This window comes from Hydractinia symbiolongicarpus, chromosome 1 (genome assembly GCF_029227915.1).
Source record: "Hydractinia symbiolongicarpus strain clone_291-10 chromosome 1, HSymV2.1, whole genome shotgun sequence".
Taxonomy (NCBI): Eukaryota; Metazoa; Cnidaria; class Hydrozoa; order Anthoathecata; family Hydractiniidae; genus Hydractinia; species Hydractinia symbiolongicarpus.
This window is the reverse complement of record NC_079875.1, coordinates 6123634-6194979: the sequence shown is the minus strand read 5'-3', so window position 1 is coordinate 6194979 and position 71346 is coordinate 6123634. Positions and strand designations below refer to the sequence as shown.

General features: G+C 32.4%; 7 protein-coding genes across 10 annotated transcripts in view; 3 read left to right on the top strand and 4 right to left on the bottom strand.

The window, feature by feature from the left end:
- The window catches only part of LOC130634360 (katanin p60 ATPase-containing subunit A-like 2), a 9699-nt gene extending 1856 nt beyond the window's left edge, over positions 1-7843 (bottom strand). Inside the window, exons 1-16 of one of the 2 annotated variants that reach the window (XM_057444616.1) lie at positions 7708-7843; positions 7204-7262; positions 6995-7065; positions 6559-6655; positions 6390-6462; positions 5350-5413; positions 5140-5260; positions 4747-4845; positions 4474-4548; positions 4113-4190; positions 3172-3270; positions 2689-2752; positions 2331-2449; positions 1287-1384; positions 886-996; positions 206-374 (exon numbers count right to left, since the gene is read on the bottom strand). In XM_057444616.1, the coding sequence (XP_057300599.1) occupies positions 206-374; positions 886-996; positions 1287-1384; positions 2331-2449; positions 2689-2752; positions 3172-3270; positions 4113-4190; positions 4474-4548; positions 4747-4845; positions 5140-5260; positions 5350-5413; positions 6390-6462; positions 6559-6655; positions 6995-7065; positions 7204-7260 (1395 nt within the window). In that variant the 5' untranslated portion in view covers positions 7261-7262; positions 7708-7843. The remainder of the gene's footprint in view (positions 1-205; positions 375-885; positions 997-1286; positions 1385-2330; positions 2450-2688; positions 2753-3171; positions 3271-4112; positions 4191-4473; positions 4549-4746; positions 4846-5139; positions 5261-5349; positions 5414-6389; positions 6463-6558; positions 6656-6994; positions 7066-7203; positions 7263-7707) is intronic. The other variant, XM_057444615.1, reaches the window with a different exon arrangement.
- Positions 7844-11992: 4149 nt separating this feature from the next.
- Positions 11993-19891, bottom strand: LOC130634344 (proteasome subunit alpha type-1-like). The gene is made up of 13 exons (XM_057444614.1): positions 19782-19891; positions 19642-19686; positions 19454-19555; positions 16902-17005; positions 16629-16717; positions 16304-16374; positions 16136-16219; positions 16011-16056; positions 15147-15226; positions 14947-15018; positions 13789-13833; positions 13561-13593; positions 11993-12158 (listed from the first exon to the last, which is right to left on the bottom strand). Exons 1-13 carry the CDS (start codon positions 19782-19784, stop codon positions 12102-12104), a joined length of 831 nt encoding a protein of 276 aa, XP_057300597.1. The 5' UTR covers positions 19785-19891; the 3' UTR covers positions 11993-12101.
- A 10946-nt stretch (positions 19892-30837) lies between these two features.
- On the top strand, positions 30838-31541 carry LOC130634312 (nuclear cap-binding protein subunit 2-like). Its single transcript, XM_057444611.1, has one exon. It carries the CDS (start codon positions 30883-30885, stop codon positions 31348-31350), a length of 468 nt encoding a protein of 155 aa, XP_057300594.1. The 5' UTR covers positions 30838-30882; the 3' UTR covers positions 31351-31541.
- Positions 31542-32089: 548 nt separating this feature from the next.
- Positions 32090-32599, top strand: LOC130634328 (MICOS complex subunit MIC10-like). Its single transcript, XM_057444612.1, has one exon. It carries the CDS (start codon positions 32124-32126, stop codon positions 32412-32414), a length of 291 nt encoding a protein of 96 aa, XP_057300595.1. The 5' UTR covers positions 32090-32123; the 3' UTR covers positions 32415-32599.
- Positions 32600-32904: 305 nt separating this feature from the next.
- LOC130634275 (uncharacterized) lies at positions 32905-49036 on the top strand. Of its 3 annotated transcripts, none has more exons than XM_057444609.1 (9): positions 32905-33062; positions 40828-41298; positions 42108-42492; positions 43096-43264; positions 43819-44095; positions 45218-45448; positions 46353-46607; positions 47250-47435; positions 47967-49036. In XM_057444609.1, the coding sequence occupies exons 2-9, from the start codon at positions 40846-40848 to the stop codon at positions 48411-48413; spliced, it is 2403 nt and encodes an 800-aa protein (XP_057300592.1). In that variant the 5' UTR covers positions 32905-33062; positions 40828-40845; the 3' UTR covers positions 48414-49036. The 3 variants fall into 3 exon arrangements, with proteins under 3 accessions (XP_057300592.1, XP_057300591.1, XP_057300593.1); XM_057444608.1 differs by lacking the exon at positions 32905-33062 and adding an exon at positions 38086-38245; XM_057444610.1 differs by lacking the exon at positions 32905-33062 and adding an exon at positions 40045-40412.
- Positions 49037-50742: 1706 nt separating this feature from the next.
- Positions 50743-51324, bottom strand: LOC130644500 (uncharacterized protein K02A2.6-like). Its single transcript, XM_057450172.1, has one exon. It carries the CDS (start codon positions 51322-51324, stop codon positions 50743-50745), a length of 582 nt encoding a protein of 193 aa, XP_057306155.1.
- A 3305-nt stretch (positions 51325-54629) lies between these two features.
- On the bottom strand, positions 54630-59453 carry LOC130651409 (death-associated protein kinase 1-like). The gene is made up of 3 exons (XM_057456064.1): positions 59220-59453; positions 57343-57398; positions 54630-55534 (listed from the first exon to the last, which is right to left on the bottom strand). The coding sequence occupies exons 1-3, from the start codon at positions 59441-59443 to the stop codon at positions 55089-55091; spliced, it is 726 nt and encodes a 241-aa protein (XP_057312047.1). The 5' UTR covers positions 59444-59453; the 3' UTR covers positions 54630-55088.
- Positions 59454-71346: the final 11893 nt, after the last annotated feature.

Here is a 71346-nt window from a genome sequence, read left to right as displayed (position 1 = left end):
TTTTCCGAATCAGCAATATCAAGAAAAAAAAGAAAAAAAGTGATATTACTTGTCGCGAAAAAGACCTAAAATCGCGAAACTATGAAAAACCTTTCTCGCATTTTTTTTACAATTATATATTACATCGACTTCCCAAAACATTGCTTCAATGTTAACAACATAAATCCTTGAAAATTCTCATAGATCGAAGACGAAAGAAAGAAACCTCAGCTAAATCTTCATAAGCTATCTCAGTTCGAATTTCCAACCCATTCTTGTTTGTAGTTATTTGTCTTGGTAAATGATGTTCAATCATCCGTTGGCGCGCTTCTTTAGTCGGAAGGTCAACTAGAATACGTTTCTCTAATCGCCTTAGCATTGCATGGTCTAATTCCCTACGTTATCAAAAAGAAATTAGAGTCAACAAAAGTTAATGCGAGAATTTAGTACTGAGGTGATAATATCCTTACGGACACAAGCAATTTTTTTATGCCCATGCAATGCAATTTGTTGCATTGTACACGCCTGAAAAAATTGTTGCATATTTCATGTCATTTCTTTGCTCACAAATACAATATAATTATGCCGAAAAATTTTACATCAATATAAATATTCGGTTTGTAAAAAAAATGTTAACACACGTGGTATGTGGTGACATAAGAAATATTTTAGATGGGTGTAATGTAACAACTCTTTTTTCTTTTCTTGACAGCGTGAAACCTTGGGGAAACTTTTCCCAAGGCTTCACGCTGTAAAGAAAAAAAACATCTTTGATTTAGCAATGATTTTCTTGGGTTGAAACTTAAATTAAATTCTGCAGGATTTTACATTCGTAACATGCTTTTTGTTAGGATTCAGCAACGCAACACCCAAAACTACGTGTATCCAAAAAACTCAATGTGTTACCATGGTAAATTTGAAGCAGCCAATAAAAATACGAGATCTTCAGACTTGGATAATCCGTCCATTTGTACAAGCAGTTCTGTTTTCATACGACGACTTCCTTCGTGTTCTCCACTAAACAAGAAAGGTTTGGAAGAATTTCGAGTATTTGAAAATTCTTAGCATTCATAGCTTTAAACAATGAACAGTGAAATTACATAACAGGTTCTCTGATTATTGCACAAGGTTCAAAGCCTTGTAATCCTATATTACCTTTAATTTTATTTTTTGGTCTATCAAAGCCTTGTGTTCTTATATAATTGTTATTCAGATTGTCAAATATTTTAAAAATATTAAAACATGATGTAGTTTGTCAGTAATAAAAAGAAACTTCTCGGAAGAAATAACATCCTTGGTAAACATACCTTCCACCACTTGAAGCACCTCTCTGGCTCATGAGCGAATCTAATTCATCCAAGAATATGGTGGAGGGCGCATGAAAACGAGCAAGTTCAAATAATACCTGCAGAAATACAAAAAAAAATGAGTACATTTCCAAACATCCATATTCCAAATTAGCATATTGCAGCTTTCAACAATGAGACCAAAAGTCTTAAGAGGTCGTTCATCGTCATTCTATAACTTCAAACGGCAATGCGGAATACGGTGAATTTAGAAAATATGAGTTTCTTTGCTATCTTTTCCCCCGTCTCGTGTGAGTCGAAGTTGTATTGGTCTTGTGTGTTTCAACAACCAAACCGGCAATGATTCGCAAAAAAAGCAAAATTAAAACTTTTTGTAGAATCAAATACTGAGTATTTTGTACCAGCATAATGCAATATTATTACTAGCGATATCCTAAATGCTACGCTTGACGTTGGAAATGCTTAATGCAAATTAGACTTCAATGGAAATATGATAATTATACTTTTAATTTTGTTAGTGTGACAATGCCAGAAATTAACAGAAAATTTCACGAGTCAAATTGTAGAGTTTATTTTCCAATTAGTTATCCGAAATTCTTAACAGTCGCTTTTTTTAAAAAAATGAGAATTTTGCCTTATTTGCTTGTAAGTTTTATAATGTTAAAAATAGAAATATATATTTTACAACATAAACGATAAAAAGATTCAAACTACACCGTCTAAACTGAAATATAAACTCAAGCCTTGTTTTATCATAAATTATATCCTTCGAAGATTCTACTTTTAAAATGACCATGTTATTCTTACAAACGTTTAATTATATGCCAATTCTAAGCATGTTTATAAGTGCGATGCTTTAGAGAATGGTGTAACGGTTGGACGTGACAAATCGACAATTTTAAGATGCTTTCAATAAGCAGACAGGCAGTCGTCTTGTTCATTCCTAGACTTCTACAACAGTTTTTTTTGCCTTCCAGCCCTCAACAGATATGTTCCTACTTTCAACTAAAATTGTGCAAAGTTAAAAAATACTTCAAAACTTACTCTAACTAATTTTTCGGAATCACCACGCCATTTGCTGACAATTGTTGAAGCAGATATATTAAAGAAGGTTGTGTTGCATTCGGTGGCGACGGCTTTAGCAAGAAGTGTTTTGCCAGTACCTGAATGTTGAAAAGGTGTATTGTTTGATATCAAACTACATCCAAACATTTAAAAGGTGAATTATAAGAGAGAAAGAGTTGTTTCTAAAATGTTACTAACAGATGGCTGAAGTTTTAGGCTTTTCTTTCATGCACAAAGAAAGGAAAAATGGCTATAATAAACCTCTCCTTGTGTCCGAATAAAGATGGAAGAGTCTGAGTACAATGCGTTGAAAATAAGATATGAGAAAAAAATAAACCTGGAGGGCCATACAGCAACAATCCTTTCCACGGAGATAAGATACCTGTAAATAGTTGTGGATACTAAAACAAAGAAAAAAATCTCATAATAATTTAGTATTGGAAGTCTTTACTTATGGAGCTAACGGATTCAGCTCGTATTAGCCCGTACGGGTTGGATATTCTGGCGCATCGTACAGTGTTGTTAGCGTATTGGACGTCAACAGAAAAACACTGGTACACAGTTATTTGATCGCTAATGTAACAAATGTGTGATGGAATAGAAAGTTATCAGAAGAGAGTCCCAAAGAAAATTGTTTAAAAATAGATAAGAAAAGCAACGGAACAATAAAACAAATGTCTTCTGAATCATTGCTGCTAAAAAGAAAAATTTCTTCCACAATATCTCTAATTGGTTTGCTATATTAAATCTATAGAGCTGGTTTGATGGAACAGTTGTGAAATAGATATATATCTAAAAATTACATTTTAAAGATCCTTACTCTTATTGGGTAAACAACAGCTTCTTTAACCAATCGCTTTGCTTCATCTAAACCAATAATATCATCCCAATACACGTTTGGATTTTCCAGGTATATATCCTAAAAAACAAAAAAATGAGATACACATGAAAAAGACAAATTGTTGATTAAGTGAACTAAAAACAATTTTGAATGTTGTATATCTTCTGAGCTAAACTCAATATAATTTGTGGGGATTGTTTTTGCGCATAAGTTGCTATTTCATATGAAACTTATTTTTCACGAAGTTATGACTTTTCTCATAAAGAAAGGCGTTAAAAATAACAAAGTTTTAATAAAGTAATTAAAGGAATAATTTGGTATTGTTTATAATAAAATACAAAAACGAGTTTGAAAAAGTTAGAATATTTATCAGTTAGGATTTTCGCACACTGACATCGAATCTAAATATGTACATATGTACTGATAAAACCCTTATGTTATACCATTTCTAAATAAGCGCGAAAAAATAATATCTAATCGTTAATTGTAGATTTAAACTTTGTAATAAAGAATGCGTCACTTATAGATGTAGTCAAGCTTAACACCCTCCAAGAAAACGCATTTCCAGCTTCAAGCAACATGTCCCTCGCTGACTCAGATTTTTCCTGTCATGCTCATCCCATCTAAAACACGTATTACGTTTGGTTTTGCCAATATACTTCTCTCCACAAGAACAGGTTTCCTCATAAATTGTTAAAGTAAGAAAACTTTGGCGTCTCTTCGGTGTAAATCATTTTTAAATAGTTAAAAACATTGATAGATAATAAACGAAAGAAAAAAAAGCAAGCAGATACCTAATGCATGACAGAAAGTTGTTACAAACTTTTTGGACGCTCTAGTGTAATAATCCAACAAGAAAATCACTGAAAAAAATCGCGATCATTTTCAGTCATATTCTGATTAACAAAAATCTATCTTACCCTTGTAACTACGGCAGCCAAATCACGAAATTCTCCTGACAAACCAGTATATCCTGCTAGAGGTTTCAACATACGCTCCTAAAATGTTGTCACATGTTAGAATAAAGTTATGTGGCCTAAGTGGCGTCAATGAAGGTTTTACATCTTAATAGTAAACGAGCATTTACAAAGCAAACTCTATACCTTATCATGGCCACTCGCAAACTTATGTACGGTAAGCTGCAAAAAAAAAACAAGGGTTTCTCTTTTTCCCTTAAAATGATTTTAGGATATTTGGTACGAATTAATTTCTAATCCTTCTTTAGGAGTTTTTAATAACAAGAGCAAATGCAAGGCAGAAAATTTTAAATCACAAACCTACCGATGTATCGATATTTGACATGTATTCTGTTTTTAACGTGTTCGATAATATTGCTTTGTAGTCAACAATTGTTTTCTACGGATAAAAAGAAAAAGTTATATATATACAAAAAAAATATTTAGAAAAATTAATAAAAAATCAATTATTTTTAATTTTTCGTGTTTTAAGGGCAAAAGAATACATCATACAAGTTAGAAATTAAAAACACAAGAAGGAAATACATAGCGTATAACAGAGTAAGCAAAAAAAATTTGTAAAAAAGGATTCATATACTTTTCCATGTGACTGTTCAGCTTTGTTTTTCTGTGTTGTAATGGAAGTTCCTGATACACCAGAAATATCTAATTGACTTGAAGCTGGTGACAACACTTCCTAAAAAGTAAATCGACATTTTTTCTGCTATATCAGAGCGTGATACTTTCAAAAAAAAACAGGAGCCTTCTAAAAGGGAAAATTTCAGCTAATAAAAAATTGTTGATTTTGTTTTCTTACAAAATTTTGAAAAAAAATGAACAACTCTAAATTCATGAGAATTTCTCCTCTGTTTAATTAAGAAATATGTAAAGACCTGCTCAAGAAACCCTGCGCAATTTTCATCAGCAAAATTTACAACAATGTCTTCCCTTATTACTGAAGTAACTAAACAAATTAACGTTTTCCCCTTACATTTGACTGCTCTTGATTTTTTATTCTTCTTGTGTCACTCTTTGGACGTCTAACTTGATTTATACTTTCTGAATCACTATGAGAATGCGTTATATTGGGAAGACTAAATGAATTGCTTTTCCTAAAAGAAATGAGACACATATTCTATGGGCGAAACGTGATATGTTGTTGTAAACACCAAAGAAGCTGATTTTACATGAATTTACTTACGTTTTAACAGAAAGTCTTTCTTTGTTGGAGAGAGATTTTTTAGATGAAGAGATCCTCTTTTCATCTTAAATTAAAAACATTAAAATTTAAAACGTTGTTAGAACAGATATTAATATTCTTAAAATCAGCCTAAAATTATTTCTTAATTCAAAACGTGATTTTAATGTGTGTGCGCTTTATTGTTTTCATTATTAGATTCCCTTATGGTTATGGTATGTTTGTATATTTTTTGTGGTTGCTGTAGCCTTGTCTTTACATATTCTGTGCAGTTTTTGTATCCCATATAATTATTAGTTATTTTTTTATTTTTTATTCCATTACAATTGTGATTTTTCAATGGATTTTTAATATGTTTTATAAAATTTACTAACATTGGTATCACAATTTTTATTTTTACGCATTTTAAAACAGCTATTTCAATTCATTCTCGTACTCGTCTTGCACTTTACTCGGCATTTAATGTACCCGTACTCGTATACTCGTGTATAGTTACTCGCGATCGGGACTGTAGCAGTCAATTTAACTGTTGTAAGATACTGTATGTTATAAAAATTTGAAAATGACATTTGTTAAACTGAGAATTGGCACAATATGTTTTAAAATGAGGATTTGTCTACCACGCAAAATAAGATTATGCAAGAATGGTCAAAACAAGGGTTAGTGAAAGTTGCATTAAATAATTACTACGGAAGATTAGAAAAGTTTTGAAAAAAATGAGAATTTTAAACACCTTTTCCAAAGTAAATATCATCAAAAATGATTTCTTCCTGAAATATTGCAAATTCTTCTCTGAAGTTGAACTGTTCTTTTATTTAGTTGGCAGTTATATTTCCATGGAATTAACACATAATCTTAGTGTAAACAAAACAAGGTTACATTGATTGAACAACTGTAGATATTTTTGTTGCAAATTTGTATTAGAAAAAAATTGTGATGGGCTGGAGAGTTTCTGATTTCCCTTCCAAGAGCAGGTTCAAACTTTTTCTCATTATTAAAAATTTGCTAAGAACTGTGCATCAAAGGTATATATAAAAGCTTACTGTGTTGGTCCTTAGATCTTTTTGAAATCTTGGGCCACTTGTTAAATTTAACATAATAATACGATTCGTATTCCTGGAATAAATAACAAAACAAAAATATATAAATGAGAATGTGTTGTTAATATAATTAAAGTCTGTAAACAAACAAATTCCACCCTATTTATTATACCTGTAGCACTGTCTGTAAATCAACATTGTCACACACTTCAAACTTTTTCAAACTTACACCAGCTTCATGTTCCAAACAGTTTAATGAGTCCAGGTAACTAAAACATTGCAAAAAATAACCTAATAATTAAATTACAAGCTGTAATCAGTTTTAACAAGAAGTAAAACTCATAGCAACCATTTATCACCCAGTTTTCACCTCAGTGACGCTACGGGGTTAGTTGAAAGAATAGCATTTTATCCATAGAAAAAATACGCCAAAGGCGTACAGGAAAAAAAGAGCAGTAGAATGGATTTTTGATGATTTGAAAACTATATCTCTAGTTGCGGTAAAAATATTCAAGGCTAAGTTTAAAACTTTTCATGAAATTTTTAGCCAGATTTTTAAAATTTCAAACTGCCAAAATAAAAAAATAAAAAAATAAAAGTTGAAATACCCTTCCTCTTGCATATAATGCAAAATCAGCAACAAAATATTTCTCTTTCTTTGTTCACTTCTTTGTTCTTCCTACACAAACACAGAATTACCATATTACAGGGAATTCTAGAGCTATGAACAACTTCTACACTAAGGTGCATCCTAAAGTTTCTGGCAATATATACACCATATACACACATCACAACAATTAAATCAACCTATGCTTACACTGATTCTTGCTTCGTTTGCATTTTTAAGTTGCTGGTAACTCAACTCATGAGACATTTCTAAAAGAAGATAAAACAAGGTGTTAATAAAGGTAAACTGTAACCCTATTTACTATTTTTTTAAGTAGCTGACCTCCTTTTTTATGCTAGTATATATATATTGAAAACGGATGTTAAGCCAAGAATGATGACGATGATGATAATATTGGTTGTTATAGGAATCTGTAGCATTGTTATATAGAGCATAAATTTCTGAAAAAACGTATTCTTGGTTTTTATTTCTATATGATTGGGTGATATATAATTCTATATAGTTTGTTTTGTTTTTTAACATGAAAATGTTATATCAAAAGATATTTTGTCACATCTAAATTACTACACATTTGACATTAAAATTCTATGCAGATCACATATACTTCAAGCATGTAGATGATTTTAAAAGATGGAGATATTTAAGCTTAGAACATATGCATTGATGCAAATATTTTAATCCAATTTTACTTGCCTTTTGTTTTTTTACTAGATTTTGATTTACCCTTCCTGTTTGTTTAACATATATATAAATCTAAAGAAAACAAACAAACAAACTTAAAATGTAAAAATATAAAAATTACTCAGAATAATTTATAATGCCAGTAGTTATATTTTGTAACATAACAAGACAGACATATATAGATTGTATGTTTCTATTTAACGGGGGCATATGACACATAATGAGTAAGCTCTGTTTTAATTTAAAGTTAAAAAATTGTGATGGACTGGAGAGTTTCTGATTTCCCTTGATGAAATGCTTAAATTTGTTTTATTTCTAAGAGCAGGTTCAATCTTTTCTCATTATTAAACATTTGCTAAGAACTATGTATTAAAAGGTATATATAATAAAACTTACTGTGTTGGTCAGGATAAATCACATAAACGAGTGAGTGAGCAACCCTGTGATTGGGTAAAACTTACCTGAATAGTGTGATTATTTTTCTTGCTTAAAATGCCCTTAAAAAGGGCAAGCTGTGGAACAAAAGTGCATTAAAATTTTTGTTTACATAAAATAATAAAGTAATTATTCACCAATTCACCAATTAAACAAAAATTTACTGTTACTTGGATTGAAGATACGGTGCATATTTCACATATAGCCTAGACGACACATGTTCAGGAAACTTTCCTTTTGAGTGTTCTAGACATGTGGCTTAGATTAGTTTAGTAGGAAGAAAGTATAGGTATATAATGAAAAAGGTGCGCATGTATTATCATATCTGATATATTCATATATGTATAGTCATATCATTAGCATTCTTGTGCAGCAATGATGACATTACACCTGAGAGCAAACAATACACGCATATTATTATATGACTCACAAAGAATAATGTGTTAGGAACATTTGAACACCCCCAAACATGCAATATTGGTTAAAAACCAAGTCAAATGACTTTTTTGCTAGAAGAGAATAGCTACCTAAGCTGTTTCTAGCTGGTTAGACCAGAACTAAGTATCTCAAGACTTTTAGTTTGTTTATGCAGTCTTGTCCCCATTGTTTTGACATTGTGCAACATTGTACACTCACTTGATCGGGTGATTTACCCTGATTAAAAGGTAGAGTCACCCAAGGCACCATAGTTTAATGGTTATCACTCTCATACTTTGTGCGGGAGACTGGCGTACGAATGTTACCATAGCCCGCTGACCTTAATTGAGTTTACATAGCTCAAAGAGAGCATTAAATACTCCAGGAGTCCCCATCAAAGGTTAGCCAGTATTAGCATACTTAGATAGATGTGCATATTTTACATGGCTAGACCCACAAATATCCAGGGATATATCCTGCCTATTATTTCCAGGAGAGGCCATGGCTTAGATTAAGTGTCCTAGAGTATTTATTGCTCACTTTGAGCTACGCAGACCCAATTAGGTCTGCGCACTACTAGACAACTCCCAGCAACATCCAACGGCTCAAACAGTGTGCCAACTCCCCAATTTCCCTCACCTGGCTTGGGTTAACCCAAGGCTATGGTAGCATTCACTCGGCCATGTTGAATTGCCGCCAAGAAAAATCGAACCCCAGTCTCCTGCACATAGTACGAGAGCTATAACCACTAATCTACAGCGCCACTCCACTAATCTACGGCGCCACTACTACTACAGCGCATACTCTCAAGATCTGGGAAAGGAACCCACAGGGTTTGAACTAGGAAAGTAAAGTGGGTTCGCAAAATTTTGGCACTCTGTAACAAAGTAAACCACTATCTAGATGTGGCCTAGGAACACTGTATATCAATTACCATTGGCTTGTTCATTAGTAGCTACTTGTTTTTCGACGAGAATTTGTATTTTTAGTGACCTGCAAGCTTTACTTTTTCCTGCGTTAATGTTTTTTTGTTGGAGACAAGTGGGGGACGTTTAAACTCATATATAATTATTGTTTCAGAGGTTCTTAACCAGTTTTCGTGAACATTACAACGCAAGTTAAATACAGTATACTGATTAAAGTTGTTTTCACAAAAAATATGTTTGTTTCAAACACAAGTCTTACAGTACTGTCCAGATGTAGGTGTGCGCATACCCTCAACTTGCAAAAATAATTCCTTTCATTCAATAACACAATAGGACAGTGAGTTCCTTTCAAATCATGCGATAATAATTGCTTTGTGTTAAATTTTTTAAACCGGGATCTAAAAAAGCATTTGTATCGCCAATTTTGGTTCTTAAACTTTCAAAATGCGATCTAAAAAAGCCTTTCTATCGCCGTTCTTCGTTCTTAAACTTTTAAAGCGATATAACGAAGCTTTCCTATCCTATCTCTGCGTTTTTCGTTTATAACTTTTTAAAACGCAATCTAAAAAAGCATTTCTACCACCGCTTCAAAATATTCAATTCGCAATTTTATCATTTCCTTCCTGTGATTCGCAACAATGGCATTTCAATTCGCAAATTGCGAATTGCGAACTGCTAATTGTTAGCTAGTCATTCAGATAGAAAATTAAGAAAGAGCATTAAGACAATATATATGATAGCAGATGAACAAGTCTAACCCACAAAAAAGATCACTCATATTACTCCACAAGCATCTCTGCCTCCTTTCCTTTACTTTTCTCAAGATATCAATACTCATTTTTTTATAAAAAATCATTTAGCTATTGCCTCTTTTTGCCTTTAATAGCTTAAGTAGAACTAGCTAAAACAAATTTATTGGTCTTCGTTTGGCTCTATTTAAAACTAAGCAGAAACGTTTGTTAAAAAATGGAGCTATAGGCTAGCTAGCTTGAAAAGAAAAATATAAATTTAAAAACGAGATTTCTCCAACAGTCCGTCTACCATATTTGTTTATGTTAAACATTACGGGACCGAGCGCCGAAAAATTAAATGTAAACAAAAGAAACGTATGCTGGGCGAGGATACTTGCTTCCCATCGTGCCTTTTTAATCCCACAAGGGCGCTAAAAACAGAGACGGGCGTACTATCTTGGATTTTTGCCTTTTTGTAGGAAAAGACAGCCATAACTTTTTCCCCTTATCCCCTATGATAATGTTAATGCTGCTTTTCCACTGCACAAAGCAAGCCAACCTCGTCCAGGCATCTTGTATCTTTTCCGAATTTGGAGCAATGCCGACCCAAATACGAGAGGTTGAATGAAAACTTTTTCAAATCAATAAATGTTGTTTTTTAAAGCACGCTTTTTTATGCTCAGTAGATATATTTGTAGTAAGTTGTGCTTCATCAATAATTTTATAAAAAAAAAAATAATAAAAATCACATTACGGAAATGTAAAGAAACATAAAAACGAACAGTTTTTTCGTTGCAATCAAAGATAAACTGATTATTATTACAATCCTAAACCTGTGTGCACGCAGTTTGCATCAACATTAACCCTTTAGATCCGAAGGATTAAAACCATGTTAGATATGCTTATTTTGCTCTGCGTTTCAATTTATTCCCCTGTTTCAAGACCTAGAGGTGAAAAAAGTAAGTCTGGGATTATCTCATTATCCATATATATAAACTGAATAATCATATCTAATGTGGTTATTTTCTGTAATCATAAATTAATAGCCTAAGGCCACTTGTTGAAATAGTTCTTGCACAAATTTCCAACAGCATGAAAATAAGTTTACAGCATTAACCGGAATTATTTATGGATTGGACGGAATTCTGAAAAGGACGCACTTACTAAACATGCTAGAGCTGTCAACTCAACCACGGAAGTTGCGATTTTTATGCATTTTTAATTCGCGAATTGAAATTCACTGATTTTTCAATGCTCTTTTGCAGTTGAAATTTTTTTGAGCATTTTAATTTGCGAGTAAGCTGAAGATCCATTTTCGCGATTTCGAGGATCCAACCGCAAAGCCCCTGCATTTTGATGCTGCGAAATTTTATTGTAATGAAGTTTTTAATAAAAAAATCTATCAAATAAAACATTTTTTATCCTCTTTTAAAGCAGCATTAAAGGTACAAGTATTTTTTATCAGAGTGACTTCGACTATTTACACGAAGTTCGTCTACATATATTCTGGTCTGCAAAATACCATATGACATCTAGTTAAGTTAAAAACGCCCTATATTTTGAACACTGTGAAGAAATCATTTACATCAAATCTTTACCAAAAGGTTCAAGCTTAAGCCTGGACTAAATAACATTCCGAGCATCTAAACGACTGAAAAAATGAGTCTGGAATTTTCAATGTTTTGCCAAAATGATCTGCATGCATGACTGAGCCCAGTTTATACGCTTTCACTAAACCTACAACTAAAGTATAAACTTTCAGTGTCTGGAACCATAAGAATTCTGATGTAAGTTAAACAAGTATCTTTTCTATGAAAATGTAAATACAGAAAAAATCTTCATTTGATTTTCTTTTACGTCTATTCATCGTACATAAATGATTGCGACGATAGTCCATCTATGTCTCCATTTGTTGTTCTTCTCCACTGGGTGTTGTGGACTGCTGTGTATCTGGCTATATAAGTTTAGAAAACACGTGGATGATTAAAACAATGAGTAAGCAAAGTTATATATTGAAAATACATATTGTTGTATCTCACTGTCATCTCTATAGTGAGAAGTAAAATATAATATCAAATCAAAAAAATTTAAACGTCTTTAATTCTTATATACTGTGGTAGATCGACTGATATTTTTTAAAGTCCTTTAAAGAAAGACCTCTTTATTAAAGAAAGCTTTAAGGTTAATGTAATGGTATAAATATAATTTTTTTACAAAAATTTTTTTTAAAAAAATATGTGGAGTTTGATATTCTCTACCATAATGTTAATATTTAATGAGTTGTCGGTAGTTCGCTTAACACCTTCTGCACATCTTTGAATAGGTTATTGTTGTAAAGGTCAGGTTGCGAAAAACTCTTTTACGAGGAATCTTAGATGTTTGATTTTCACGATGACTTAAAATGTCCGAAACTCCCCTCCACGATGGAGAAACTTAACAAAACTTTGCACACGTGCTCATCGATACCTGCTGCAAATGACTTTGTCACATTTTATGTATACGTTGATTATTTAAAGAAAAAGACAGGCTGAAACACAAAAAAACGAGCAAATATTAATTTTTTTTCAAATTTTTAAATAAAAAACAAACGACGCGCTTTTTCGAAAAAATGTGACAAAGTATTGTTGCTATGGTAATGCTAAAGTAATTCATAAATATGACGCAGAAAAAAACGTAACGCAGGGGAGTTTCGCACGTTTTAGTGAGAAACAAAGATGTGGATTTATGTGTACCTGGTAAAAATTTAAAATTCATATTTATATTATCATAGAGACAATTTTATTTGCTTTCATATTCAATAAATAATTTTGAAGGAAAAAACATAATTTTTGAATATACTGAAAATGTGTTTATAACCTTACAGTATCCTTAATTCCAATCTATAGCTGTTTTCAGCAAATCTTAACGTCATTTCGTAACATATAGCATTGGCAATCGTAACAATTTGAAATTATTTTAAATTATAATAATCGTGTAAAAAGCATTATCCGTCTCACCAAATTAAACCTAAACTTAAAAAAACCCGCTAAAACGCCGACCTTCTCTTTCTAAAGCAATAAAACGTCTGAACATAATCAGTAAACGTTATGGAGAAGGGGTCTCACTTTATTACAGCTGATTTTGAAGATACGTTTTAGCACTACAGTAACATAAGTGAACATCATCATTGGTGTAGTTAATTATGTATTTTGTACTTTGGTATGGTTTGAAAAAATAATCCTGCCTCTCTAATATTCCGACCTCTCTAATAATAGATCACCAATAAGGCTTGAATGCGCACGATTACCAGGAAGCAGAAGTAAGACCTCTACCATGGTTTGAATGCACATGTAGAGGCAAATATCTCATTCTCTTACCGTCTCTTGTTCCATTCCTTCTTCAGAAGCACCCTTAAAAATATTAAGCGCATTATTAACAAAATATAATAATGATGTTACCAAAACATTACGCATTTAAGAAAATATATGGTCGAAATAAGATTTTTCACATCTTTGCGTGTTTTGAAAACTTTGTGAAATAACTTAAAAATCTTTTCCACGATAATCAACAGCAAAAGGAGTATGAAATCTTAATTGCTCACTCACCTCTCCTCCTTTCTTCCTATCTTTTGATTGGTCAATAAGAGCTAACTGTAATGCGTTATGTTAAAGAAACATTAACAACTTAAATAAAAAATCTCTGCACAGAAACAACGCAGTTATAAATGAAAAAGTTAAGCTCCTCACTTATTGTTAGATAGTTTATAGTTTTGTTTGATGTGCAGTAGCGATTTTTTTTATTTTATACACTATTTCAGGGTAATGGTATTTAGTGGCAAAATTTTGATGTCACCGTTGTCATGGTCAATATTTTTTTTTGTTACTATAACAACCTTTGTTAAAGACGAAACATTTTTTGCAACCATTAAAAAGCGTAAAATTTCATATTGACGTTATTGATAATCAGCTTTGATAAATGAAACGACGTTATTTAGAATTTGTCTCCACGAAAAAGCTCAGTAGTTACTCTTTAATTACTAACTAGAATGTTCTCTTTGGAATAAGGAGAAAATTGGCAACCTATACTTCGAAGAAAATTAGCTTAAGTAGACACAGCTCTGTATACATGTAAAAATGACATTGATACACCTAAATACATTGGAAAATACAGCCAAAGAAGCATGTGGTGTGTTGAACCATTTGCTATGCTCGTATCAAGTTTGATTTTAAAGGTACGGTTAATAAACCATAAGCCAATCTTTTTTTGTACAACAGATTTTCCAAAAAATGAAATTTCAGGTGCTTCAGGCGCCTACCTCCAAAGTAGAATATTCCTATCCCACTTTGGAGGTAGGCAAAACAGATGCGCAAAAAAGAAACTAAACACAATAGGGATAAAGGACAGGAAAGAAGGAGCTCTCAGGAGCTTCAAGAATAGTTTTAACCCTGTGAATAAAAAAAGGTTTTTGGTAATATACACGCTGTGTCATTAAAATAGGCTAATGCAAGTTAATATATCCCAACTACCTGCTACCCTGTGAAACACACCACGAGCAGTAACAAATTGGATAAAAGTACACCGCATTTGCTATTTCATGTTTCTATAGCACGACTTTTTTCTCGCATAAAAAAGAATACAGGTATTATTAATAAAGATTAAAATAATATAAGAAATCAAGATTCTGAACAATTAACAGGAAGGTATTAGTTCTGTGCAAAGAGCATACTTATTTACGTGTCGGTTACTGCGAAGTGAAAAGATACGAAAGGAGCAACATCATCATTGTCAAGCAGAGTTAACTTTTTATCTTTTCCTACTACAGCAATTGTACAATTCTAAAGAGAAACATTATTATTCATTCAAATTAGAAAACATAACCTTTAGTATAACATACATGAGAAGATAATCTTAGCAAGGAGATATCCACTCAAAATTAAACAAAAAGGAAACGTGATTTTGTTACCTTAACATTCAGTTCTTGCTCATTAGGTAAACATTCTCTAAGAGATCGCAATCCATGCGCAATAATTTCTTCATAAGAAGCTGTAAGAAAATCATGCAGAAATAAGTTTGTTTACATCTTTGCTGTACTGTGTCCAGACTATCTTTGATGAATTTCAGTGAAAGATCAGATAGAACTTCTATAAAATGCCGGTACTAATAATGTACTTCAAATTGATTTAACATAATACATTTCGATTTTGATTTCTTACAGCAGGGCTAGAAACAATGATTTAACAAATAACATTTTGCTTTACAAAATACATATAGGAAGATTTCTGCTGCATTTAAGCAAATATCATTTTTATCTTCACCATCTAAATCATGGCCCTGGACATAGTCTTTCGTGAAAATAGCTTTATTTCCCACTATTTGGTCACCTAGTCAATACTCTGCAATTAACAGAGAATGTTCTAATTTAGAAGATGCAAATACTAGGTCAACGAGTTAAAAATGCAACAGTCGCTGTTTCAAAATATTGCCTGCAAAATGACAATCTAGAAAAAATTAGTAAGATTTTGAAACAGCCTAAAGATCAACCCCCCCCCGTCTCCCCCCCCGTCTCCCCCCCCCCGTCTGCTGCAAACATTTATAAGAGAATTTCAACAAGGTTGAATTGCATTTGATATAGAAACGGTCATTCCAAATTGCATGTGATTAAAGTATTTGCGATTTAGCTATTTTTCCAAATATCTGTTTAGTACATGTACTGTATATGATCTGACAATATTCATATCATAACTTAAAAAAATATGTTATGGTGAGCAGCCCAGTTTATAGGTAAAACAAGACAACTAATCTTTGAAGATGTTACAAAGGTACTTACAGTTTTCAAATTTATCAAAATTTCTTTCTAAGCATGTTCTAGCACTCTATAAACGAATACAATGTAAAAAATATTTCATTTTGTATAAAATAGATAGATAGAATAATAAAGGTGGCCTTTGTTACCTGTGACCGAGCTCCAATCGACATGGCTTTACAGTTGAAATAATTTGCTGAAGGACAGAGTTGATATATATGTGCTCCTTGACTCTAAATCACAAAGAAAATGAGAATTGATAATTTGCTATTAAATTTAAACTAATAACTTTTTAAACTAAAATATGTAAATCGTACATCATAACCAGCAACTAATATTCCAACACCAAATGGTCTTCGTCCATAAACTTTAGTTGGTTTTTGCATTTCTATAAAATATATATAAAGTTAAAAATTATATATTTTTTTACATAGACAATTTACCCAGCTAAAGGATAACAATCTATAAGCATAAAAAATTAAGAGATTAAGAAAACGCAACCAGTACCTAAATTTGTACTAAAACAGCGTAACTATAAGATTTACAGACGTCAATATAAGGTGAAGATTTGAAATATCAGATTTTAAAGCTTCATTATAGGATCAGTAACTCTAAGTATTTACTCAGAGAATATATACATACTTTCTGCAGTAGCTGACACAAGTCTGGAAACTGGTAATGCACTTTCAAAGACATATCTTGAATTTAAACATTCATCACGCATAAAATTGCTAAAAAAGGACAATTATCTGTCATTACACACACAATTCTTTTTCGTAAATTTAAAATTTGTAATTTCAAAATTGGGAACAGCAACTAACTTTAGTCCAGTAATAACAAAGTTTTAAAGGTCTACGCCAGAAGATTTACCTTTATAGAGATCTGGAAAAGTTTCAGCATTGACTGAATACAAACCTTAGCAATCTTCCATCTGATGTCAGACCTGCAATGCTGACTGCCACATGGTCATCGACGGATATAATTTTCTTTTGATAAGATGATAATTCTGAAGAAGACCTCTAAACAAATGCAGAATTTCTGTTTTATATTAAATTGAATCGATTTATATTAATTCCCATGTGGTACAGCATGTTTAATAGAAAATTACATTGTTATAAAATATTATGTCTATGAACTTATTAAAGAATATAAATTTGTTATACTGTCATATAGGAATCACTGTCTATGTGGGTTTCTTTAAAAAAACGTTTTGGGAGAAACAACCTATTTATAATTGGAATGAAAAATTGCATGTCAGGATGAACAATTTCGGGAGATTTTAGATTTTAGAAGAAATCAACAATTTTAGACCAAATTATAGGTTGGCTTGCCTTGAATGTATGTTGCACCTTGTGATTTAGATTTTTTTGTATATTCATTTTCCAAAAAGCATTACATAATTTTTTTTATAATTTACAGAAAAGTACTTTCAAGGAAAATACTGCTCACATAGTAAAACATGCACATTAATATAACACCATATGGTACGTATACATCAATTTTTACTTTATTTGAGTGATTATATGTTTTACTGACAATCTATTCTTCAGGTCTGTTTTCACAGTTATTTTTGAAGTACATAAAAAAACTTTTGTTTTCAAGTTGTTTCTTTTGTTGTTATTTAGGACATTTTAGGAAAAATTGGCCACCTAGTATTCAGTTTTAAACTGTCGTAATTTTTTCACCTTAATCTCATTTTATTCCAGCATGTATGTGACTTTGGCAAAAAAGATGTTCAATGTCTTATTTATTAGCCAAAAACCAATCTATATATCGATGTTGATAAATCAGTTTAACGTCAAACACAATTATTACTATTGACATCATTGCAGTGCACTTGTAACTTTGAGGCCTAATAACTTAGAAATGGGTGAAAATGACCCAGACATCCTCCCACATGAGCCATCTAAGACCAAAATTTAGCAAATCTAGGAACTGATGGGTTAATAGCACGACCTGAAAAACCTTTAAACACTGATATTTCTTAACGGTTCATCAAAATATAATGATGGTTTATTGATTTGCATCTCTGTAACTGCTTGCTTTTCTGATCAAGACCTTTCCAATTCACATCATCACTTGGCAATTGTGAGGTTTAGAAAGCAGGTAGAAAAATAGCTGACATGAAAGACAATGAATAAAGGCTGCTATATTCAACTAGTTTTAAAATAATTAAGTACTGGTTAGCATCTTGCATTAATGGATAAACATTTTTATAATTGAGAATACTTTTTTGAACATATATATAAATGACACAATATTTTTTAATTCTAGTGATTGCTATGGCTTGTAGAGAATGATTGTTGGAAAAATAGAATATATAAGTAAGAATATGAGGACCACAGAAATAGCAAAGCCTTTTTTCTGATTTCTGTTACACAATTTATTTATGTTTTTTCCTTAAAGGAAATTGGCTCAAAGTTAACTCCAGCCCTCTGAATCCACGGCGGCATTCAGCTTTTGCTGTCGTGAATCCTGTTGTGGTTGACCTCCACGACGGGAAAATTTTGCCATAGTGGTTTATAGACTGCACAAAAATAAAAGTACTCTTTCCAACTTACTAATCTTGCTAGCTACTTATTTATTTTGTCAAAAAAGTTTTTGTTACATCATACCACTCATCAATCTTTTTCAAAAATACTTGAATCAAGTAACGTGTGCGATGTAAAACGCATGTGCAAAGGATATTACGCGTGCGATGATGCACATTCATTTTGCGGTAGAAAAATGGGGGGACGTTTTGAATCGTGGACCCCAAACACGATGATCAAGGGTCTACGTATAGCAACTCTCTCAATCTTAACTTCCTTTTTTATGTGTCCGAAATAGTCTGAAATGACTGTACCGTCATTTTCATAAAGTTATTGGTTATTTTTCAGGTCATCACAAGCAAATAGGTAAAAATATGCTTCGTTTTCAAATTAAAAAAATCTTTATCCACGTGGCTTAAATAAAACTTCAAAATTCATTCGGAAAGTTCAGCTTACATTTAAAACAAATTTATACATGTGGGTTTCGTTTTTAAAATTGTTTGAGTAGCACTTGTGACATTAAGAAAAAAATCCATTAAATTCGGACCTGGTATGGTTTCCAATTGTTTTGTCAAATGAAGAAATTATCTACAATTAAATCCACGATAAAATGTCTGTTCCGCCCGTAAGTGCAGTTTTGCGAACTTGCTTCATCCATGCCCCGTCGGCATTCACCTCAGCATTAGTTAAGAACCGCATGGCTGGATTTCTTGTGTAAGACCTGGTTACCAATGACGAAGGGGCCAGTCAAAAGAGATTTGTGTCTACGTAGTTCTTTCAACTAAGTCAAGAGTTGGTGAATTAGCTCGGATGATCAGGTTAGACACATTATTGGTATTCTGCTTACATTTTTTATAGGCTTTTATTAACTTTCCACTGATTTTCTGGTATACGAATGTTTTTAGAACTTTGTTAAAAAAGATTTAAAAAGTATACCTTCAACGCCACCAAAACAGCATAATCTTTTGATTTTAGTCCAACAGTTGCACTACCTTGTTTAACTGCTTCCATTGCGTATTCAATTTGAAATATTCGACCCTAAAACATTGTGTAATTTTTTTTGGTTAGATAATAAGATAAACAAAGACATCAAAACACATACAAACAAGCATTAGACCACTTACCTGTGGGCTCCAAATTGATACATCATGATCATACTGATTTCGATACTAACAAGAAAAAAGATAAAATTCAAAAGGAACTCATGCATTTGATATATACTTTTAAATGCATAAGAAGGAAAGTATAAATGTTTTAAACATACCATTTCTAAAGTATATTAGGTGGCTTAATATAATAGTTACACCTGGAATAATAAGCAATAAGGGTGTGAGGTACCGTTGTTCTATTGTGGCTGCAATATGCAATAAAGTGGGTTACATTACACCATAGTATTTGAGGTACATCATATACATTCACAAATAAACAAAAACAAAGAAATATTCATAACACAGTAATAATACACCATATTTTACCTAAGAACTTCATGCATAAACAAAAATAAAAGGAAAATCTTAACCTTGAATGCAGAGGATAAGAACAGTTTGGTCATTTTAAAATATACAAGTTACCAGGGAAAATCCCTGGGGAAAAGGGTGAAAAAATGGCAAACTGGCTCCTGGCCATGAAAAGATCAAGTGTTCTTAGTTATTAATAACTTTATGAAAATTTTATGTGTAATGGACTATATACTAAAAATATATAGTGGTATTCTGTTTGAGGTATTTCTTTATCTTTTTTACACACTTTTACACACTATTTTATAAGAATAAATTCTAACCAGGCTGGTCATTTTTCTTATTTTTTTATTGTTCTAAACAGAAGAACTGTTTTTAACCTAAAATGCCAGCCTGATATTCTTGTAAGGCAATAAAATGTTGTTTCGGGTTGACTCAGGTTTCCCCGTGCGAAATTTTAAGTTTTTTTAAAAACGCTGGAAGTTATCCACTAGCCCCATGGTTTTTGTGGCGTTTCCGGCGAGTCGGCACCCTTGTGAATTGCTTCGTGATATGAATTTATTTATAAACATGCTTTGGGCCCTGCTACAATAAGCTTTTGGTAAATTGAGCATGGGTTAAGCCAACTATACTTCTACTATTGTGAAAAGTTGAAAAATATGCAGACCATATAGGTGATTGCAGACCAGATTTTAAAATTTTGTTGTGAAGAAAACGTTTGGGGTCACATTCAGAGAAGTGTTGAATGCAGAACAGAAGTGTCAGAATACAGAAAAGAACTGTTTGAATCATATAGGAGAGAAGTGTTGTTAAATAGGAATGAATGAATGAATGAAATGAAATAAACATATATTTCAGTTTACTAGGAGATAAATACATTATATTGATTAAAAATTATGCCCTAGTAAACCCAGGAAACTGCCAAAGTTAGCAGAGCTCGAAGTATGATAGCCATCGTGGACAATACAAAACACAACTTATACACAGACAACACTAGCTATACACAAAACAAGACAGACAAGCGAAAGAATGTGAAAATACTGCAATTGCAAATCCCAAGAACAAAAGTGGTGTGAAAGTGATTGTGAACAACAGTAATTTTATGTATATATAAATTAAACATAATTAGAGAAGAATGTATGTAGCTAGCTAGCTAGAGAACTTGCCGTAGATTAGTGGTTTTATAGCTCTCGTACTCTGTGCGGGAGACCGGGGTTCGATTCCTCTTGACGGCGATTCAACATGGGCGAGTGAATGTTACCATAGCCCCGGGTTAACCCAAGCCATGTGAGGGAAATTGGGAAGATGACACACTGTGTGGGCTGTTGGATGTTGCCGGGAGTTGTCTAGTAGAGCGCGGGCTCTAAATTGGGTCTGCGTAGCTCAAAATGAGATAGATAGATGTGCATATTTTACATGGCTAGCCTCACAAATATCGAGGGATATACCCTGTCTATTATTTCCAGGAGGGGCCATGGCTTAGATGGAGAGTCCTAGAGTATTTAATGCTCATTTTGAGCTACGCAGACCCAATTAGTAGGGCCCACGCTCTACTAGACAACTCCCGGCAACATCCAACGGCCCACACAGTGTGCCATCTCCCCAATTTCCCTCACATGGCTTGGGTTAACCCGGGGCTATGGTAACATTCACTCGCCCATGTTGAATCGCCGTCAAGAGGAATCGAACCCCGGTCTCCCGCACAGAGTACGAAAGCTATAACCACTAATCTACGGCGCCTTAATTAAAATACTAATTAAATACTCTAGGACTCTTCATCTACGCCATGGCCCCTCCTGGAAATAATAGACAGGGTATATCCCTCGATATTTGTGAGGCTAGCCATGTAAAATATGCACATCTATCTATCTATCTATCTATGAAGAAAAGTGAGCAGCAGGGGGCATATCGTAGATAGGCATTTTGCTACAAACAGGATAGAACACAGCTTTATTAATGCTACGAGCCTAACAATAGCGTACATATACAAAAGCATAATAATGGCATCTACTTCTATATAAAGGTTTTTTGGTCATGTAAGCTGGCTATTAGTTCATTGGCAAAACCTCTTCTTGTTTTGCAGCACGGTTTTTGCAAACTCACGCTTATGTCAACCATTTCGTAAAACATTTTGTTTACGTGCAGGAGGCTTGTGTTACGTACGTAGTATGTACGATGTTGGGTATGAGGAGGCACGGTAATTTCAATGACCCTCTCTGGATGAGCATCTGAATTTTTTCGCCTTTCTGAGGGAAATGAGGGCTGAAAATATTTGCGACCATGGATTCCCCTTTTAGGTCGGGAAATGTTTGTGACCATGAATTATCTATTTAGGGCAGGTGTAATTGTATTTTTTTAGATTAGAATTTGTATTTGGTGGTCGCAAATTATTTCGCCCTTCTTTCCGAGAACGGCACTGTAATTTCAGCACCTCCTCTCTGGAGTTGGCCGTCGCCAAAAATTGATACGACCAACTCGAAAGTTGGTTGGAGCCGTTAAAGAGTACATCGAACTTATAGAATAGAAGAAAAATCGTCAGGATCACAAGCTGACTTTGAAGAAAGTTCACTGATGATTTTGACAAGATCTTCAGCATTACAATTCAAGTTATCAAATGCCGGGTGGTCGGGTTTAGTTGGTTCATCTAAGCATAACGAAGTATACTGAAAACTGAAGAGTATTGGTTAGAAAGCGTATTCTTCATAGCTTTTGGATCATGGATGAGCTGATTTCTACTATTTTTCTTCAGGGCTACGTGTTTTAAGTTTAAAAGGTTTCTTTTTTTTAAGATGATTCTATAGCTTACGCTTCCAATACTTATTCGCGATGCTTTATATGATGGCTGAAGGGATAGCTCGATTTGAATGATTTCTTGTCTGAATTTTTTTTTTTTTCTTTGAGAAAGAGATTAAACACCGACTAAGAGCTTGATTATTGTACCTCTTTTACGAATGAGAATGGGTCTATTTCATGTAAATAATTTTTCATTTTTATCTAATTGTATACATTTTAGATGTTTATTTGGAAAAACACTAATTAAGCAAGATATTTTTAAGATATTTTCCTTCTGGAATTCGGGTTTGAATTTAAACAAGCATCTGGTTTTTGTACATTTACTTTTCGAGCATCCAATCTCGTTCACAGGCATTTATTTTCGGTTATGTTTTCTTCCAAGCTGGCTACTGTTTACTGTATGTCCTGAAATTTGGATATCCTCTGACAGTAATAAGAAACTACGTTCGGTCTAATTATTCTTCTCTATGGTTTTAAGTGGTGATGCATCAAATTCACCCATCCGAGTGACGTGGCGATATATTTACTAGACGTACTTACAATACTTACAACATTGTTTCTTCCGTCAACATTCCAAACCAAAAACAAAGGCTAGTTTCCGTCCACCAAAGAAGTGGGTGTTGACGTGGAATAAAAATAATAGCTCCTTGGCTAACTGGCAGAGTAATATCTTTTACCACCTTGAACAATGAATTTGCTATATGTATTAATTAAAAGAACTTTACTTGGTCAATCTGTTTAGAACAGAAGACTTACAAATGATGATGCTGATATAAATACAGTAGAACTGGAGCGCAAATGAACATTATTTTAAAAATGATGTATGGTTTAATCTCTTTATCCCTTTCTTTTAGGAAGAAACATTAAGAAACGTAGTGCTAACTTGAGCTGGCTTTGACAACGAGTTCGAAAACATTATTCCTTCACGCAATCAGAAGTCAACTTTCTTAAAATACCCAAGATCAAGCAATAAGACGGCGAGCGCTTTAAGACCTAATGTCAGCGAGTTATTGCACACTCATTAGATAATCTTCTTACAGTAGACTAATGGCCTTATTTATGAAAAAGTCGTTGTAGAGAATGACGAGATAATCATCGTTTCAGTCTCGCCGCAGGAATACCAACGATTCTAATATACCAACAGCCAAAAAGTATTAAACCGCATTAAAAATTATGTTTTGTGTTAATCTGCAGGGAGGACCCTTTCAGTGTCAGGTGCTTTCTCCTGTTAGTTCATCTAGAAACCTGATAAGATGGAGGTCGCAGAAACGCTTTCAGTTGAAGTTGACTTACTTTAAATTGTTGTGTTTAAACAGTCTCCTCCACTCTTACATTTAATTGAACCACACGGTTTTGTTTCAATCAGCGAAGTTACATGCAAATTATCCCCAGTCTTCTATGATTTCCACAAGCATTTCATAGTGAAAGTTGTTATTGATATAGATGCTGCTATTGACAAAAAGTCGACCAATCATGCTGCAAGACAAGTTGAAAGACAATCATCGAACTGGACGGAGAAGTTGTATTTGACATGGTAATTGGGAACATAAAACTTCCTATTGATGGACTAGTTACAGACTTAGTAGAGTATGATATATTAGTCGCGGTTCCATTTTGCAAAGCAAATAAAAATGATATACACCTTAGTCCACAGCAGATATCACTTGATGGGAAGTTTTTACCATACGGTTCGAAACCATAGTTCATACAACATGAAATCTTTTTTTGCTACATCAGCTGTTTTACGAAATGACAAGTCGCGTTTCGTATACATATATGTGTACCAGGCATGAAATACTATGATTTTAAATTTTTAATACTTTTAAAAATGAAATTAGTAATTATGATTATGGTGCTCGCCTTCGACAGTTGTGTCATGATGCTACAAACCAGATATGTACCTTTGTAAAAAAACCGCTACTTATGTCGTCAATACTGTTTCGTTCGTAAGGAAAGGATGCCCTTCTTGAACGCTGTTACCTCACACAAGGAACGAGGACGTCGAGATAGGCTAGAAACATCAAGGACATACATTGCTACCTGACTGCTACTTGATAATACCAGGAGACATTATACCTGGAAATGTTATTAAGTTACACATACATTACGATCATGTCACGAAAAACCAACTTAATGAATTATTTAAGCATTATTTTAATTGGATTTCTGTAGACACTGTCATTCCGAATGTTGTTAATCAATGCAAATATTGTAATGCATTAAAAAATGCTTTCAGAGATTCTTCAGCAATCGTCATTACCGTCAACAAAATCTACAGTTTTTCATTACCATCAACAATATCAGTCATACTGTACTATGTGTCACTATACGCAACATTCATTCATCCTTTACGACCACCACCATAATCCGTGACGAGAAAGCTGGCAAATTTCGGAAGCATTTGATAATAGAAACTTAAACGAATCTTTCGTCATCGTGTGTAAACTTGTGTGAAGATCAAAAACCCTTTGGTAGAGAAATGGAATCATCAGTTAGATCTCGAGTTACTACACATGTATACGTCTGGTAAACCGTTTGACTTCGCCTTTTTTACAGAGAGTAGTGCAGACACTTAACATTAGAACTAATAATTGTTGGCTAACTGATTGAGAAATCCTGTACTCTCGAGACCAAAATACAGGAAAAAATCCATCTGTGGATTATAAAGAGCTTAGTGTCATGCAGGAGAATACTTGATAGAAAAAACATTTGCCTAGCGGTCGTTTAAAAGGTCCAAAAAAGGTGCTTCACAAAACACACCTATACCGGCTGTTGATCTTGCTTATCTAATATATAAAGGCGATGAATCGTAGGGACGCCAACAGTATTTCATGCTACTCTACAGAAGCTACTCTGCTATACATTTTCATACTGTTGATACATGGTCAGCATATTGCAACTGATTTGTTCATCCGCAACCGATGAATACCTAACCACATACAACCGCATTCCTCGGGTAGCAAGTCCAGAGACGATGTTATACAAATCACTTTGAGGAAGTCAAAGAGAGACCTGAGAGACCACAATGAAACTGCCCCTATCCGCTTGGCTTTGAACCGCAAAATCGGAGAGATAAAGGAGAACGATTGATCGTATCTTATTTTGGTAACTTTTATGTATAGATCGTATAAAGTATGATAATATGTTAGTATATAAACATTGTGTTGTTGACTGGGATAAACATTGTTGAATTTTAGTTAAAATTGGTTTTGTTCATGGACACTGGTTACGTCAATATCGAACTAACGCTTGTTCGTTAGATTAAGGGACAGAAAAGTAAACAAATACTGCGCCATGCACTGATTTACTCTGTTTTTGTATCTATCAGGCCAGATACTGTATATATATTCTCTAAGTTTTGCATAACCTCATACTTAGGAATTCTTTTCAGTCTACTCTCAGGTCTCTAGAAGTTAGGCGGGTTAACAGTGATTGGTAGAATCGATTTTTAATGGTAGAAGGGTGGAATTGAAGCATTGAAATCTTTAAAATCAAGAAAAATAACATCAAGTGTTATAACACAAGATGATAAGGGTTTTATTTGGTATTTTTTAAGAGGACTCTGCGTCTGGCTTTTACAATATAATATAGCAGCTATGACTTATTACACAAAGGATGAACCAAAATTTTTTAGAAATGGCGCCCAAGTAGCCGGAATTTTGTGAATTGGTACGTCTAGTGGTGCAGTTCCAGAATAACAGCTGACTTTTTCAATTTTTAGCTTTAGCGTGTTGACATATAGTTTGGATTGCCATAATAGGGAACATATAATTTAGGATTATTTAGGTAGCTATCTATGTAAACAGTTGTTCTTCCCACGACGAATGTCTCAAATCTATTTAATAAATCAAAAGCTACCTAGCTAGCCATAAACAGCTAAATATGGTTGCAAAATAGGAACAGGCCCCACACGTTTGCATGTAAAAAAATGTATGTTCATACTTACACCACCCTTAAAAGGTAGGCCAAAATGACAGATTTTAATACTTTTCATCAATCAACTTATTCCTGGACTGGACTTGGAGGTTGAGAGGTTAAGCTTTGATAGAAATAAAAAGAAATAAATGGAATTTAGTGTTGTAGTATTTCAATAATTTTTTTTATCTCTTGCCTGTCTTGTAGCCACAGCTCAAAAAGTTTGTCAAGAAAATGTAGCTATAGGAGCATGTACCAGAGATTATTTTTTGCTAAAATAGTTATACTTCAAGTGAAAAACAAGATTGATTATTATTGTGGTACACCTTTATTCATTATCATTATTGTTATGGTGAAAATACGCTAGCTCAAATGTATAGTCTTTTGATTAAAATAGTTGATACCCAGTCTTTTTCAGAATAAAATCCTTTTTGTAGCATGCAATGGCAGCCCTTGAAATAATTTTTGGAGACTCGTCAGACAAAATGTCCACCACATTTTCGTACATGTCCATAGCTCGTCTCAAAATTTCTTCGGACAAAATGTCTGAAAGATTTCCATCTTGGTCAGACACTTTTAGATCTTAGAATTATTGAATAGTCCTGGTCCTTTTAGTCCACAAGCAAGCCTATTCATAGCCAACCAGAACATTCCAGCTAATTCACAGACTCCTGACTTAATTAAAAGAACTATGTTGACATAAATGTCTTTTGCCCGGCCCCTTAGTCGTTGGTAACCAGGTCTTACACAAGAAATCCAGCCATTTGCTTCTTAACTAATGCGAAGGTGAATGACGACGGAGCACGGATAAAGCAAGTCTGCAAAACTGCACTTACAGACTGAACAGACATTTTATCATGGAATTAATTGTAGATGATTTCTTTATTTAACAAAACAATTGGAAACCATAGAATTTTTCTTTGGTTTCCAATTGTTGTCCAATTGTCCGAATTTTTTGTTTATGCTGCAAGTGTTATTTTTATCAAACAATTTTAAAAACAAAAATAAGTTGCGGTATAATTTTTTTTCTGTATATTTTTTTCTGTATATTTTTCTGTTTAAGCCACATGGTAAAGATTTTTTTTAATTTGAAAACGAAGCATATTTTTCCCTATTTTCTTGGATGACCTGAAAAATAAACATTACACTTTTGAAAATGACTGTATAGCCATGCATACTATTTCGGACATGTAGAAAAGGAAGTTAAGATTGAGAGAGTCGCCTATACGTAGACGCTCTATCATCGTGTTTGAGATTCACGATTCAAAACGTTACCCACTTTTCTACCGCAAAATCAATGCGCAACAAAGATTAACCTTGGAGCACGTATCACATGTGTATCTTCCTTTGCACGTGCATCTTACACGTTACTTGATTTACAGATGCAAATCATCACACAACTACTCAAATATTCCTGAGAAAGACTAATACCATAGAAAAAATGATAAAAAACAACGCAGAGTATGCTTGTCGTAACACCCTCCTCCGTATGATATTTAAATAACTTTAATGCTGCAAAAAAACTTCAAGTATTGAACTAAACTATATTCTGTAAAAAAGATTTGCACTTAGATTTATTTAGATTTTCTTACAAGACTGCGGAAAAGACATTAAAAAACACTAAGTTTTTTTTAAAAAAGTTTCCTTTTTTACATTATTTTGAGTGGGAGGAGAATAACTTGCTGCATAAATATACCTTTCAAAACAACACAAGCATATTATGTATAACCTCTTTAATCTTTACCTACTTAGGGTGACCACTCCTCCTTAAATTCCTTAAATAACCTTAGAAAAAGAAAATCTCCTTAAAAGTACTTAAATATGCTTTAAAAAATTGAAATTTTAGCTATTCTCCTTAATTTCTCCTTATTTCTTAATTTTTCTGATCGTAATTTTTCGGAATTGTGTTCATGGATTGTTTATCACCAGTGAAATAAGACATATTTTTTTCTGTTACCTGAAATCTTTTTTATCTTTTAAGGCATAACTATACATGATATACAAATATAGTATATACATAATATTTGTATATCATGTATAATTTTCTGATCATAGAACACAGTATGTAACATTAAAGATAGAGAACTAAAATTGATTTTCTTCTTAATTATCCTTATTTCTTTATTTTTTTATTTCGTTCGCAGCAAAACATGCTTAAAAAGTGTCAATTTGTCTCCTTAATTCTCCTTAATATCCTTAGTTTTGTTCTCATTTTTTTAGTGGTCACCCTGCTACTCACCAGTTGTTTATCTAATTAAATATGCAAACCTTTATGGGGAAGAGCAATTTTAATACTACGTTTACACTGGGCATACTTTTTAATGTGCTGTAAAAACTTCTCCAAGTGAAAAAAAACACGAATGGGAATTTTTGGCACGATGTAATAAAATGTAAAAAAAAAACACTTGTAAAACGTTTTTTAGCACTATGAGAAAAACAAATATTTTTGAGATTTAAAACTTTTTAGCACAATAAAAAAAACACTTGCAAGAAAAACCAAAACTAACAAATGTTTCTGAGAAGAATTAAATATTTTTATAGCAAGATATTAAAATGTGTACATGGTTGTAAATATCTAAACTTTTGAGCGCGGTAAAAAGAGTGTTAATATTTTTTCGGAATATTACATTTGATATTTTGTGATAACAACAGACACATGAAGTTTTTTTATGTAAACATGACTTCATTACGCAACATTGTGAAATGCGTTTACATGTAACATTACATTCAGGCTAATAATAATAATAAGAATAATAATAATAATAATAATAATAATAATAATAATAATAATAATAATAATAATAATAATAATAATACATATTTAAAGTGGCTAGCCCAGAAAATCACAAAAACCTATATAATTCAGGGTTCGAAATAGAAAAGTAAAGTCGGTTCGCAAAAATTTTGGCACTTTGTAACGAAGTAAACCACCATATAGATGTGGCCTTGGAACACCTTGTGATCTAAAGAAGCTTTTCTATCGCCATTTTTCGTTCTTAAACTCTTAAAATGCGATCTAAAAAGCATTTTTTTGCCACCAATTAAAAATATTCGATTTACAATTTTATCATTTTTTTCGCAAAGTGATTTGCAAAAATGGCATTTCGATTCGCAAATTGCGAATTGCGAACTGCTAATTCGAACCCTGCACTTTAGCATTACCATAGCAACAATATTTTGTCACATTTTTTCGAAAAAAACGTGTCGTTCGTTTTTAATTTAAAAATTTGTACAAAAATGAATTTTTGCTCGCTCTTTTGTGTTTTAACCTCACTTTTTCTTTAAATAATCAAAATGTACATAAAGTGTGACAAAGTTATTTGCAGCAAGTATCGATAAACATGTGTGCAAATTTTTGTTGAGTTCCTCCATCGTGGAGGGGAGTTTCGAACATTTCAAGTCATGTATACATTACGAAAAACGAAAATCTAAAATTCCTCCTAAAAAAGTTTTTCGCAACCTGACCTTTACAACAATAGCCTATTCAAAGATGTGCAGAAGGTGTAAGGTGAACTACCGACAACTCATTATACCTTGTTAAAAGATAAATGTGTTGCGCTTAATGTCAATTGGTATATAAAAAAAACTTTCGAAACAAATTAAAATTAAACAGAATAAAAAAAATATGAGTTTAGAACACGTTTTAATTCTATGTTCAGGGTTCGAATTAGCAATTCGCAATTTGCGAGCAAATCACTTTGCAAAGGAAATGATAAAATTGCAAATTGAATATTTTTAAGCGGGGATATAAATGCTTTTACAGAGTGTCGAGATTTTTGCAAACCAACTTTACTTTTCTAATTCGAACCCTGATGTTGAACTCTTTAGTTTTTAATTTGCGACTTCGATATCTTTTTTTTTCTTAAAAGGTTTTTTTGCGACATTAAATCTACCCATCTCAAAGAAAGTTTAAAAACTATGGTGAATAATTTAGCTTGTTTAGATAATAATATGCACACCGTGATCGTTAGAACTTATAGAATGTTCAAAGCTAGATTCACACATTATTTCTTTGTTCACTTTTCAAAAGAAACTGTGAAGTTTGCCAACCAAAAGAAGTAAATCCTTTTTTTATCCTACTTGCAATCAACATTTTTGAAAACCAAATTCAGAAGTTGGTAGAAAATATCAAACTCTGCATATTTTTAGCTTTTGTTATAATTGTCAAGTTTCTTATATTTAGTGTATAAAAACTTTGAAATGGCAGGGCTGAGTGCATATCGTGATCAACATTTCAAAGGCTCTCGTAAGGACCTGGAGAAAAAATTAGAGGACAGTACAACTTTATATGTTGGAAACATGTCATTTTATACTTCAGAAGAACAACTTTATGAATTATTTTCAAAGTCTGGAGATGTGAAGCGTATAATAATGGGACTTGATCGAAATAATAAGACACCTTGTGGATTTTGCTTTGTAGAATATTATTTTCGAGAGGGTGCAGAAAATGCTGTGAGATATGTAAATGGTACAAGATTGGATGATCGCGTTGTTCGTACTGATTGGGATGCAGGTTTTGAAGAAGGTAGACAGTATGGTAGAGGAAGAAGTGGTGGTCAAGTTAGAGATGAATACCGGTCAGATTATGATATTGGACGTGGCGGCTGGGGAAAACGTTTACTACAAGAGAAAAACAGGAGTCATGATCATTTTGATATGGAAGATTAATCTGTATCAAGGATATATTAAATATAGAATTTACAATGACATGCATTTTTGGTGTACAAGATGGTGATTTTTATCTATAGATACTGTCCACTATAATTGTCAATAAGGATTACTGTGTGTGTGTATATACGATGTGGAAGAAGGTGTTCCTTGTACTCTAACAGCAAGAGTTAAAAAAAATGTTTTGAGTATATTTTGTTATTGTTATTGTTGTCATTTTTTCTGTAATTTTAATGTTTTTAACCCATTGGATCAATCGCCTCTTTTTTTTTTTTTTTTTGCAGTGGTTACAGAATTACAGAGTGTTATGTCTCTTTAAATTTGAATTCTCTTCCTTTTTTGAATTTTTGTCTGTTACTGCTATCATGCTATGGTCTCCATTGTTTACACCAGCATGCTTTAAATGTTTAATGATTTTATTTGTTTCATGAAAAAGAGGCTTTCTGATAGTTAATCTTTACATAGTTTGGCTGTACTGTAAATTATTTCTATTTAAAATATAGGAATCCTTGTTTCTTGTGTGTATTTAAGATGTAATGGGTAGACAGGCAATCGGATTGCTTGATTTAACCTGAACATTCATTTTTACTTTTTTTATTAAGCACATAATTTTTACATAGTGCCATTATGCGGCACATAGCAGAAGCTATGTGTAAAACTAAGGTGTAGCTAATTATAAGCTGTCAGAATTTTTAACAAATATCAGAAATCTCTAAGGATTATGTATTGTTTATCCTTATTTTAATTTGTCTGATTGATATAGTTTAGCAAAAATGTCTCCATATATAACTCAACAAAGTGAAGATGAACTTGGTGCGAAATATGACAGATGTATTAGCGATACCCTACTAAAAACTGCATCGGGAATTGGAATTGGTGTTTTTTTTTCACTTGCATTATTTCAACGTAAAATATGGCCTGTTGCATTTGGCAGTGGAATGGGTCTTGGAATGGCGTTTTCGAATTGTCAACAAGAATTCAGAAGCATATATCCAGTCTCAAATAGTACAAAGAAACTGTCAGAACAATTAAATACAACATCAAGTGAACAAAATACGAACTAAGTGAACACTGACAAAATAAATTATGAAAAAAAAACAATGAAAAATACTGTTTTGTAATCAACACTTCTGTTTTTGTCAATGAAGTAATGTTAATCTTGTAAAATGAAATAGTGTCATTGTACATGGTCGGTTGTAGCTTATTAACTTTTAAAAAGAAAGTACAAGGAACAAAGTATTTTTTTGTACATAGCCTTCTTTATTCTGGATTTATCATGTAACCAAAAAAGTCTGTTTAGTATTTACCAAACCATTTTTTGATAATTTTAAATTTACCATGTCGCTTTTTAGAAAATATCTTTTTTTTAATTCTTATTGCTTTAGAATCTTTAAAATATTTTATTTGTGTTTTTGAGGTAAACGTAATATGGCCACCCTAAATTGGATGTAGATAAACTTTTTTTACTGTAGGTAGTCACTAAAAGTCACATATAGTCTAGTGATTTATGCCGTGCAACTTGGATTATGTTCAAGTTTGGTAACATTTTGCTGCCATTTTTTTGTAACAAAAAAATCTATAACAATTTGGAAAAAATTATGTTCAATTCTATACTCTATTTTTGTGAATATTTCCAGAAATGGTCTCAGTTGTATGTCAGTACTAACGTTGGTCGTATACCAGATGAGTTTGCTACGAATCAACACAAATAGGTAAGTTAAAGTTACGACAATTTCAAAAACATGTGCTATTTCTTAATCTGAAATAAAACTTGAGAATGTTAACTCTATTAGTGACTTGGCATCTTGTAGAAAGTGTTAATACAAATAGATTGCAGGTAAAACATTAATTTGAAGACATCATTGGGATCAGAAATGATGTCACACATATCCAAAATTAGCCATTTTTCCAATTTTGGAATACATTTAAATTTCTCAAGTATTAGTGACAATACAACCTTAATTATTGAGGTAAGGGAAAAAATGTTATCACGTCATTTTGGTGGAACAGGGCTCTGTATTTTAGCTATATGACCCATATACCTCCTTAGCAACACCTTAGTAACCACTTTGAGGTGAATACATTTTAAAATTTACAAATTATGTTTCAAGCTCCAATAAAAGTTGGAAAAGTCACAAAACTTCAGCACTCAATTATAATTGAGTGGTGAAAAAAAGTTATACACAGTCAAAAAAACAGTGGACACTTTGTGACCTCTCCCCTGCTAGTATGGTTAAGTCATCATCATCATCATCATCATCATCATCATTCTCGGCTTAACGTCCATTTTCCATGCTAGCATGGGTTGGACGGGGTATATTAATGACCCTCTTCCAATCTGATCTAGACTGTGTTAGATCTAAACTCAACTTCCTCTCTATCAAGTCTGTCCTTATAACCTCCTGCCAAGTCTTTCTCGGTCTGCCTCTGGGCTTTGCCCCAGGAACTATCAAGTCTCTACACTTTCTTGCCCAATTATCCTCCTCCATTCTTTCTAAGTGCCCCAGCCAATTCAATCTTCTTATCTGGATAACATCTTTAATTCTACGGAGACTTAGCCTGCTTCTTAGCTCATCTGAACTCTTTCTGTCTCTCAGACTGGCATTACACATCCACCTAACCATTCTCATATCATTCCTTTCTAAACGGTCAAGATCTTCCTGCTTCACTGCCCATGTCTCACTACCATAGAACATAACACTTCTTACACAGGCCTCATACAACCTACCTTTTACCTCAATTGACAGGACTCTGCTAGTCAATAAAGGAAGTAACTCTCTAAACTTTTTCCAAGCAGAACCTATCCTGCAAGTAACACTTCTTCCAACACCCCCTTCACTGCCCAACATATTACCTAAGTAACAGAAGTTCTTAACTATCTCTAACGAGCCACTGTTGTACATCATTAAAGCTGGAAATGCTTCATTCTCTATAATCTCACCTTTGCAACTCTTGCTTACAAACTGTATGTCAGCTCTTACCTTCCACTAATACTACTGCACTTCTTATGTACCCAATGCTTGCAAGTCTGACAAAAAATTGAGTTACTACCAACCCCTTTCCTGCAAACTCCACAAGGCCACTTTCCAACTACAAGGTCACACTTGGCTGCAATGCTACTTATCATGACTTTAGACTTTGCTGTGTTTACCTTCAGCCCTTCAAGTCACTTAAGTCACTACCAGAAAATTGTTTTTATCACCTTTTCACAAGGTTTTGTAGAACATTTGTTGTTATTGTTAATGTGTTGTTGAATATGTATGCTATCTTTGCATGTTAAAAAAATAAAGTCATGTCTCGCACAGCAACTTTAAGTACCCCATGTAAACTTTGCAAATCCTGTTATATTTAGTTATTAAAGTTGCGTACATGTAAAGTTAATCCCATGCTGGTAATATACATCGTTCTTATACGTTCTTGTTTATATTTTGTTGTTATTTTTTCAAAATTCCTCTGTTGCTACACACAAGGAATGGTGTACCTGTTGTTGTAATTTTAACGAAAGTTTAGCAACTATCCATGTGCTATTTCTTTTAATTCCCTGACATGTTTTCTAAGTGTACACATTTTTTTACTCGCTGTCCATATCATTTTTTCTAAGAAATGTGCTAAAAAACAAACACCAAAAAATATATATGAGGATGGGACGAATGAAAACAACTTTTCGATAGAATATATTGATTAATGAATGATATCTGAAGTTTCGTGATAAGCCAACTGAACATGCACTGGATTGAACGAGCCAATACAATACACCATACAACTTGTCTTGTGGTAAACATGGGCAGGTTTCAAAAAGTTTATAATGATATTTAGATATAAATAAACTTTAGAAGAAGAAAAGTCAAACTAAATCTACACACATTATTTTTAGCTTAATTGAACTACACTTTCCTTTAATTGTTCCAGTGTTATTCGGTTTGGTTACATGGTTTTATAACACTATTGTAATCTGATTATCTTGTTGATGTTGTTGGTGAATAACAAGGTACTCATAATAAATAACAAAAAATATAATATCCCAGGTATGTTTTTATGGCATTTAGAACTGGGTATAATACTTAAAAGAATAATAAGTATGTAAATACTTATCACCACTTAAATTTTTATTTCGGAATACATTTACGTCGTTATTGTTATTAGGTCCCAGACCATCGATACAAAACACGTTTAGTTAAAAAAAGATAATAATTCGAGGCAAAATAGCAGGTATACAAAGAAAACACAACATTTGGAGATATAAGTTATATTTTTTTGTGATTTTGTGAGTTAGTTGAATGCAATCCCTACAAGGCCTGTGACCTTGTATATCCACAATTCTATTTAGATGTCTCAAAAAATACATTTGTTTAACTATGTTTGTCTAATCTTTAAAAACAAAGTTGATCTTTATCTTACCTAGCCTGCAAGATAAGAGGTAAAAAAGCAGCTGTCAGCTATGTTGAGATGTGTGTAGTTGTGTTTTCATAATCATTTAACTTTTCCTTTGAGTTGATATGATGGTAAAAAAAAACATTTTTTTTATTTATTTAACTATTTTATTATATATCATATAATGTGAAGTGAAGGAAAAAAGACGTAAAGAAGAGAATGAGAAAAATCCTGCACTTGTGCAACTTTTTGTTGTTGTTGGTCTGTTGAATTTTAAACTTTCTTTGTTTATTTGTTGTTTGTTTGTTTATTTTCTGCATTGTATTGTTGTGTCCTGTGGCTAAGATGAGAAATGAAAGTGATAAAGTATAAAAATACATTGCAACATAATTTTGACATTATAAAATATCATAATTACTTGTGAAATCATAAATAGTTTGGTGTCAATTTTTTTCTCTTATTGCTTAGACTTTGTGGTTTCAAGTTCCATGCATACCTTTATGTAATGTAAATAAAAACTGTATTTGATAATTTGAGAGGTGCCTCCTAAGAAAAATAATTTAAGTGGTCTTCTTCCGTCCTATGAAACTAATACTGCCAAAGGTTTTTGTTGAAAGCATACAAAGGAGTTAAGGGGAATCTTCTGATGTGGTGAATTAGATGATCTCCTGCTTGTTATCAATGAGTAATTAACTAAATGTGTAGTATGTAAATTCACAAGGTTTTGTTTAAATTTTGCAAACGCAATGTTTGTTAAAGTAAGGCTGATAAGATTTAATTTTGTGATACTGTGTATAATCTTTTATTTCCTTTAGCTTTTAATCTTTTATTTTTATTGCAAACATCAATTTTTTTTATTGTTGTTGTTGCTTTTTATTCTTTTTACGATACCAGTTTTTTTGCTTGTCACTTTTTCATTTATATTCACTTGTTCATAAGGTTGTTTCTTTGGGCTCATTAATGATTGAAGCATGACAAAAAAAAGTATTTCCATTTAGGAATATTTTTGCACAATGTTATTCTAAATTAGATTGTGCTTTATATTTTTCTCTGTCTATTTTGTTATTTAATTATGCGCTATAAACAGTTTAGTTAACCAAGTATGTCCTAATTGTTGGAGGATGAAGGGAAGATATTATCTTATGAAACTTTATATTAACTTCCATTTTTATTTTTGTCATACAGAAAGGTTTCTTCTTTTAATGTGTATATTAAATCGAATTTTTTTAGTTACAGATGTGTTGTCTGTTGGTGTTGTTATAGTGGAAGTATGGTCTCATGTTGTTGTTGTTGTTGTTTGGTAGTGTAGTTGACATGTTTTTACTTATCTTGTCACTACTCTGTTTTTATTTCTTTTACTATTTTCTACTAATCCTTTCATTAATTTCCACACATTATTATTCTTTCCTTTGGTAAAACAATCTATTTACTCCTTTTTCCTTCAAATTTTAATAAAACAACTCTGAAGAGGAGTGCATGCCCTTGCAATTTACCTTTGCTCTCCATCACATATCTGTATTTTAACAATTCAATGTGTGCTTAACTACAAGAAATTTTAAATACCCAGTACTTAAATCTGTAAAAGCTATTAGATTTGAACTTAAAGTCTTATTTTTCCATTATGAGACACATATTATATAATATATATTGCTCAAGCCTCACACAGGTGATCTAATTATACAAGCCTGCACTTATTAACTTTTAGACAAAGCTGGGTGTTATAAATTACATCATTGGATTGTTTTCATGTTGCTTCTTATAAATAAAGACTCATAATGTGTGTTGTAGTTTACGTTTTTTGTTTCATTTAAAGTCAGCAAATATTTTTGTTGGACTGCGTAAGCTACGTTTAGTTAGCAATGATGTTGAGCCGGCTTTGTTGTACCGTGTAAACAATTTGGAACTGTTAAAGGGCTTGTTAGCTAAATCTTTTGTTGACATTTTTTATATTTGTGTGTGTATTACAAATTTCACTGTATTCATAATATATTTGCTGGTTTTGTTAAATATATTGTCTTTTTAACAAAGTTAGCTTAGTATTTTGATTTATTTGTTTTGTTTATAAAACTATGCAGGTTAGGTTTAAAATTTTCGACTCCCCTATGGAGTGCATTGAAATTTGAAACATTTGATAAGAAAGCTTTTCCTGCTGAGAGGTATATTGTTTTATGTGTTGATACATAGAATATTTTATTAGTAGTAATTTTCATAATTTTAATTAACTACTGTATTTTTTTAAATTATTCTTTTTCTATCTTTCTTTTCTTTTTTTCTTTTCTTTTAAACGTTTTTCTTTATATCTGATACACTATGTTTTTGATTTATTAAGCCATCCAGGGATGAGTTTTCTATTCATTCTTATAATATCCAAGACGTGTTGTGCAAGAAGATGATCAAGATTTTTCTTTCTCTTTTATTATCTATATTGACATTCTTAAGAGCCATGTCATAAAAAATTTGTAGTAAAATTTTTGAACTTGTGACAATAACGGATAAAGAGTGCAATAAAAGCTTTTATGTGAGGGTAAGAATTCTATATTTTTTGTAATGCTTTTGTGATGGTATAGTAAATTCTCACCACAAATGTCTTGAATAATTTTTAAAGATAAAGTGACTGATAATTTTTTAGAGATATGGACAACAGACAATTAGTGTTATGGTTGTAATTATTGTTACAGTGTTACCTTGTCCCAAATGCTGATTTTTCAGTTGATTTTTTACAGCGGTCACCTCGTTACTGAACAATGTCTTAGGGAGTGGTTCACGAAACGTTAACTTTTTTCTCAAAGCATTAATTCATTATTATAAATGCTGAGCAAACAAATCAAAAATCTTTTTATGCTACTTGACATTCTTTTGAACTTTGAACAGCCTCATTCCATATTTTCCATGTTTTTAATACCAATAACCAAATTCTGAAAATTCTAAATCTGCAGTTACAGACTGTCTCCATAATGTGGTTTTTTAAAACAAAAGAAAGCATAGTAAGGGAAGAGTTTTTTTTAGCGCTGATTTGATTTAATTACTAACATAATATCACTTAATAGCTCATATATTTCAATTTCCTTCTTTTCTCTATAATTAATTAATTTATTCATCACAAGATATTCTCTCTGTTATTTTATGTTAGGGTAACTAATTTTTCTTTTAAATATTTTCTTCAAAGTAAAAGATAATGGATGACTGTTTTGATTTGTGAAAAAAATAAAAGAAGAGAGAGAATAGTGAATTTTTCAAACTACAAGACGTAGCAATATCTTAACAATATTATATGTTGATAACGGTATCATGTTTTTAAACAAAAACAATTATTCTTTGCGCCATTGATCTATGTGTGTAAGTTTCAAATGTAAATAAAGAGGTGTTGTTATGCACAGTTTGTCCACCATTATGGATTTGTATGTATTCTTAAAACAGCTTTTATAAAACAGCTTAGACTGTAATTTACACTACATAGATGTGTTATTTCGTTTTAAGTTGCAGAAGATTTAAAGTCTAATTATTATTATGTTCTTGCACAAAATATTACCAGCTTTGCAAATTTTGAAATTCAGTAATACTTTTTTATGAGGCTGAATGCAACTTTTTCCAATCAAAACACGTGTTTTTAATGAATTTTATACTAGTTGTTTGTCTTCGAGCCAAAGATGGTAGGTGTAAGTAGTGAGGAGAATTTCTATTGGCAGAGTGCCTCCTACTTAAAAAAAATAATTTTATGTAAAAGAGCTTGAAAAGTTATCTAGGAATTTGTATTTTCTTCTTATAATCTTTATTTAGAAGTTCCATGTTTTAGTTTGACGTTTAAAACATTTTACGTAAATTTTATTTTCAATTATTATAATTATTCTAATTATGCTCAATAATAGCAATTTCGTGTTTTTGTAGTTCATGACGTCATGACTAGCATAATTAGCGGACCTTTCAAGACATATCTCGAGAAAAATAGCTAAAGATTTTTTACAAGATAAAAAGATTCCTAGATAACATAAGAGCTTAACTTGTTTTTTGGGATTAGGTAAGCTAATTAAAATCTCTACAAAGCCTAAATTTAAAGAATGGTTGAAAAATGGTTGGAAAAAAACACAGGAGCAGTGGTGCACTGAATAAGCAACAGCTCACTTTTCTGGGACTACCACAAGATTTTTATTAATTAGTGCCTATCCTATTACAAAGGAAAAACCACGTATGATCTCTGCAACTAATTAAAATTTTTAATTATTCCTATGCCAAAAAAGAGCTATTGTGAACACGAATCAGAAAATATTATATTTTACAATCAAGATTTTAACAGTGTTGAGTTATGATATTGTTTCGTTAATTAATTAATTGCTTGAGGCTATTTAAATGAAGATAATAGGCTTGATCTATATCCTGTGAATATATATATATAAATATAACAACGATTGTTAAATGTTATTATTGTATATAATATTCCCTTTATATTTTTATGTTTTTTACTATTGTTTTGTTGATTTTCTTTTTTTTTTCTTGATTCATTTCCCCCACCTTTTTCTCTCTTATATTTTATTTTCATTTTATCTATTTTAAAAATACATCTAGGGATATATTGTGTATTTCTTATCCTAATAATATTGTTTGGAGCTAGGCGTTAAAGACGAAGATAATGAATGACAGATCAGCAACTTTAATTTGTAAAAAATAAAGTTCAAATTATTTTATTATAAATAATTGTACGTTTTTTATATTTTTTTACTTGTCTATGTTACTTAACAAGTAAAATTTATACTATTTTGTTTCTCTTGCGAATTTCCAGAATAATATTTTGGATTTGTGCCATATGCACTTTAAAGTAGCTATTAAGCATAGTTTGCTAATCTAATTATATTTGTTAAAGTGTAGTTCGGTACAACTGTCATATATACATTTTAATGAAAACCTACAGCAATGCAATACAAAAGATGTTGTGCTTAAGATGCTGTAAGCATAGAACTGCGTTGTACAGCTGCCACTGGAAAGTTATAACGTTCCATCGAAACTACACTTACCAGTTGCATCTTGTGACACACCTGAGCCATTACGTTTTTATGATATGAATAAACATTAATTTGCTGTCGTTTTAGATCTTATTTATTTTCTTTTTTTTAGAACTAATGCCACACAATCATGCGGTCAGATTCGAAGAAGGAGATAGTCAAGTATGAAGGCGAATCTGGTTCGATTGAGGGTTTACCTCGAGCCGGTTACCGTGGAAATTCGGAGAAGTCTGTGGATAAGAAGTATATATTTTTAATAGTGCTTGCTTTGATTCTACTGATAATCGGAATTGCATTGATTGTTCTGGCAAACAAGAAATCAGAAAAAGTATGTGCAACGAACACTGAAAAAAAGTACGACATTTGTGGGTATTCGAACGAAGCTAAGCGTGTTAAATTTGGCGAGTTTATTTTAAAAATGAAGAGGGATTACCATGACATTTTCCGAGAAGAAATTGCGTGGGACCCTGCTGCAACAGAAAAAGACATCAAAGAGAAGTTTAAAGCCCATGATCCAAGTCCTGAAAATATTAAAAGGATTACTGAACGTGCTAAAAAACTATTACAGGAAGCAAATGATTTGGTAAGATTGTTTATATAAAGTACACTGAGTTGCGTTCTGGTTTTCTTGCATATTGCATCGGCGGAGGCAGAATAATTCCATTGAGCTATTCCATTGACCGGTTGTTGCATGGATCTTACTGCCTTTGGTCAATGACGTCACAATCTCGGTCGCTATTTTTCCGTGGCGCCCGGCTGAACAGTTTAAAAGCCATTAGTAGAGTCTTTCAATTATTCATTTAGTTGTGCATTTTAATAATATACACTTTGAGTTTACTATAATACGTTCAATAGAGAGGGGAGGGGGCGCAATTTTATTAAATGCAAATTGATTTCTGAATTGAATGTCTAGACTTGCTGAAGAACATATGAAGTAAATCTACACGGAAATACTTATCACGTTCATAAAATGTTTAGATTGATCTTAACTATTCTATATTTGACAGGTATTTCAGCCTATGACAGGATTTATATAAAGTCTTAGATACTATGTAATCTTAAAATTAGGATCTTGAAAAACTGAAGTGGAGAAATTCCTGTTCTTGTTGCAGAAAGTGTTTTTTAAGTATAAATTGTCTTGTAGTAACTTATTTTGAGTGTGTTCATGGTGTGTTGTGATGTTTATTTGACAGACCACCTTCATACACAACTTGCAGCATCAAATAGTTATTTTTTGCTACATTAAACATGAGTTTATGCCACACCTTTATTGATCTCCTATTAATAAAAGTAATTTACATCAACATTGACAGCATTGACAAAAAATGTTAATTTATTAATTGCATGTTTTCAGACAAAATCATTTGTGCAGCTTGTGTCATGTATTTTTAGAATCCCGATCTTTCGAAATTAAAACCAAGAGAACACAAGGCCTACCTCCAAACAAAACATTTCCTCGAAAATACTTTCGCTTTCTCCTATCTCAACTACACTGCAGGCTTGTGGTTAATGGGGCCAAGTGGTTTTTGTGCTGAACCTATTTGCCACATAGCCTATGGTATTTACAACTCGATTGGAACAATAAAACCACAAAACAAAGCTGATGTCGATAGAATTATGTCACACTTTAAGGATTATAATGCCTCCATTTACAATTATATTGGTGTTTTAAAAATGGGTATACAAAAAGGTATGGTTAGAACGATGGTAGAATGCACAGCTGGAATTGATGCTATGAAAAGCAAACATCCAAACATTACAAAGAACGGCGCAAAAGGTTTTCACTTTATGTTTTTTTACTTCTTTATTTTCGTCTAGGCTTACCGAGAACCTAAGAAAGTTAAGCATCCAGAAAGTAAACAAGTAACATACAGAAAAAGTATTTTTCATAATGAATAATAACATTGAACTGCGCAAATAGAAAATTACTTTCTCAATATTTTTACTGCGTAATTTCTTTTTTCCATAAAAATATTAACAAAACTTTTTAATTGTATGATAAAATGAAGCATTAGCATGCCGCATAAAGCTTATCAAATATTTATCTTAAATCTTTTTAGACTGCTGACTTTCACCCTCTTTTTTTGTGGCGTTTAACCTTGTGGTAATAGAGTTTGGTTCGCAATCACAAGGTCCATAGTTCGGTCCACAGCGCGACATGTTTAGCAAGTGGGTTTACCACAGCTGCGGGTCAACCCATGCCATGTGAGGGAAATCGGGTAGGCAATGCCAGTGTATACATATGTATACATTCAGGACACAGGACCCACCTTGATAACAGTGTTCGCAACACTGCAGTGGCTATATCCTGTATAAACATTCGGAATAATAATAATAATAATAATAATAATAATAATAATAATAATTGATTTATTGACAGGAATATCAGGTGAATGGTATGCATCAAGTTTCTTCGAATTGTCTTTTTATGAGAACATATCCACTGAAGTGGATGAAGAGATCAAAAACGAACATGGAAAAAATATCAGTAACTACATCCAATCATCCATTGAACTTTACATTGGACAAGCTGTGGAACGTTTGTTGAAGTATAAATTTCTTGTTATTTTTTCACTTTATCCCTTCCTTTAAATATTTATTGCTTATTTCTAAAATTCTCTTTTTGTGTTTTTCCTCTTTGTTTTTTGAATAGTTTGTTGATAGTTTGTTGGAACGCAAAGATAAAAAAGGTTCGGTCAACATATTTTTATTAGGCTGATAGGATAATCTAAGGATCTCTTTAATAATACAAAAGTCGACGTCAGTCAGTGTCAAACGCGTGGTGACTAGGGACAATCTGGGACCAATTTCCTAAAGCCCGCCCTTTTTTGAACAGACAGGTTGTTGACGTCATCAAAAAAATTTAAACCGTAACATCTCAGTACCTATTCGTCAAAATTACATTACCCTATACATTATATCCACTTCATTTTGACATTTTTTTTAAACTGGTGATGGCCTTTATTACTAACAAAATGTTTTTGTAATTTATTCATGTCAATATTTCACACTGTAAGTCATGTCTTGGTGTCCTTCGCATTGTACCTCTGAAACACGTAGGTTCATTTTTCGCTATCTCACTAGAATAACTTTCTTTATTTAGGTATCTAGAGTTTGAGCATTATCTATATTGTCGTCCGAACAATGACAGTTCTGGCGGAGGTTTGTCTGCGTTACCAATAGATGTCATTTACTACAATGGTAGTGTTATCAGTGGTTCGAAAACTGATCCTTTCTTACCCAACTGTACTGATCCTGAATGTCGTTTGGACGGAAAGAAGGCGTATGCTGCAATTTTGGGATATTTCACCACCAAGAACATCCATCCAAATAATGTGCATCAATTGGGATGGGAAAATCTTCGCAAACTGTATCCACAGGTATGTTTTTGATGTGGTAGTACAATTATGTATCTATCAGATATGAACGCTGAAACTTACCTCTAACTCTAAAACAAATTACTTAAGACACTTGATAAGACGCTTGATTTTTTCTTTACTTTATCGTTGTTACCATCTGTGTTCAGATCTTAATAAATTTCATGTAGAAATATCTCAGTTGAAGACTATTCTTGGAAGGAATGGATACCCTTCAAAGGTTTTTGAATTCTGTCTCAAAATTTTCAAGAGCAGAAATTACGAACCGAAGGAACAAGTGTCCCTTGCTCCTAAGAAAGAGTCAGTCCTTGTTTTACCTTTTTTAGGAAAGATTACCTTACAAATTAGAACACGTTTGCACCGTTTGTTTAAGCAGAAACTGGCACATTGTAATGTTAAATTTATATTTTTTTCTAAGAGGAGGCTACGTAGCTGCTTTGCCTTTAAGGACAGAATACCCGAATCGTTACGCTCCGGACTCGTTTACTGTTTTAAGTGTAGTGGCTGCAACGCCACTTATTATGGCAAAACAAAACGCCATTTTAAAGTCCGTATGTCTTAGCATTTGGGTGTTTCTGCACTTACAGGTAAACGCGTTAAACTTGGTCCCCAGGCCAGTGCCGTTCTCGAACATCTAACGTTTTGTAATTACTCTCCAGCATCGTTTCTCATCTTCTCAGTACTTGCGGAAGAGTCTAAAGATTTTAAACTCACTCTGATGGAGAGCTTATTAATTTAGCGTGACCGTCCCATTTTAAATAACACGGTAAAATCTATGCCTTTAGAATTAATATAATAGCTCTATTTTCTTCCTATTATATCTTATGTTTAGTATTTTATCTCTAACTTGTAAAATAAAATTTAGAAGCAGTGTGAACATGCCAACCTGGGCGTTGGCGAAAGCTTGCTGAAAGATATATTTGGATATGTCGTAGATTTTGTCGTTCTTATTATTTTTTAATATCTTAAAAAACTGCTCTACCAACTTAAGACACTCATATAACTTTAAAATATCTTTTTGCGAAATATCTATTTTTGCTTGATTGGCATTTGTCGTCGACAAAATGATAGAAATTTGAACTCATAGGGAAACAAGTTTTTTTTAAATATTTTTAATCAACTTAGGTGATTGAAATCGCAAAGAATGTTACGAATCTAGCCAACGAAACAGCAGCTGTCGATGCTTTCAAGTTAATACTTACGAACTTGTCGATAAGTTATTTTCATGATACTCCGTTACCAGAAAACGAAACAAAGGGCGAAGCTTTCACTAAATGCACGGACGAAGAAAGCGCAAAGAAATACTGTCCAACAAGATGGAAGGCTATGATGAAGTGGTTCAGTTTTGCTCAAATGGTAATGTACTCTCTTTCTTCCTGTGCTCTTGCGATTAAAATAATGGTTTGCTGGTTTGTCTTCAGTAAAAGATGGTATAAAAAGTCTTAATATATAGCTCCTTAGTTTCTCAAAATTTTCTTAATTCAAATTTTGAACTTTAATTACAATTCAGAATCAAAAGATCTTTTCCCCACGTTTCTCAAAACATATGCTTTTCACATTTATCATTGCACGTGAACCATTGTTATTTAGCATAAAAAATATTGCCATGATTTCATCATTTTTAGCTTTTGTCGTGATCCTGTAACTGGAAACTTGCCTGGCAATTAAAAAAAAATAGCTATACAAAACACTTTACTTAATTTGTTCGCAATTATACTGTGAAGGAAGCTATGGCATACTTGTTTGCGAAAGAAAATGTTACTTTTAACAAGCAGTTAGTTATTTGTGAGGTTTCTTCAGAAAGAGAAAATATTAAACTTTTTTATGCATCAATGAATTCCTCTCTATGATTTCAATAAATTAAGAATGTGTGAAAGCATGTCTTTAACTGGTTTAGTTAGTTCTGTGCTAATGTAAAAATAAACACATTTTGCAAAGACATTTCTTTGCAAAGATGTTATAGAGCTTCTCTAGGTAGAACTCATACTGATTAGTTTATGATGTTAATAGAAGTCGTCAGATTACCCTTATTTTTACGTGTTTGTTCTTGCACAAGTGTCTATTCTTTTGATTACAACTTAAAGGTAAAACGAGGACCAAATGTCTGGGAAACGTAAGACGACAAAAACCAGCTGAACTTAGAATTTCTTTTTACCTAATTTTATCTTATGAACACGTAAATTGATTTGAATTCAGAAAAAATTTAATCTTTAATTCTAATTTTCTTATTTTTATTTTATATTTATATGTGTATTTTTAGGCAATGAGTATTCATGATCCGAACACGGTTGATTTCTTCTACTTCACTGGGGTACGACACAGCACTCCCAATTGTCCAGTAAAGTTGCGTCCTGATTTCATTCCTTCCAGTGGAGCGCAAAGTTACGATAATTCTGACATAAATTGTACTAAGCCTTGCCACTACAATATTCCATTTTTCTTGGAACATCTAGGACCTAAATTTTCTGAATATTCCGTTAATGCGCACGAAGCAAGACCTGGTCATCATACGCAGGTACTGATTTCCTCATGTTGTTCACTAATCTGAGAATTTGATTCATTTGCTCCAAGTGGCGAAATTGTGAAGGGACACAAAGTTTGGGCTATTTTTAAATTTCCGTTTAAATTTAGAGCAGAATAATTTTAAACCTTAAGCTCTTAATTTTTTTCGAAAACTTTTTTCGCATAGTCGAAAAAAAATTTTGTTATATTTTGTGAGGTTTTATTTTATCGAGAGGACCACTTTTGTTTGAAAAGAATTCACTAGTACTGTGTTTTACAATTTTATTTATTCCAGGCTTCTTTGTTAAGATAAAATTTAAACTCTCTGGCGTCAAGGGCCGTCATTTGAATTTAAAAACGACTTTTTTAGAGAGAATAAAATAAGTCATTTTTTAGTAATTTCGCTAAAACGACTATTTTAAGAATTTTTGCGTTGACAAATTTTCGCGTATATGCATAGATTCGCGAAAATTAATCTTTTTGCTAAAATTATTCAACTTAAGGTGAGTTTGTGACAAAGACTTCCCTTTGAATTCCCATTATCAGTAATCACAAATAATGATATTTGGAAAGACGTTTAAAATTAGGGTCAACTAATAATTAGACCCGGCCAATACTTAGAGATATGTTCAAAATTACTTCTCGTCTTTAATAGGTACAAGGGTTAACAGAACATTTTCGTGATAAATGTGGAGGTCCTGAAGCTTGGCTAGATGACAAAACGTACTATACTGCTTTTACAGAAGGGTGGGCGTTGTATGCAGAAAACCCACTTATTGCGCAAGGAACAAAAATTTATGACGATAATCCAATGCAGAAGTTTGGAATGTTAAAGTGGCAGGTATGTAAACGCTCTTTTATTTATCTTGCAGCTGCTAATTTTAGCTAAATTTCCGATATAAGGTGGCCGCAAAATGTTCTTCGAAAATCGCTGATATCACACGCTTAAAAACTGACTAAAGTCGATTATTTCTGACATTTTTAATACCAAAAGTGAGATAATTAATTTTGTAAAAACAAACTGATTAACTAGTCTAAAAAATATTTAATAACATTTTTTCGTCATTCGCAAAAAATAATATCAACGAACGAATTTACGGCAACTTACCCAGCATTTCTAACTTCATATGTAAAAAAAGATGGTACTTGGCTGGAAAATTCTGAAGAAGCAAGGATGAGCTTCCGGTTGAATTGATACCCACAAAAGATTATGTTTGTCAACAAACGAATTAAGTACTTGGTTTAAATAGTCCCGTATAATAAAGCTCTCTTTTTTCACTAAAGGGTATTCTCGATTGCCAAACTTCTTTGGTTTTAGAATGATTGCATTGTTTTGTAGGTTTTTTTCTTATTATGGTTGATTTTTACTTAGATATGGCGAGCACTTCGTCTAATTGTTGATACCGGCTTGCATTACAGAAACATGTCTCGTCAGGAAGCTCTAGAATTATTCGAAAAGTACGCATGGGACAACACCGACTTGAGCAAGAAAGAAGTAACTCGTTATCAAAGTAACTATGGGCAAGCCACAGCTTATATGATTGGCCAGTTAGATATTTGGTCGCTACGCAACAATACGGAGAAAAAGCTTGGCGACAATTTTAGCATGAAAGAATTTCACTTACAAACACTCTCACAGGGTTCCTCACCTTTAGCGTATTTGGCGAGTTACATTAATAAATATATCGAGTGTAAAAATAATCCGACTCAACAATATTGCGATATTGTTTTGAACCCAACACAAGCTGCACAATCCCAACCACAGTCGTCTGTGAAGAACAAAGAGATCAGATGGCCGACGCACCGACATTATATTTAAATATATAAATTAGTTTCTTAGGCAGTTTGTTTCTCATATATTCTTGTTGGACAACTTCATAAGACAACAAGTGTTTTCGCAAAAAAGTTGTTTATAAACTTGAACTTACAAAGTGGAAACAAAAACTGTATAAAATGATTATGGTTACTTATTTTTTTCCGCTTTAAGATTTCTGTGTACTTTTTTTTTCTAAAACCTTCTCATAGGCGCTTTGTCTAGAGAAGACTTTGTGTTTCATGTAACAGACAAGCTGTATTCCCTATAAAATATAATTTCCAGCAAACATGCAGATATAACAGCCAAAAACTACAGGCGGAACACCAACTATGTTAATGCGGAACACCAATCATGTTAATGTTGTTGTTTTTGTTGTTTTAATTTCTATAGAAATGATGTACATTTTGAAGTTTTGTTAGATTTAACGTTGTAATGATGGAAGGGTACTCCTTCTTTAGTTTAGAAAAATCTTTATTTTATTTTTGGTCTTAAATATATGTAAATTTTATCTAAATTTAAAAGATGACCCGTTCTTGTAACGTAAAAAGCGTACAGATATATTAGATTTTTGTTTATTTTATTTTTGTATGTTATTAAATGATAACTATGTTGGATTCCTGATCCAATACTTGTTTTTTTTTCAGGATCTCCATTCCCCTCCCTGTTTAATGTCTATTCAAAAAAATTGTTCCTTAATAATACTACTTTAAATTACCTCCGCGCATGAAGAATGTACCTAAATAACGGATTCAGGCGCCCAGGGCGCTTATTTAAATTTTTTAACTTGACAGGGGGCGCCTATTGGACAGGGGCCGTTAATTCAGCAGGGGCACTTATTAATTTTTTTTTAAGGAAAGCAAATTTCTTAAATTTTATTCTCATAACTTTTATGAATAAAAATAGAAATACAAAAGAAATATAAAAATTATAATAGTAATAATCTATCTTTTTTAAAATTTTAATATTTTCATTTTCATATCCTTATCGTGGTTGTCTATTGTGAGGAATTCATAGTCATAGTAAAGAACGTTGTTTTTTTGTGCCTTATTCTGTCATTTACGGTAATATCGAAATTTTTATTTTTATTTTTGGAATATGGAACTAGCATTCTGAAGCTGCTAAATAAATTCCCAAACAATAAAATCCTAATTAATCCTAAAAAATGGTACAATTTCCTAATTAATGATGAAAACTTCCCAAAATTTTCTAAATTATAGGAAACATCCATTTATGAAACTCAATCGCTTTAACGGATTTTCTTTCGTGAAATATAAATTGCATATATTCTGCATCGTCTAATGCAGCAGTTTAATTTGGTTTCCGTGGTAATCTAAGTAACACTTTCACTAATTCAAGAAAAAAAATCTAAATTTTTGTATGTGTTTTCCTACTTTACCGAACGATACACGCAAGTTCTTTCTGCACCCGTGTAAACCATATGTGATCGCAATAACCTTGTCTAGTTATTTCATTGCAAGTGGGGGATTTCAAGTTGAATGAAAACGGCCTACATCCACTAGGTACAAAATATGTCTGTAAAACAACAATTTCAACATACAGATAAAACATCATAAACAGCATATGTATGGAGCTTCACACAGAGAATACAAGTAATGTCTTTCGTATTATATGCTCAACATAAACTAACTCTAGATACAAAAATACAGGTTTATATACAAACACGTGACACGCAGTATAAAACACAGACTCACGAACCACAGTACTAAACATAGAATTTAACACCTCCCGGGTGCTACATAAAAACATAGATCGACTCGTCCAGTAATATATACATATGTTCACACGAAATCATGTAAAAATGTTTCACTGTTATCTCATTTTCAGTTGTGTCCATAAATTTTCTGTCTGTTCCGTAATGGATACTTATTTCTTTCAAGTTTGCCATTTGTGAGCGGCAATTTTTCTGTTTCAGGTGATTGTACTTTTTTCACATACATAATATTTCTTGTATATTTATTTTCTCTCTCACTTATCACTGTGACCATGTTATGATTGATGTCAATAACTTTAAGAATCGTTTTGTAATACTTCGACTTCGTTTTATCAGCATTCTTCTCTCTCCTCAGGATAACGTAATCGTCGATAGCTACGTCGCATTCGGTTGTTTTCTTTTTCTGATTGAACCATTTTTTCGTTTTTCAATTGATAGCTTCTTGACGATTTCTCACTTCTGAATCTGATGGATGTTTTGGCTGATCGATGAATGGTAGATTATTATTGATGGATCTGTTGAACAGTAAACTGGAAGGCGTTTGACCAGTTACTATGTGTGTTGCTGTTCTGTAATTTAATAACATTCTGTTTAATTCTTTTACCTGTTATCGTAAGATGCTGTTCTGATGGTTTTCTTGATAACTCTCATGAATCTTACTACTACACCATTTGCTTGTGGATAATATGGTGTGATATGTTTGGCTTTGATATTGTATAATTTCAAATACTTTTTGAAATCATTAAAAGGGGGTCCATGGTCCATACGAACTTTCTCTGGATATCCAAATAAGGAAAATATTTTCTCTAATTTGTTAATGATATTTGAAATAGTAGTGTTTTTCACAACTTCCACGATAGGATATCTTGAATACAGGTCCATTACTACTAACAGTTTGTCTCCAGATGGTAGTGGACCAAATAAATCGATAGCTAGTTTCTCCCATGGATGGTTTGGTAATGGTGAAGGTATTAGTGGTGTTGGTGCATGGTAAGGTCCTACAGATTGACAGACCCTACATTTCGATAATGTTTCTGTTATATGACTGTCCATGCCTTTCCAATAAATTTTGCTGCGAAGTAAATTCTTGACTTTTTGAACACCTAAGTGTCCTTGGTGGGCAATGTTGATAGCTGTTTGTCGAAGTGATTTTGGTAATATTTTCACGAAGAATAATTCCATCGACTTCAACAAAATTCTTGTTGCATAATTTTATAATTTTTTAGGTTGTCCCAATTTCCAGTTTTAATTGCATTTGAGATTAACTGAAGTTCACAATCCTTAGATGTTTCATTTCTGATTTCATTTTGATTAATTGACGTTAGTGTGCTGTGTTTCGTAATAAAGTTGATATACTGGTTTGTGCGATCTTCGTCCAATGGTTGGGCATTTCGTTGTCGTGACAGAAAATCGGCAATGTTTTGTTCTCCACGAACATAGCTGATATAAAAATCGTGTGCCTGTAACTTTAGCTGCCAACGCGCTATTCGTGAGCTTGACTTTGCTTGCGGCTTAAATATAAACTGAAGTGGTTTGTGATCAACTGTTAATTTATATTTCATACCATATAAATAATGATGATATTTTTCAATACACCAAACTACAGACAGTGTTTTTTTTCTGTTATACCATATCGTTTTTCGGTTTCTGTTAATGATCTCGATATGAATGATATCGGTCTTTGATGTCCGTCGGTGTCGGTTTGCAAAAGTACACCTCCTATACCAAAATCTTATGCATCGGTAACTAATTTCGTGTTAAGATTCGGGTCGTAAAATGATCGTACTTTATCGCTTACTAGACAGGCCTTTAACTCGTCAAATGCTTTTTGTTGCTCAGCTCCCCATATGAATTTCGTGCCTTTCTTTGATAATAATCTTAGCGGTGCTGTTTTGCTTGAAAAATTGTCAATAAATCTTGACACATAAGTACGTAATCCAAGAAAACCTCTTAGTTCAGTAACACAAGTTGGGTGCGATGCTTCTACCAAACTTTGAATTTTCTCTAGGTCTGGCTTGACTCCTTCCGAAGAAATAACAACTCCGAAAAATAAGATTGACTCTTTCATAAAAACACATTTTCGTTTGTTTAAACGCAGTCCTAGCTCTTTTATTTTTGTAAATAACTCTTTTAAAGTTTCTAAATGTTCGGCATAATTTTTGTTGTAAACAATAATATCGTCCGAAATGCACTTCACATTACGTAATTTACCAATGGTTTGACCCAACGATCTTTGAATTACTTCAAAAGCATTGTTTATTCCATAGCACAATTTTTTAAATCTTTTAATACCGAAAGACGTGTGAAAATTTGTCAGTTTTCTCGATTCTTCCTCAAGCATTATTTGTGTGTATGCTTCTTCAATATCTATTTTACTGAAAATTTTACTCCCATGCATGTCATCAAGTATAGATTTGAGGGTCGGTATTGGATGCGTTTCTCTTTTTATCGCTGTGTTGATGAAGCGAGCATCTAAGCATAGTCGTACTGAGTTGTCTGATTTGGGTGTGGCTACTAAATTTGATACCCATTCTTGCGGTCCTTCCACAGACTCGATAATTCCAGCTTCCTCTAAACGTATAATTTCACTGTCCATTTGTTTTTGAAGATGTATGGGATGGCGCCTCATTCTTTGATAAATTGGCTGAACATCCGGTTTGCCAAAGGCGTAATTTGTAACAGAATTTAAAACGTTGTTGTTCTCGACAGAGAAAGCATTTCGTTATCTCTAAAGGTATTGTTTAATCTCTTCTATCTCCCGTAGACGACTATATATTTTGTTTAAAATTGGTGGTATTGAAGAAGCTTTATACATTTTATTTTTTATTCCTACATAGTGATTCTTGTAAAAGTCATATTTTTGGCGGTTTAGGTTTTTTAATCAAAATTTATTTAAGAATATCTGTTACGCCTATGAACGGAGATGGAGGAAAGTATTAAAATTCGAGGCAAGCATACTTTCTCAAGTTGCTTCTTTAATAAAAAGATTTGAATTTTTACCGGCAAACTGAGGCAGACAAGTGGTGGTCGGAGATGCATGTTTGTATCGCACATACCATTGTAATAACCTTCAGCAAAAAGTTAAGGTGCTTTCCCATTAGTCCATTAAGTTCAAAATTGATGACTACTTTGATGCATTTTGCAACACAAGTCTTAGCAAGCCGATGTTAATTACAAAGCCTTTATACCATTCACATGCCCATTGAGGCTGGTCTAAATATCTTGAATCTTAAATAGACCATACATGGTCAAAAATAGATCACGTCTTTGCTCCGGCTGGTACCTTCTTCTCACAAACTGGCTGCATTAGTGAGGAACAATTTAAACAATTTCGGCATCCTGTGTAGCGGTGGATAGTAGCCTATGACTGTAAGGTTAATTAATCTGTGATGTGCCTTAAGGATGTACAGTTGTATCATGTTTCTTCTGAGAGAAAAGATAAACATTTACTCGTAAAAACTGAAGTCTAAGTACAAATACAAAAGTGGAAAATTAGCCTTGATCATCAGGATTTGTAAGTGTTATTAACGACGCTTATTTCAAAAAAGGTTTCAACACACTGTGAGATTTGCGTGGCAGCCTGGGTAGGTAGTAGAATTCCGGTACACTCAGGTAAACTTTGCTGTGTAATGTGAATCTCTGCTAAGCACACGACTGGGATTCATGCCATTTTTGTAATTTTAAGTATACTATCATTTTTCGAGTCAAATGGAATTTCGAGAATCCTATCTGTGACTTTGTGTAGATTGCCATTCGTAAAATACGCACTTCATATATATACAGCATAAGCTGCACTACAGTTCCTGAAATATTTCCTTAACACTGGCTCTGGTATCCACTGACAAAGCCCTTGTAAGGTCGAAATATACAAATTGGAAATAACGTGAAAAGAAAACATACCCGGCTATACAGAACGACAGTGAAGAACGCAAAATTCCATGAAGATCAAACACACAAATTTTTTGATTAGAAGAACGCGATAAAAAAAATGCGCTCTAAACATTTCAAAACCTATTCTTTGTTTTGCAGATTTTGCAACTAGTAGAAAAAAACTCGGAGGGTGACAAAAAAGTAATTTTAATATAAACGTAAAAACTACCTGCAGAATAAAACTCAGACTTTATTAAGAAAATAACTTTAAACCTTTTACATCTGTGTATTCATCTGAGATCACCATTTCGTTTTTTAGAACAGGCCAGAAGAAGAAAAACTGAAATTTTTGTTCAGTGAAACGGAAAAAAACGAGTCCAATAACCTCTCCTTGAACCAACAAAATGTACGTATAATAAATAAAATCTTTTAGTTTAAATATGCGCTATTTTTTTCTATTTTACATCGGTTTGTGGATATTAACCCTATAATAACTATTCATGAGGGCAATACCGGAGAATATTGACTGACGTCCAAATACGCGACAGAGATCTATATTCGAAGGTATTGTCCGATATAAACAGTTGTTATATGGATTATTATCCGGGTTACTGCATATTACGATAAAAAATATAACATTTCAAGCAGGATGTAGAAACCATGTCTTTATAGAAACTATTCCCATGGAACGGACATTCGAATAAAAAATATACTTTTTTAAAATCGAATATCGTGTAAGCATATCAGGCTTTTATTCTAGCCACAACATAGAATTCTTTAAAAGATAAAAGTAAGATCCACTTTTATTTTGCGTTTTGTTTACTTTTTTCCGTGTTTATTTACATTTAATGCTACCATATTTAAATTTTAAACACGGTTGCTATTGTAGCGGGCATTACCGTGGGCAATTGCCCGCTATGACGTAAGTTCTAACCAATAACATTGCACGATTTTCGAGAATATCGATGCCGCCCTTTTCCCCGGGTAATAAAAGCCTTTAAAATATATGTCATGATCTTATAAACTACATTCAGTTATAAAAAACGTAAAAATTAAAAAAAAAATTATTAATTCTATTATTTTCTGCGATGTTCTTTTAATAAGCTTTTGATAGTGGCATCAGAAGTAAACATCCGTTGTTCATTGATTTCAATATGGGGTAATGATAACAGTAATTGAACACATTCAACACGACACAGAGCAGCAGCAAGATATAATGGTGTGCTGCCAAAACTGTCTTCGTTGTTAATGTTTGTATCGTCATGATTTATGAGAAGGTTTAATACATCATGATGTCCATAACATGCGCTACATATAAATGCATTTTGATTACGTTTATTCACATCATTTATATTACAACCCGCATCGATTAAATATTTCGCTATCGATGGTTTATTGCGAAATGCTGCTTCCATTAACAGTGTATTTCCATCGTCATCTCTCACGTTAAGGACATTTGGATTGTTTGTAAGAATTAATAGAAATGTCTTGTCATCACCATCTCTAATGATATCTTCAAGTTCTAGACACAAATAATGGAAATGGTTATTAATGGCGATTAAATCATAACCACAAAGTGGCAATATTCCGTAAATTATTCTTTCGCTTTTTTCTTTATTTTTCGTTCATTTAACAAAAAAAATTGATATGATCTTATACATTGGTAGACTTTTCTGTTGTATGACTGGTTATTAAGGAGATTTTTAATGTTGAAAATATAAAGGCAAAGAAATGAGATTAAGCTGGATCGGCACGTTTTGAAGACACAAAACACATTAGCATAAACATGTCAATACAGGCATTTATCGCAGCAAAACTACGTAACGCAAGAAATAAATTTATTTTTTCAGTTTTGTTTACAATGGAGGTCAGTGGTCTTTGACAAATTATAGAAGCAGAGGGTTACATAATCTTTTTATATATAATCCTTGTCTAAAAAATACGAAAGGCCACGATGTTGGCGTAAGAATAACATGACTTCATATTCTTTGTTTTTTAGTTACATGTTTCAACAAATTAATCATTACCTTTAGTCTTTTTCAAAATTGATCTGGTATTTAAAATAAAAACAGACTGTGATACCCGATCAATTTATAGTACTGGCACTAAATTCTTTACAGAAGGTATTAGAATCAAAATGTGAACCAATTTTAATTTTTGTTATCAAATTCTATGTATTATCGTGGATTAGAAAATCAATTGGTAAATACTGGTGTGACATTATTATGCTCTAAAGTTAATACTATAAATAATTAGTGATATTATTTGATCACCTGAAATCAGTTCAATTTTTGAACCTGGTGTTAAAAATGATCAGTAGATTAAATAAAGATGCCATCCAGCTCTTTTCATGTCAAATTGGGGATAAATAAAAGGACTTCCTCAAAAGTTTCATTGTGATGCGAACTTTGGATCAGTTAGAAAAGGGACACAATTCAACTACCTCCCCCCTCCCACTCTTCTTAGTATTCAAGCACTCAACAATACATAGGGTAAATAGCGTTAACCTAATACTAGGACCAACTGAAGCTTGAGTAGATGCGGTGTTTTTTTCGTAGATAAACTATGGTTCTTAGTTTTTAAATTTTTTACATATTAGTTTCTCCGAAAATCTACTTTAATAATAATTTGTTAATCTCTCAAAAACTTGTACTTCCCGAATTTGTTTCGAACTGTGCGTGAAATGATATTGTAAGCAATCCATTTGCATGTTATAATCCATTTTTGATCTTTATAGTTCTACGGCTTTAGCTGGTAGAACTTTAAAATGGGCTCCTTTTTTGTCGGCGTTTCTACTACCGAGACTAGTGAAGAACGACAGGATTCCAGTCTAGTGTAGCGGTACAGACATTTATAGTTTTTGAGTGTTATAACAGACTATACTCTGTTGGTTTCGCTAGTACCAAGCTGCAACGGTCGTTTTTTGTTATCTTTTAAGTGATCTGGAAATTACCGAGGCTAGATTTGTATTTCGTTCAAGGAGTTTCCACAGGCTAAACTTTGTTTTAAAAACGAAATAAATCAAAAATAGCTGTTTTTACTGCTTTTTGTTTCATTTAGGTTTCATAAAAGCAGTGTTTACAAATTTGAACTCATTTTTCTACTTCCATATTTTTCATTCGCTTTTGCTGTGCCAGTTGAAATAATTAATTATTAATAACGTGAGAATTTTTTCTGCACAATTAAGTAAAGTAAATACTCCCCCGTAGAACACAATTAAATTTGTAATACGCCGTAGATCTTCCTGCCGAAACGGCTGGTTTATATAAAATTAAAATGGTTAAAACAGATAGTTAATAACTTTATTACAACATAATAATTTATTCTTACCTTTAAATGTATATTTTTCGTGTTCGTCAGTCGGTGCACTTTCCAGCTCCATATCACTAAATAAGTTGTATACATTTTATTCATTTTGTAGCTTGCCTAAATCTAAATTTCAAAACTTCCAAAATGCAAGAATAAAACTACTTTTTCCGAAATTTGTGCGATTTATTAATTTTTTTGATTTCAAGCTATTTAAGGTTTGTGGTGAAGAGATAAAGGGTAACGTAAGGAGTATACTTATTTGTGGATTGGTTAAAAGCAAGCAACAAACAGAAACAAGACATTGTAAAAGGTGTCATTAATTTGGGAAATTCTTAAAAAAATTTATGACGTCACTTGTGCCACGGGTTTCGCCAAAAATATGAGATTTTCTTGCGGACGAACCACGAAAACAATTTAGTGTTTCCATAATGCTGTAGAAAATTAGTACTTGATAATCATCATCGCATGACGTTTAATTTTAAACTTTTATTAGCCTAAAATTGGGTATTGTAAAGGAAAGTCTTGATCTTTGGCAATGCCACGTCATCAAAAATACAACTTAAATTTCACTTAAACAGACTTTTCCAAAAATAAAAGTTTTTAGCTAAATTTTATTCAATGCAAACTTCGAAATGCTAATTACTTTTGTGGCATTCTCAAATGTTTGACACCCTAACAAAAAAAATTGCAAAATATTATATTCTGTACCTGCGTCTTATTTATTTTCTACAACTCCTTAAATCATTAAAAAACGTATGTTTTCATTGTGCTATATTGTCATGTCAGAAGCCTTTAAAGCTCTGAAATGCCCTGAAAAAGTTTAATCTTTTATCTTGTGTGAGCGTGAAGAACATTTACCTTAGTAGCATGAGCAAAAACATAGGAGCTCTTTACAGGATTGCCGGGACTTTTACACGCTACACATTCAGGGTGAACATTGTCATAAGAAACTTTCGCTTTGTCAAAGGGTAATGCCACCTCCCACCTCACCCATCAAACAGCGTCAACTTTAACATAACCTCCTTTTTTCATTTGTTAGGGGACAATCGCCCAGACGGGACGTTTGCTTGGAGGGTTTTTGGCCTTCTTTTTATGAAAAAAGTGTACCGGGATGTATTCTTTCTTTTAATTGAAATATAAAAAAATAATCTTGTTTGTCCTAGAACGCTGTGTTTATATTGAACAAAATGTTCCGCTTGAGACGAGATCGCGGTTGGCTGAAGCGGGCGGGATCAAAATGTTCCGGTACAAAATATCTTCATAATATCTTTATAATAAACACAAAGTGATGTTTAGTAAAAACGTCCTGTCCCAAAAGTCGTCCCGTCCCGCCTCTCATGTAACAGGCACTCAAGGGCATTCCTTAAATTGTAAAACACCTGTCATTTAAAAAGGTACGATATTCTAACACAATTCTAAAGCTTGTAGCTTGTAGAAAACAGGTAATAATTAAAATAAGGTAATAATTGTTAACGCTGACGGGTTTTTTAAAGCACACATAAAAATGCACGCTTCGCTATTTCCACCTATTTTAGCCCATTTTTAAATGTTAAACTCTTCTTGGCCTTGTAATGAGGGTGGCTGTCGACGGCTTCAGCACACAGAAAGTTGCACCCCATAAATCTGATACACTTATGTTCCGAAAAAAATGTCAATTATAAAAGTTTAGAAAAAAGTCACTAAATTTTATAACAGTTTCGCAATTATTTCTAAAGATACTAAACCTAACTTTGCCCCATTCATTGTATCCTCTCCTGTACCAAGCAAAATAAATCGCATAACCTTTGCGCATTTACTATTTCCACTTAAGAGCGTTTGATAATAAAACTGGAAAACTGACTGCTCTTAAACAGTATGCACAGCTTTTTTTAACAAAACAACACTTATGCGTACCATACCCGTTCTCTTTGTTTATCTTTTTCAATTCATCTGTCAAACAGGCTGCTGGAGAGGGTGTTGTCTCTACTGCCGTCTTCTCTGTACATCCTAATAGACAGTGAAATTCACCATCTTCATCAAAACAAAATTGCAAAACGCCATTTACACAGTGTCTGCAATAACGATGTCCACAATTTAAAATTTTTAGCCGTCTGGTAGTGCGCGAGCAAACCTTGCATTTCATTTTACATTCAAACTCTAAGGAAAGAAATTTCATATAATCAAAATATTAATTACAAACAAAGGTAACTATTATTTCACTTTTGCTTACACACAGCACTGTATTACTAACTGTAGTAAACATGATTTCAAAGTGCATGTAGTTATCATGAAAATTGCTTAGTTAAATGACAGACGTTAAGTTGCTATCCATATCAGGTAAGTCAATACTATCTCCCTGTTTGTTTACTACATATAAATAATCTATAAAAATATCCTTTGATTTACCCTAGCTTTATTGGGTTTAGGCTTTCTTAAGTTACTGGCAAACGTCACCTTAGTTTCCATAGTGTTTCATCGGTTAACAATTTCAAAGTACTTTGTAATCTCGTTATGCATTTATGAATTAATTTTTTGCACCGACATCGTTCGGTAAACTTTTTTAATTCGTAAGATTAGCCGTTTAAATGGGGGATTCCTGCATTAAAAACATTATTTTGTACGTTATAGAGGACAAAAACTTGTTTGTCAATTTCTTTTGATATTTTTCGAAATATTTTTTCATTCTTGAGATATGAAGGTTAAAAGATTTCCGACTGACCTTAAGACATCATCATTGATGATGTAACAAGGTAGTAAGCATAAATTAATGGATGAAATATCTTGCAAACTTACTTAATAATAAATCTTTTTTAAACTTTTGGACTTTGACGGATCTCATCTTCAATTACAAGTAGAAATATAATGTCAGCATTTTTCAAAACTTTTTAATATTTGAAATATTTAAATATCTTAAATAACTTAAGAACGAGAAAAAACTTTTAAAAAATGTGTAAGAAATTGATAAACAACTTTTTATTCTCCACAACATATAAAGATATCATTTTCAATGCAGGAATCCCTTTATGCTTTTTTAGTATTACGTTAAGACGATGTATTCTTATATCTTTTTCAACCTGTAGAGTACAGACGATTCGATTACAGTAAAGATTAGTTCGTGGTGAAAACAGCTTTATAGTATGCCTATATGGCTCATGCACCTTTTTTATACTAGTAATATTAAGCTTCTAAAGATGTATGTTGATGAAATTGTCAAAAGATTCCTCAATTTTCAATTAAACAAAATGATTCATAACCCATCAGGTATACCATTTTTTCGCATCTTAGGTAAGCCCATGTAAGGCCAACCGCAAATAAAACCCATGTCAAAATCAGAACCTGGTGCTTCTCTGATTTTTTTCTTCTTCTAATTTGACTTGTAACAAAAATTAATAACAACAACATTCAAAATCTACACACTCTTCTTATTCTCTTAAAATTTACAATACAATACTAAAAGATGCATCATTTGTTTTTGTGTAAATAAACGCAATTAACAATACGTCATTCAAAGGTCACATAAAATTAAGTTCCATAATGTCATAATAGCTCCATTGTTTACCAAGCATTGGTTAGTAATAAAAACACTAACCCTTTCAAAAGGTCATGTTAGAAGAAAACAAGTTGCTAAGAGGAATTTCCATTTTCATTTCCTTTTTAAATATAAATCTCGTCAAAGGCAAGGACCGGTAATCTTTTCATCATCTTTAGCTTTATTATTATAAATCATCTGATCTTTTAAAAAAGAGAATTAGAAGAAGAAAAAAAGAAGATGCAACAAAGATTCTTCTTTTATTAAATTACATTTATCAAACCTGAAATTACAATGCTTTACTTCACACACTTTCTTTGTGTATCATAATCTCCTGAAATAAACAAAGAACAGTTAACAGCAACAAGTTTTATGCCTGTTTTTTTAAGCTTAAGAAATACTACTTAAGTGTTTAAATTTTTTATTCTGAACATTTCAGTAAAAATCTGCTGTATCCTGTTAGGCAAAATAATAAGCAAGTCATAAGTATGACAGAAATGTTTGTAAACACATGCCTTTGGGAACATATGTATCCTGGTTGCATATCTTAAATATGCCTAAAGGGCTTTTCTGCATTGAAAATTATATTTTTATATATTTCGGAGGATAAAAAGCTGTTTATCATGTCATTTGAGTTTTTTTTTAAAAATCTTTATTCGTTCTTAAGTTATTCAAGATTTGAAAAATAATAATCTGAGAACTTATGATATCATACAAGTACTTTTCTAAAAAATGCTGACGTTACATTTCTACCTTTAACTAAAGATGAGATCACTTTTAAACTACAAAACTTCACATATGTCAAGATATCATCAAGAGCAAAGTCCACACTTCTATAAAGTTTTGATATTTTTTGATAAGTTTTCCAGATAATTCAATTATTAATTTACGCTTACTACCTTATTACATTATCAATGATGATGTCATAAGGTCAGATGACAATCTTTAAAGCTAAATATCTCAAAAATGAAAAAAGGTTTTCAAAAAATTTCTTAATGGAGGAATCCCTTTAAAGAAGCTTTATGAGGAAAGTTTTTACAGGTTTTAATGGTCAATTGTAAAAGTTAAAGAGCTTAATATTAATGTTGTAGCTTGGAGGAAAGAATACGGAAGGAGAAACAACTTCATTTCTGTACGCTTTAAATGTATTGAATTTTCTATTGTTTTTAATTTCAAAAGAATCAGTGCGTGAGGTGCTCGACCGAGTCTTTTTCGCAAAAAAATGATCAAATTCCATATTCTCCTTTAATAGGGGCTAACTTTTTTCTATTGAAATCTGACTGTAACACGCTGCAGGCACGTGAAGTTTGTATGGAAAGTGTGCCTAATATAAGTCGGTAAACATTGCTGTTAAAAACTTCAACAATACGTTTGGAAAAAAGCGTTTAACCATGATATTAACCTATTTTTGCAGGCTTGAGTATACCACTTTGATCATGAAAAACAATATAGATAGATATGCGCCGGACGAGTGCCGACAAAATGTGTGCTGGATTAATGTTTATTCTAACTAAAGAAATAACTTCTTATAACAGAACGTCGTTTTAAAACGAGATATAAACTTTTTCTTTTTGTTTACAAAAGTGTCGAGCATGTGCTTCTTCGCTAATTATGTTAACATAAGAACAAAAGAAATTTTACCGATTTCAATATGGCTTTTTGTTTTGATATTATTATCAAATTCATCATCAAATTATCTAATTGTTTTTATAACCAATCATAGTTGCGAATTGATATTCACGAATAATTTAGTCACACAACCGCCAAAATTTCAAATTAAGTTTCTATACATACACCTGTTAGAACCTCACGCAGTGTTTCAATAGAATTAATAGAGTTGTTTCTCCTTCCGTATTCTTTCCTCCAAGGTTGTAGATATTGGTGTGTATAAATATAATTGAGTGTAAAAGAAAAACATCACCAGTTTCATCAATTAAAGCGACCAAAAGTCCTTATTTTTCATCCGTATCCGAGCATGTATTGTACTGCCAGCGTAGGCCTTGTTTGGAGAATCTTTCGGTACTCTACACCGTTAAGAATAACCTGGATCTAGAGCTGAAGGAGAGTTTATTAATCCATAGGGATAAACCAGCTTTGAATAGAAATATTGCATCTGTTCCAATATTTCCTATTTGTTGGTGAATGTATCGTACGGTTGTATTTAATGTAATGTATTTAAAATAATCTTTTACGAAATAGTATTTTTACATGACTTTACATGACTTGATAATGCTGGTATGCGGTCGAAACGTCATCAAATGTATTTAATTAATGAAACTGGTGATGTTTTTCTTTTTACAAGTTAATATTGCACACCTTTTTGCAAGAGTTGACAATATCTGCATGGAGATTACCTGCTCTGACTTTTGGACCTTTCTTAGCCCGATTTCGAATTGTTGTTACACAAGACCTGATTGCTCATAGCCAGTGCAGTACTATCTACGGCTATGCATAGTGGTGTTAACAGCAATTTTTTGATCCACTAGCAATGCTCATAAGATCGCTCACACAGCTTAAATTTTTTTCCGTCGTGTTTATAGTTATCCAGGTTTAGCTGACCAAATAAATGAAAGAGCTACAGGGCGAATACTTCAACCAGGTCGTATTGTTGTCCTTTATTCCAGTTTTTAGTCCACGAGCCATGGCGTCTTGACAGTTTTAAGACAATAACTAGTTTTTGTCTAGCAATCAAATACAAAGCGTACTACTATATTTATGTCCTTAACGGGGTAAATTTAAAGAGAAAAAACGTGACATATTTGTGCAACGAAACGCAACTTCGACGCAACTGCGAATAACGGAATGGATACAAACCAAATCGATGTAACAGAGAATACCTTCAAGACAAGCTGGAATTAAAATAATTATACGTTCAAATAAAACACAGAACGGAATTCCCCTGATTTATGTAAACATTTATATGTAATCAACTCTTCCATTAATAATCATTGATGCTTCTTATAACAACAATGGAAGTGCGTGCAATATTTGCCTTCTTATTATTGTTATTATTCCGAATATTCATACAGGATATAACCACTTCAGTGTTTGAAACACTGTTATCAATGTGGGTCCTGTGTTCGATATGTATATATTAAGTATACAGCGGCATTACCTACCCAATTTCCCTCACATGGCATGGGTTGACCCGTAGCTGTAGAGACACTTGCTAAACATGCCGTGCTGTGGACCGAACCACGGACCTTGTGATTACAAAGCGAACTCCATAACCACTAAAAAGCATCCGTCTTTACGTCAGACTTGAAACTTTCAAAGAAAATGTCTGAATTAATTCCTACGTGTCGTCATATCAACAAATAGTTATTGCAAAACGTTAAAGCACTCCCATTGGGCTATACGTAATGTACTATTTTTATCTGTAAAAACATTGATACATTTTTTATAACCTTACAGCATGATTATACGAGACGAGTTGGCTCGATGTTGGCATAAAATAAAACAGCTTGCTAATAAAATATTTGACATTATAGGAGGCGAGTTCTTTTAACACGGAACGGATTGGTTAGGTGAGTTGACTCGGTTCATATAATATCACTTTACCGACCCAAGCGCGGGATGAAAAAGAAGAGCATGCGCATTGCGATCCAAAATAGAAAAAAAAAACAATAATTGTGAGCGATGCACATTACATGGCTGATTTGGTCTGAAATACTTCATCAATCATGACAACCCAACAGTTGTTATTATGGATAATCTATAAAATTTTAATCAATTTTGTGCAAAGGTGTTACAATACTAATAATAATAAAAAAATTTTTCTTTTTTTCTTTCTACTTTCACCCCAATTGATTTTCGACGACCATATAAAACGAGACCTACGACAACATTACCATTTACACAATCTTTACAATACTGATGTCCACAATTTAAAGATTTCAGCTGATCACATGTGCGCAAACAGTTCTTTTTTCTTTTTACTTTCACCCCAATTGATTTTTCGACGACCATATGAAAAGAGACGGAAGACCGCATTTAATATCATGCTTTTATCATACATGTACCATGGTTGAATGGTAGAATCGATCTTTCTTTTTTTTCTGCTCGGTACATCCGAGTCTGGAGCTAAAAATAAAATACATTAAATTTGTAGGCAAGGGAACATAAAATTAATATTATAATACATATTAATCGTGTTACATTTACCTGATGACAGTTTTCTTTTTCCAAATTTTTTTGTCATGTCTTCTTGACTACTACCTAGTGTGGATTCTTTCGAAATAGCGAATAACGGAGCACAAGCTAGATATTCTTTCAATTTTTCTAAAAAACACAAAACTAGACACAAAAAGTCAAAATTTTTCCAATGATAAGAGAATACACATCTTTATATACGCAACCTATGCAATCTATAAGACCGATTCATCTTTTAAATAATGGCCTGCAAAATTTTTTATCCCATTACTTAAAAATAGCATTTAAATTTCTATGAAGTCCTTATTATTAGTACTTGTTACAATTAGGGCAATTGGTTATTTATGCATGAAAAAAATCCCCAACAACATTTACCTTCTATTTCGCGCAACGAAATGTCAAGGGTTCATCCCCAAATTCAGTAACACGAAACTTTCTTCTAATCGTTACTTGGTTAGTAGAGTGTCAAAAATTAGGTTTGGTGGGTTTTCTTTTATACGTCTGAAATAGGTAATGGCAAGTACAGCCTTTGACTGAATTCTTTGTGAATAAATGCATATTTTCGTCCTCACGATGTTTTGAAGATTAACTTCATGAATCACGGTATGTCAGCTAATGTATTATCACATCATTCGCAGTATGATGTTAGCACCTCGTCGCAATATATAGAAAAAAACTAGGGACAACGTATTTGCTGCATTTGATTTTCCTTGCCTTGTTCTTCACAATTTTTTTTGATAATTTCTAGGTCTTTTTCCTGATTAAAGGAATTTAAGGGGTATTTTTGAGTAATCGATAATATCAAAAGTTCGATTTTCCTTGCAGTGTTCTTCGCAATTTTTTTTGCCAATTTCTAGGTCTATTTTCCTGATTATAAGAATTAAAGGGTTATTTTTGAGTAATTGATAATATCTAAAGTTCTAAAAGGTATAGCACCTATAACATGCATATGTCTAATAGATAATAAAAATACTTAATAAAAACTTAGCAACAGGGGGGGGGATTGCTCTCCTTCTGGAACAAATTTTGCCTTTGAGTTCTTAATTAAAACCAATCTACAATATAGTTATGTCTGACAACTTTAATTTTTTAATAAAATTGATAAAATGAATTATCTTATTTTAGGCTGCCGAAGCTAACATAGTCATTGATAATGTCTGTTTTATATTTTCAGGAAAAAAAGTATATTTCATGTGCAAAATTATGTTCATTTCGTCTACCGAAGACACCGACGTAGTATATTAATATAGCCGATTGCTAAGCAATTTGGGCATGTATTGCTTTCTAATGCTATTTGCTGTTGATTATAATTTACCACATAATTTGTATGTCTTACACTTTGTAATAGGCTAATTTACATAAAATTATCCAATCATATATTGAATATATAAAATTAAAACATTATTTGTTTGAAATGAGAAGGAGATTATTCTGAAAATATATCAAAAATAATATTACTTAAACAAGGAGTTATGTTCATAATAAATATAACAATCACGTTATTGCCAAGGTGGGTAAATTCTATTTAAAACAACTACACTATTCAGTGGTAGAATGAATTTTAAAAACTTAAGTAACAAGAATCCTGGTGCACCCGTAACATGACGATAAAGGAGAAAAAGCAGGCAAAAAACTTTTTTTCCAATTGTAATAACTTTTTTACGTCCTCCTTTTTGCATGGTTCTTCAAGATCAGAAAGAAATACAGGTATATATAGAACTTCAATCATCTATAATGTCTAAGCCTATTGTTATCTTTCTGGAAAAGTAGCTCAAAATGTTAATATCAATTCCACGTTGTTACAAGAATATAGACGTAACCCGTTAAGCAATGCTAAATTTCCTGAAATTGTTTCGAATTATGCTGTTTATAACAGTTTAAATGATCGCTTTACATGTTCTGGTTCATTTTTAATCTTTATATAATAAAATTATGTCGGTTAATAGAAATACAACTTTCTTACCTTCAAATGTGTAGTTTTTATGTTTATCTTCAGATATATCTTCTATAGTCGTGTCACTAAATAAAGTTATATATATTTTGTTCAATTTCACAATCGTATGTTCATGTTTAAAAGTTGTTCAAACAAAATAGGGGTATTATTAAAAATTGTGTCCGAGTCTTTAACAGTTTTCCATTTCCTTGAAAAAGTATTTGATAGTAAATAAGAAAAACGGTTGCTTGCGCAGCTTCTTTTAACGAAACCATACTTATACTTCTCATACTCAGTAATTTTATTTTTCTCTTTAAAGTCATCCATTAAACTGGTCATTGGACAGGGTGTTGTGTTGTGTTTCTCTAATGCTGTTTTGTCTCTGCATCCTAGTGGACATTGAAATTCACCATTATCATCAACATTATCATTTACACAATCTTTACAATACTGATGTCCACAATTTAAAGATTTCAGCTGATCACATGTGCGCAAACAGTTCTTGCATTCGATTTCGCTTTCACATTCGATGGCTTTTCTAAAGAATAAAATGGCTTATCATAAAATAATTTTTATCAACAAAGTTAAATATTTTTTCTTTTTTCGCATGCATATAAAATCGTATTGTTAATTGCAGTAATCCCTGTTTCAGATTGCATGTAATTACCATGAATATTGCTGTCATTATCAAGTACATAATCGTACTATCTTCCTACATAAATAATTCAAAGAAACATCTTTTCAGCGGAAAATGTAATGATGGATCTTTCCATCTTCAATGGATTTAAGGTTTTTTCTAAGTTATTGACAGACGTCACCTCGGGTGTTATGGTGTTTCTTTGGTTAGCAGGTGGTCGGAAAATAATCCTTATTAACCTGCTCAAAGTATAGTAATAATTTTAGACATCTAAATAGTTTTATGTAACACTTAAAATAATTGCCAAATTTAAATCGATTTTCCTTGCCAAGAGAATTACATAATGCATTGCTGTATACGGTACCATTAAACAAACACAACAACGTTCCACAACGGTCTCAAAGCTAGTGATCTTAGTTATTTGGTTTGAAGTTAAAACACAAACAATTGTTTTATTTAAGAAAAAGAAATGTGCCAGAAATCTTAGCCTTATAGAAAATGCAAAAATTGTAAATTTGAGAACCAAACAACAAAGGTAAAAGTAATTAATGCTGACGCGTTTTTTAAAACACACATAAAAAGGAAGACTTTGCCATTTCCACTTATTTTACCCCATGTGTTATGGACTTTCTTGTTTCTTTCAAAAGGGACAAAATATAATTTAATTGCATAATTTTGCCATACTGTTTCCTTTAGAAAGTGTTTTATAGTAAAATTAGAAAAGTGACTTTTTCAAAACAGCATTTACAACTCATTTTAGCAAAAGTACACTAAAACTTATCATACCCAGTTTCTTCGATTTTCTCTTTTAACTCATCCGTCAAACTGACCCTTGGAGAGGATGTTGTCTGTATTGCTGTTTTCTCTGTACATCCTAATGGACATTTCACTTTACCATTATCATCTGTATTAACTGGCAAAATGCCATCTACACAACCTTGACAATACTCGTGTGCACAGGTAAAAACTATCAGTTCATGACATACGCGCTTACAAACCTTGCATTCCATTTTGCATTTAAATTCCCCAGTTTTTTTAAGAAATAAAAGAAGTTATGGTGAAATTATTAATTTTTGACGTGGATTATCTCTCGGTTTCAGATTGTTTTTCAAAAAAAATTTATAAAGCATTGTGATCAGAGTAGAGGTGCACATTTTAAAACTAAATCTTGATACCATTTTCATGATAGACATTTTCTGCACATGCGCAGTGGTAAATGCCTGCAAGTCTACGCAAAATAACTTTTAATCATATCATTACCATGAGTAAATATAGAATGAGAGCGGGTTATAGTAAACTTTCTCTTGTATGGAGCACAAGAGAACTTTAAGTATGCCAATTGCGATCCTTGTGCCTATAATCGTTTAATAAAGCCCATCTTAAAGGGTAACGGCAAACATTAGCCATCTAGGAAATAAAAGAACGTATATCAATAACACCCCCTTTTATTTGTATAATAATTTTATAAAGCCTAACTTGAAGATTTAAGGTAAAAACTAGCCATATAGAGAATGGGGGAAATTTACAGTACACACAGACAGCTTTACTTTTCCCCATAAGAATTTGGTAAGCCAGTTTAAATTAAACGTTACCAATGTAGAAAATTGAAGAACGTTAAAATCTATATCTTCCGTTGCGCTTTTAAGGATTCTATAATTCGATAGAAAGATTAGGCCTTTAAAAAGTATGCTGTGAGGATTGATTTTACATGCTTGATGAAACACAATGACTCATAAGCTCATAAATTTTTCCGAATTATTTTTTTATATTATCGATTATATTATCGATGACACAACTACTCAGGAGCAGCTATGGGAGAAGTAAAAGATGTCAAAAAATGTGTTTTATAAAATATCTTTTAAATGTATTCGTCTTTGTTATATGAGCTATACATAACATATACTAATAATAACACATCTGTTATAATAAGTTTGTTATTTCATTTTTTCCCAAATGGATTTTTTTACGGACATTTATCGACTAGTCTATTATAATAATACACTCACCTTGCTTCTCGATAAACCAAAAATATAAGAGATGAAATAAACGAATCATTTGTTTTTGTCTACGTGAATGCAATATTAAACAACATGTCATGCAAAGGTCACATAACCTAATTAAAGTTCGAGGATGTCATACTAACTTTATTGTTTGCTACACATTGGTTAGTAATAAAAACACTTACAATGTCAAAAGGTTATGTGGAATGAAAAAAAATGTCAGAATAATTTACCGAATTGTTTTTTAAATGTAAATCATGTTAAAGGCAAGGACATTTATTAATTTTTCTAAAGCTTTTTTTTATTAAAAACCGACTAATCTCACTTGATATTGTGAAAAAGAGTATTAGACGAAAAAAGAGGATGTACAAAGGAATTTTTTTTGTTTTTTAAATTACAATTACTAGACCTAAGAAGGCAACGCATGGACAGTTAACAGCAAGCTGCAATGTTTTAAGGATAATGCCACAAGTATCACGTGTTGAAATCTACGTATCTTAAATGCTTATTACAACCGTGGCTTGATTTAGAAAATTAAATTTTGGTTGAACTGTTTTTGATTGTATCCACAAAAACCTGGTTATATGCACCTAAGTTAGATTTTTTTTTCATTTGACAAAAATTTCGCCGATATGTTGATTATTCACGCTCAATTGTAAAAGCTATATAGTTTAAAGTATTGCACGCTTTTTTGCAGCAGCTAGTAAAATATGCTGTCCTGAGTGTAGATGTTCTTACCTTTTTTGGCTCATTTGTTCTTATTTTGACCTTAATCGTAAAAACGTAACTTTAGAATTTAGTCTCAGAGTTATCTAATTTACGGAGGTTGTATCAAAATTATCTAGGATTAACGTGTTCATAGGAGAGAAATCGGTGTTTTTGATGCAGATGAAGCTTTAAAACTGTGTTCATATACAATTACACCAATATAAATACTATTTCTTAGTTAATGTAGACAAGCAAAGAAACAAACTGAAGTAAAAGTAATAATCTGTAGCTTGAGAAAATATTGTAAAAGAATTTAAATACTAAATTGATCCTATTTAGGAGAAAACTTAAACTCGGATTTGTCTTAGTTCTAAAACTAATGATTTGAACCTTAGATATTTCTGTGTTTATCCTTTGGTAAAATTTGGGCTTGTGTTCACATAGGTGTTGTTCACGGCCACCTACCTATATATGCCTTGTACTGTATGCTACTACTGTTGTTCTACTACTGTTCTATAAATTGTACTGTTCTACTACTGTTCTATAATATGTACACTGTATCCAGAAAAAAATAAATATATATGGGGTGATGAAGGTAATGTTACCGAAACACGCGGCTTGGTAGGTGGCCGTGATTGGCGGAAGTGAAGGCTTGTGCTACTGGGCTTGAATCACCAACTGGGCTCGATCCTGTATGAGAGAAAAGGCAATTGCAAACTCCTCTCACTATCGGCCGACAGCTCAGTTGGCAGAGCAGTGGGGCGCTAACCCAATGGTCGCTGGTTCAAATCCCGCTCGGGCTCGCGCTCCCACCGGGTATGAAGAACAATTTAATTATATCATCAGTCAACTCGAAAGAATAATATAATAGCACGACGATGGAGTTCTGTGTTATTTGGCTTCACAATGACAATTTATTCTTTTAAAAATTCATTGTTTTTATTTCCATACAAATTCTTTCAACCGTGACATGAACATAATTTGTTATAATGATCTAAATCGCACCTGGCTTCATAAATTCAAATAATTTATAAGTTCATAAATATAAATGAAATAAATTTTATTGGCCCCCATAACAATGCTTGTT

Excerpts from the sequence above, each read along its gene's own strand:
- LOC130634328 (XM_057444612.1), top strand. The coding sequence starts at position 32,124 with ATGTCTCCATATATAACTCAACAAAGTGAAGATGAACTTGGTGCGAAA.
- LOC130644500 (XM_057450172.1), bottom strand. The coding sequence starts at position 51,324 with ATGGAATTATTCTTCGTGAAAATATTACCAAAATCACTTCGACAAACA.
- LOC130634344 (XM_057444614.1), bottom strand. Across the intron at positions 16,718-16,901 it reads TCAGATGGAAGATTGCTAAG|CAATTTTATGCGTGATGAAT; the intron begins GTTTGTATTCAG and ends GTCCTTTTTTAG. Across the intron at positions 13,594-13,788 it reads ATAGGAAGAAAGGAGGAGAG|GGTGCTTCTGAAGAAGGAAT; the intron begins GTGAGTGAGCAA and ends AATATTTTTAAG.
- LOC130634275 (XM_057444609.1), top strand. The coding sequence starts at position 40,846 with ATGCGGTCAGATTCGAAGAAGGAGATAGTCAAGTATGAAGGCGAATCT. Across the intron at positions 41,299-42,107 it reads TACAGGAAGCAAATGATTTG|AATCCCGATCTTTCGAAATT; the intron begins GTAAGATTGTTT and ends ATGTATTTTTAG. Across the intron at positions 42,493-43,095 it reads TACAAAGAACGGCGCAAAAG|GAATATCAGGTGAATGGTAT; the intron begins GTTTTCACTTTA and ends ATTTATTGACAG.
- LOC130651409 (XM_057456064.1), bottom strand. The coding sequence starts at position 59,443 with ATGAAATGCAAGGTTTGCTCGCGCACTACCAGACGGCTAAAAATTTTA. Across the intron at positions 57,399-59,219 it reads AAGATAAACAAAGAGAACGG|TGATATGGAGCTGGAAAGTG; the intron begins GTATGGTACGCA and ends CAACTTATTTAG. Across the intron at positions 55,535-57,342 it reads CGAAAAATATACATTTAAAG|AACTTGAAGATATCATTAGA; the intron begins GTAAGAATAAAT and ends ATTTGTGTCTAG.
- LOC130634312 (XM_057444611.1), top strand. The coding sequence starts at position 30,883 with ATGGCAGGGCTGAGTGCATATCGTGATCAACATTTCAAAGGCTCTCGT.